Source organism: Phascolarctos cinereus, unplaced genomic scaffold (assembly GCF_003287225.1).
Source record: "Phascolarctos cinereus isolate Bilbo 61053 unplaced genomic scaffold, phaCin_HiC Scaffold_4;HRSCAF=312, whole genome shotgun sequence".
NCBI lineage: Eukaryota > Metazoa > Chordata > Mammalia > Diprotodontia > Phascolarctidae > Phascolarctos > Phascolarctos cinereus.
Window position 1 is genome coordinate 725,807,577 of NW_027555847.1, and position 68,832 is coordinate 725,876,408.

The 68,832-nt window shown below is 54.0% G+C and overlaps 3 protein-coding genes across 7 annotated transcripts in view; 1 reads left to right on the top strand and 2 right to left on the bottom strand.

The window, feature by feature from the left end:
- Positions 1-1,096: 1,096 nt before the first annotated feature.
- On the bottom strand, positions 1,097-33,547 carry PPIL2 (peptidylprolyl isomerase like 2). 3 transcript variants are annotated; one of them, XM_020996562.2, is made up of 20 exons: positions 33,401-33,546; positions 32,666-32,715; positions 30,778-30,823; positions 29,650-29,712; positions 28,663-28,714; positions 25,763-25,814; positions 25,036-25,127; positions 24,022-24,111; positions 20,540-20,615; positions 19,952-20,112; positions 18,543-18,618; positions 16,041-16,147; positions 9,980-10,069; positions 9,245-9,278; positions 5,504-5,621; positions 2,901-2,957; positions 2,657-2,729; positions 1,979-2,041; positions 1,771-1,894; positions 1,097-1,331 (listed from the first exon to the last, which is right to left on the bottom strand). In XM_020996562.2, exons 1-20 carry the CDS (start codon positions 33,430-33,432, stop codon positions 1,120-1,122), a joined length of 1,668 nt encoding a protein of 555 aa, XP_020852221.1. In that variant the 5' UTR covers positions 33,433-33,546; the 3' UTR covers positions 1,097-1,119. The 3 variants fall into 3 exon arrangements, with proteins under 3 accessions (XP_020852221.1, XP_020852222.1, XP_078010614.1); XM_020996563.2 differs by having other exon boundaries at positions 1,140-1,331; positions 1,767-1,894; positions 33,401-33,486; XM_078154488.1 differs by lacking the exon at positions 1,097-1,331 and having other exon boundaries at positions 1,457-1,894; positions 33,401-33,547.
- Positions 33,548-36,445: 2,898 nt separating this feature from the next.
- SLC7A4 (solute carrier family 7 member 4) lies at positions 36,446-45,853 on the bottom strand. 3 transcript variants are annotated; one of them, XM_020996705.2, is made up of 7 exons: positions 45,780-45,853; positions 42,621-42,804; positions 42,271-42,346; positions 41,133-42,182; positions 38,887-39,533; positions 37,568-37,676; positions 36,446-37,123 (listed from the first exon to the last, which is right to left on the bottom strand). In XM_020996705.2, exons 4-7 carry the CDS (start codon positions 42,112-42,114, stop codon positions 36,924-36,926), a joined length of 1,938 nt encoding a protein of 645 aa, XP_020852364.1. In that variant the 5' UTR covers positions 42,115-42,182; positions 42,271-42,346; positions 42,621-42,804; positions 45,780-45,853; the 3' UTR covers positions 36,446-36,923. The 3 variants fall into 3 exon arrangements, with proteins under 3 accessions (XP_020852364.1, XP_078010615.1, XP_020852362.1); XM_078154489.1 differs by having other exon boundaries at positions 41,133-42,186; XM_020996703.2 differs by lacking the exon at positions 42,271-42,346 and having other exon boundaries at positions 41,133-42,186.
- A 15,463-nt stretch (positions 45,854-61,316) lies between these two features.
- Positions 61,317-68,832, top strand: part of LOC110215278 (tubulin alpha-3 chain-like) — a 12,182-nt gene continuing 4,666 nt past the window's right edge. Inside the window, 3 exon segments of the mRNA XM_020996633.2 lie at positions 61,317-61,423; positions 62,823-63,045; positions 67,437-67,585. Of these exon segments, the coding sequence (XP_020852292.1) occupies positions 61,421-61,423; positions 62,823-63,045; positions 67,437-67,585 (375 nt within the window). The 5' untranslated portion in view covers positions 61,317-61,420.

Here is a 68,832-nt window from a genome sequence, read left to right on the forward strand (position 1 = left end):
GAATAAAGCTTTTGGTAACACGTGAGGAGTCCCTTTATTTGGTCTGTTAACTATTTTTTTTTGACATGTGATTTTATTGTTACAAGTCCCCTCTGCAGCATATTCACAGCAGCTGCCTGGAAGCCACGGGCAGGGGGACATGGCCTGCAGCCAGCATGCCAGAAAGGCACTGAACCCCAATCTGCCTGACCAGAGCCCCCTCAAGTGCTTGGCCAGCTAGCATGGATTAGGAGGGGTGGGGTGGAAGAGAGCCTGTGTTCTGCCCTACAGGTCCTGACCAGGTCTACTCAAGCTGCACCCCATTAGAGCGGCTCTGTTCCCTCTGGGCCAATCCGGCTCACGACCAGGAAATGAGGCAGAGAACTCAAGGGGGTTGCCCTGGGGGCACATGGTGCCATCTTGGGCCATGCTCTGGGACAGTGGGGCTCGTCCCTGCTGGGATGGAGGCAATGTGTCCATGCACACTAGTGATTGTGACATTCTCCTCCAGTCACACAGCCTTTGCTTGAAAGGGCCCAGGGAGGGGGGCCTCCACCCTCCCAAGGCAGCCATGACAACTTTGGGATCTGCCTCTCACAGTGTGACCCCTCGGGATGCTAGCCAAGGTCATCCAGCCCTGGCAAGGCTCCTCTGGACTTGAGGCCAATGACACAGCCACCCCCTCCCCAATACGCTCTCCAGCTCACCACCCACTCCCTTCCCAATGCCCGGGCCATGGTGCGAGCTGCCGGGACAGAGGAGACAGGTCGGTCACCTGCATGGGCCGTCCACAGGGGCCTGGGATGGAGTGGGTTTTATCACAGCCACTCATCTGGGGCTTGTGGTCCACTAGGACTTGTGGGTCTTTTCTTGCCTTCCCAATCTTGTGGTACCTGTGAAGTGGACTTTTTAAGATCCCTGTGAGGTTCTAGAGCATGTTCTGGCTTTTCACTCTGAGGACCGTGACCATCATGGGACAAGATCCGGTCCCTCCACTCTGTGTCACGTGCAGACTGCTCCAGCCAGAACCAAGTCAGTCACAGATGACCCTGGGGGCAAGGGAACTCTGGCCCTGGAGATCACGTGACACAGGGCAGAGATCAAGTGGGGACACACATGAAAAAAGCATCCTGCTTTATTTCAGGCCGAACCCCCCCCCACTTCCGCCCCAAAGTCATTTCCCCAATCCCAACCCCTGGAGCCAAGGCTGGCCGGCCTGAAGTGCATCTGTCTCCAGAGGGCACCCCAGCTGAGGCCATCACCAGGAGCTGAAGTCCCCAAAGCCCCGGCTGGGCTTCTTTTTGGCAGCCACGGCAGCACTGGTGGAGGGCTCCTCCTCGGCAGCTCGTTTCCTGTGACCAGAAGAGAAAGAAACATGGCTATGAAGGCCAAAGCCACTGACCCGGGCTGCAGGGAAGGGCTCGGGTGTGGTGCTGGGGCAGATCTCAGCAAATCCCTTAGGCTTGGCCTGGCCGGCTGGCCGACTAAATGATCATCCCCCCTGCCCCGGGGCTTGGGACAGAGGAGGTGTCTCGGGGACCAGGAAGGGCTGAGCTCGGGTCCTCCACCAGCCCCTGGTCAGGAAGGTAACAGGAGACAACTTGTGGATAAGCTTGCTGCTTTCTGGGAGTCTCCATACATCCGGGGCCCCCTTGGAATGCTTCATTTTGCTCCCCCAGCCATTCTCGGGACGTCCCCCCACCCCTCCCCAAACCCCCGGTGCCTGAGGAAGGAAGCCGGACCGATGCTGTGTGGGGAGCAACAGATGGCTGTGGAGAAGACGGCACTCACGTGACTCAGGGGAGATGTATCTGCCCACTCCCTGGCGGTAAACCCGAGGCCCTGATGGGGCCGCAATGGCCTTCACCTTGGGGGCCTCCTCCTCCACTCTGGTCTTCTCCCGTTCTTCAGCAACCTGCAATGAGGCCAGGATGCAGTGAGCTCACAGGCGTCTTGTAGGGGAGGGGAGCAGAGCTGGGCCCCAGGGCCTGGGCCTCACCTGAGCATCAGCCTCTTCATACGGGTCCACAAAGACTGTGGCAGATTCGATTCGAATGTCCTCCTGGGAAAAAAGAATGAGCTTAGGGGAACAGCAGCTACCCCCCAGGCACCAGGACAAGGCCTGCTTCCAATGGGCCCAGGCCCTCTGGCCTCAGGGCCTTGGACCTCAGTCCAGGCCACCTTCTCGGGCAGTGTGCTGGGCTGGGGGGAAGCTGCCTTAGCCCGGTCAGCTCTGTCTTTGCCAAGCCCAGCCCTAGATCACTACCCCACCAGCCCCACACGGGCTGCTGAACAAAGCGGGGAGAATTTGAAAACCACAAATGTAATACAGAAGCTAGGCTGGGCCCTCGCTGCAGCAAGGCACCCTCTGACACCTCATCCCTCCCTCGCAGCTGAGACCCCACCTCCTAGCTCAAGGACCAAGCTGAGGCCACTCACTGAGAGTTCCCATTGCTGCTACCTCTCCCCCATCTCACATGATACAGGGTCCCTTCCCCGGCAAAGGCCCACCCTCCCACAAGCACCTGTCAGAAAGGAGAGCTCATGTGGAGAAAGCCAGGCACAGAGAACACAGGTGAGGGGGAAATGAACTGCTCCAAACCCAAGGGTCCCACTAGAGACAAGACATTGAGGACCAGAGGCCGTGGCCTTCAGGTGACCCAGGGAGCCCCATTACCTTGGGCCGGTCAGTTTTGGGGTCACTCTCCACATTCTCCAAGGCTGTGAGGGTGTCAAAGCCACCAACAACTCTGCAGGGGGAAGAAAGGGGGGGCCATGGGGGGATGGGGAAGAGCAACAGCTACACGTGGGCCCCCTCCCACCAGAGAGTACACAGACCCCGAGGAGGCCACGAGACCCAAATGAGGACTTGAGACTGGGGGGAGGGGCTACTGGGGGGCCCTCTCCTGGGCTTCTCTTACCTTCCAAAGATGGTGTGTTTTTTGTCCAGGTAAGCACATGACCGAAAAGTGATGAAACTAGAGAGAACAGGAGGCAAACCGTGAACCTCAGCAGAGATGCCCCCCCCCCAAACTCCTGGGAGTGCAGCCTGGGGAGGAGGGCACACAACAGTTATCTCCAGAGCCAGGGGCACCGGAGAAGAGGTGGTAAAACCCAGTGTGGCTGCAGGACTCCCGAGTTCACGATGGGTCTTTTCACATGGCCAGAAGTGAGGAAGTGGGAGCTCCAGGAACCTGAGACGCCTCCTCCTGGTGCTCAGCCGGGAGCCGCTGGATCGAAGCAGCCCTCAGGGGACCCTCCAGCTCATGCCCTTGCCTTCCCAGGGAGCTAAGGATGCGAAGCGGCTCAAGGACCAAAAGATCGTATGTACATTAGTGATCCGGGGGAAAAAATATGTAACATTTGTTGGACCCAGAAAGGGGCATTGCCTGCGCATTAGCCTAGGCCAGCGTTAGCTCGGTGGGAGAATTTCCAAATGCTAAGAGCGATCCAGAATGAGGCAGCGAGTTTCCCCATCACTGGATGTTGGGGGAGGCAGGGTGAGACCAGACATGCCTCTGGGGCTCTGCCACCTCCTGCCCCCAGCTGTGGGCTCCCTTGGGCTCTGGGACTCCAAGAAGCCCGGGCCTGTCCATGGTCCTGTCCCCAACTCCCCCAAAAGTAAACTCCAGGGGAGGCCCTAGAGAATCCTCAGGACCCCAAGAGCATGAATTCAAAACAAAACAAGGCCCTGTGATTCCAAGCTCATCCCCCTGATGACCCCACTCTGGGCCAGGAGACCGAGGCTCCCAGTCGGGCTCCTACCATTAATGTGCTGCAGGCTCTTGGACATACACAGCAGACTCCAGACCCTCTTACTCCAGAATTCCAGAAACTTGAAGGGCCTCAGAGGCATTTCCATGAAGGGGTCACTGAACCTCATGGGAAGGCCCTGCAGCTGTAGTATGAGGGGAGCCCACGGTCTGGCCTTCTCCCCAGGGCCCCTGCTCTGCCCCCGGGGCCACACAGAACAGGCCCAATCCTTCTCCTGACACCATCCAGATTTCTGGTTCCCTTTCTTCACCTGAACCCCACATGACCGGGTCCCCATGGCCAGAACCTTTTGCCTTTCATGCTTTCCTTTCTCATTTTCTCTGGAGTTCTGTGGGGTGCCTGGTGAGGTTCTGTAAGGGGTGGTCAAGATGTGGCTGGAGGGGACCGCTCAGACCTTCTTGGCTCGAGTATCTGGACAGCTCCCATCAGGCCCTCCAATGAAATGGAACATTCCAGGGACACGAAAAGAATGAGTTTGGGTAAGATGAAGGTGACCCTAGTGGGGAGCTCCCCCTCCCTAGAGGGGTTCACAATGCAGGTCCAGGTGACTATTTGAGGGACGGCTTGATGTATAATGTCTCTTCTGGCAGATCAGTGGTCTGCAAAGAAAGCCGCCACCATCTCTGGAGCCAGAAGACCAGAGGTGAGTCTCAGGCCTGAGTGTTTAGAGCTGGGTGACCCGGAGCAAGGCCCTGCCCTTCTCTGGGGCCTCCGCTTCCCTCTGGACCCAGTGAGGCTCCCCATACTCCCCCGGCCCCGTCCATCCCCACGAGGTGGTACCACACCCCGCTGGGCCCACACAGAGCAGGCTTTGTGAACTGACAGACAATCAGGCCTGTATTCCCACTGATGAAGGCCCAACTGGACAGAGGCAGAGAATGTCAGAGCTGGAAGGAACCTGCAAGATCACCTAGGGCTGAACCCAAGAGTCCAAGAGTGGGCGTCAGGGCCCTGGGCTACTGGGCGTGGGCCAGTGCTGGCCTCTGAGCCTCAGCATCCTCCTCTGAGCAGGTCTGAAGCCCCTCCAGCTCCAAACCATAAGCCCTCATTTTCTGGGCCCAAGGCTGCCCAGGTGGGGAACGGCTGAGCTGGGACGCTGCTTGGGGAGGGAAGCCAGAGGCCAAGAAGATGAGGGAAGACGGAGAGGGTTCCTGAGGCCTAGCGAGTCCTCCGTGGGGGCTGGCTGCCAAGAAAGCCAATGACACCTCAGACTGCCTTGAAAGGTGGTCAGGGTCCCAACGCCCTCTCCCCTGGGCAGCCACAGGCTTGGTTAGGGTCAGTTCTGGAAGCACAGCTTAAGAAAGGCAACAATGCCCCACTGTGACCAGAGAAGGGCACCCCGGAGGAGGGAAGGCCTGGTGTCCACACCCTAGGAGCATCAGATGAAGGAACTGGGCACTGTGGTCTGGAGAAGAGAAGGGGGCTTGAGGGCCGTTGTGTGGAAGACCGATGGGCCTTGCTCTGTGGGTGGCCCCAGGGAGCTGCTGATTCGGGCTCACTCTAGGAGGAACTTCCTCATGTTTGGGAATCCTGCCTTAGGAAGGCCTGGAGGTCTTTGGGCACAGGGTGGCAGCTCTCATCTGAGATGTTTTCGGGGTTCTTCTTCTTCAGGCGGGGTGGGCCTCAACACCCTCCAGAGCCCAGAAGCAGCCCCCGATCTGCAGCCTTGATGTTGACCAGAGCGATCCCTGGGCAGGGCCAGGAAGATGCCGCCCGCCCCTCCCCCGCCCCCCAAGGGCCCAGAACTCACAACTGGGATGTGTTGCTGCTGGGCCCGGAGTTGGCCATGCTGAGGATGCCACGGCCCGTGTGTGACAGGTTGGGCCGGAACTCGTCTCTGAAGGGCTTCCCCCAGTAGGACTCGCCTCCTGAAAGACCAAGGACACACACACCGGGAGGGATGGTGAGCTGGGCCGGCCCCAGAGGCAGGATGCCCGACCTTGGCCAGCAGGAGTTGCCCAGGAATTCCCTCTGGCTCCCCAGACCAGCCCCCACCCCTTCCTTCTCCCCCGAGGCCTCGCAGAGAGCAGAAGCCACTGCTGGTCTACCCCACGCAGGACAGAGACACGGGGCCCAGTCTGTACTGACATGGCAGGGAAGGCAGAGCTGGGATCTGGGCAGGCCCCGACTCCAAAGCTGATGCCCCGAGGTCGCGCCTCCCCCCCCCCCCGAATTCAATGCCCTGGCCACAGTAGCACCACCATGACCTAGACAATGGTGAGGACAGACTGCCAGCAAGCTGGCTTGGCAGGGACAGAGAATGGGGAAGGACAGCCACTGCAAACTCCGGAGAGACCCCACGCACCCCTGGTGCTTTGATGAAGTCCTTCCTCACATGCCTTGTTTGCCAGAGGAGGAAACTCAAAGGTCGGGGGCCCAGAGCACCAGCTTCAGGGAATGGCCCAGGGGCCTATGAGGTGGGGGCATTTCTGCTGCTGGGCAAAGGAGCAGCAGGGAGGCCTGGGGAGGTCACCCCGGGGGTGTGCAAGAGGCATGAAGCACCTATTGTGTGCCAGGCACAGGGCTAGGGCTGGGCTGGGGAAACAAAGGAAAAAGATAGGTCCTACCCTCAGGCAACAGGGCAAATGAGCTACAGACAAGATAAAGGAGAGTTAATCTACAAAACCGCCAGGGGGCGCCACAGTGCGCAGGGCCTGAGGGGGGGCGGTGGGGGTGGGGTGTCGTAGTGCCCAGAGCACAGGGGCTGAAGGGACAGCCAGAGGGCGCAACAGTGCCCACAGAGCAGGGCCTGGAGTCAGGAAGACTCATCTTCCCAAGTTCAAATCTGGCCTCAGACACTTCCTAGCTGTGTGACCCTGGGTAAGTCATCGCTTCACCCTGTTGGTTTCCTCATCTGTCAAATGAGCTGGAGAAGGAAATGGCTAGCCACTCTGGTATCTTTGCCAAGAAGACCCCAAATAAGGTCACGGAGAGTTGGACACAACTGAACAACAAAAATACACAAAGAGAAGACTCTTGGGAAGGCTTCCTACAGAAGGTGGGGTTTTAGTGTGGACTTAAAGACGCCAGGCAGTCAGTGGTCAGAGCGGAGGCATGGGGACAGCCGGAGGAAATGTCCAGAGCAGAGAGATGGGCACAGGCAGGCTGGTGTCGCCGGACTGAAGAGCACTGAGGTGTAAAAAGCCTGGAAAGGCAGGAGGGGTCAGGTTACGCAGAGCTTTGAAGGCCAGAGGATTTTGTAGTTGCTCCCAGAGGCCACAGGGAGTTGAGTAAGGGAGTGCTATGGTCAGCCCTGCACTTAAGGAATATCACTTTGGTGGCTGAATGAAGGCTAGACAGGTGTGGGAAAAGGCTGGAGGCAGGCAGACTGATTCTCACAGTCCAGGTGTGAGGCGATAAGGGCCTGCGCCAGGGTGGGGGCAGCGTCAGAGGAGAGAAGCGGACACATGAGAAATGCCGGTGAGCAGAGCAGCACACTGGATACAGGGCACAGAGCATGAGGAGTTGAGGATGAAGCCCAGGTTTCAAACCCGGGTGACCAGGAGGAGGGTAGTGCCTCCAACAGGAAGTTGGAGAAAGATGACAAGTCCAGTTCGGACACAAGTTTAGAGCTGACGACAGAGATGGGACATCCAATTCAAAAATACCAAAAGGCAGCTGGAGATGTAAGACTGGGGGTCAAGAGGGAGGTTAAGGGGACACAAGAAGACCAGAGAATGGTTTGCAGAGATGATGACTGCATCCCTGGAAGCTGATGAGATCACCAAGAGAAACAGTATAGCGGGACAGAGAGCTGGGCCCAGGGTCAAGAAGAGTTCAAATCTTGTCCCAGATACTTCTAGCAGGGCGACTCTGGGAAGTCTGAACTAGCCTGAAACTCAATTTCCTCATTTGTAAAATGGAGATAATAATACACCTACCATACAGGGTTGTGGTGAGGCTCGAATGATAATATGCATAAAGCATGTGGAAAGCCCGGGCATCTCCCTGGCCCTGTGGGGTCACTGGGGACACCCTCAGTCTTAATTCTTTGTTACAAGACTCAGAAGGGAGGAGAACAAGCATTTCTTAAGTGTCTAACGTGTGCTGAGCACTTTATAAATACGAATGAGAGGCGACTGTCATTATCACTGCCTGTCCTTTGTTTTCAAAGAGGACCAATGTGACATCATGGGGTGATGGCTTGACTCATGCATCAATTAGATTTAAGTGAGGCAGAATTGCCCAAAGTCATCAGCCTCACTTTTTCTTCCAGAGTCACCAAAGCCCAGTGGTAGGGCAAAAGTCAGGATAAGTGGTGACGGCTTGAGATGCAGTCTTGGCATCTTCAATGTCTAAGCAAACCCTAAGCACTCCACAGAGCCTGCTCCAGCTGCCTTCATGGCCATTGGAACAAACTGTTCTCATCTACCCATTCTGCTGGGGAAAGTCTTCACAGATGCAGGGTACACTCCGCCAACTCACCAACGGGTGTGAAGCCCGTCAGTTAACCTCCACTTGGTTTAGCCCATCTGCAAAGCAGTTTACTGGGTGTGGCCACTGTGCATGCTACAGCTTCTTGGAGCCACAGGGGGGAGCTGAGTGCCAGGTGGACACCAAAAGTGGATGAGCATCCCTGAAAAGGGCTTGGCAAGTCCCCCCCACCAGAGGTGCTGGTCCTCCTTAACATCCCTTAGGCCTCAATATACTCCGGAGAGGGAGATACTATTATGATCTCCATTTACAGATAAGGAAACTGAGGCAGACCTGCTAACAGTCACAAGTGTCTGAGGCAGGATTTGAACTGAGGTCTTCCTGACCCCAGGCCCAGCGCTCTGTATCGTGGCACCCACTAGCTGCCTTGAGAAGCAGTGAGTTCTCCCTCCCCGGAGATGACCACTTACCAAGGCTCACAGCATCACATTCTAAGAGTCAACAGGGATCTCAGGGGCATCCAGCGTGACCTGTCCCTGAGCAGGAATCTCCCCTACAACCTGACAAATGGATCCAGCTATGGGGACCCTTCCACTTCCCAAGGCAGCCCACAAAACCTTGGGATAGCTCTCACTGGTGGAAAGGGTTTTCTGCCATCGAGGGGAATCTTCTCCTGGGATGAGAAGCTTCAATGATTCTGGAATTCTGGAGACTCCAGCCTGGTTACTGCAAGCACAGGCTCTAGCTGCCCCCACTCTCAGCCCTTCTATTGCCACCCCTGACTTGGCACCCTGTGTGGCCCCTGGTTCCATGCTTTTCTGCCCTGGTTCCTAGTTCCATCCTGACCCGGACTACTCCCTCTGGTCGGCTGCCCAGAGCCCCACCAAGGTCTGATCCCCAGCCAGCTCTGCCATGACAGGCATTGATCTGACTGAAGCGCCTGGGTCGGCTGCCTAATAGCTGGCCCTCAGGCTACTGGAGACAACGCAGGGACAGCACCACGGGGACAAACCGGCCTGACGCCCCACTCCACAACAGCCATGCCCTCAGGCTCAGCCCCTGGAAGAAGGCGCTGGCAAAGCTGCCCCACAGACTGGGTCCCAGGGGCTGCTCTTACCTGTCCCCGTGCCCGTTGGGTCCCCACCCTGGATCTGGAGAGAGGGGAGAAGGAGGGAACAAAATGTCAGTCAATGAGCACTGAGGACAGGGAAAAGAGAAGATGAGAAGAGACTGGGGCTCAGCACTGCCACGGTCCCTGCCTTCAGGGGGCTTTCATTCTCCCTGGCGCAGGGATGGCTGGGGAGAAGCAGTCTCCATGTCATCCTGTATGCTCGCAGAGAGCCAGGGTCATTCAAGGAGGGAGGCAGCCCTGATGACGGACACATCGGGAGGGGGAGGCACCAAGTCCCTCCTTCTGAGCCCCCTCATCTTTAGAGGGGGGCAGGACCTCACCGGGTCCACCCCCGCCCCCACTGTGCAGAAGAAGAAACTGAGGCCTAGACAGGGGCACTGACACGTCCACAGTCATCCGGCCTGTACGCCTCAGAAGCCGATGACGGCACATTTCAATCTGTGTCCTTGGCCTGCACAGTCAGCCCTGCTTCCCGCATAAAGGTTCCCTGATTCAGGCAGAGTCGTCCCCAGGGCCAAGATGAGCAGGAAAGGCCCTTAGAATCACCCCCTCCGCTGGACAAATATGGAAAGTGAGGCCGAGAGGACCAGCGGCCCGCGTGAGGCGACCTGGGCAGTCAGGGGCAGAGGTCAGCCTTGACCGACAGCCACAAGCGGTCCGAGCCAGGTGCCTTCTGGGAATGACGGTGACACGGCCCGCGCTCCCCCCAGCAATACTCACCACAAAGTTTCGGATTGACCTGTGGAAGATGGTCCCATCGTAGTAATTCTTTTTGCAGAGTTTGATGAAGTTTTCACACGTTTTGGGAGTCTGCAAACAAGCCAGGCATGTCAGGCTGAGCTGTGGGAGTCAAGAGCTCCGGACCCTGGGTCTTCAAAGTTCCCCACACACTTTCTGCTCAAAACCATCCCGGCAGGGTGGGACATGGGCTATCACCCCCATGTTACAAAAGAGGAAACTGAGCACCAACTCAGGGAGAGTCCTTGGTGCAAGAGTCTGGGGGCTTGACTAAAACACTGCTATTTGTGTGACCCTGGGCAAGTCAATGAGGGGTCTGCCCTAGAGAAGCAAATGGAGTGCTGGACTGGGAGTCAAGAAGATATGAGTTCAAATCCTCCTCCAACACAAGCTAAGTGACCTTGGGCCAATCACTTTACCTCTTGTGGGCCTCAGTTTCCCCCTCTGCAAAGTACAGGGGTTGGGCTCACGAGCTCTAAGGATGGTAGGATCTCTGAGGCCTCAACTAACCAGCACTCGCCTCTAGCCCTCTTCCCACCCAAGGTCACCCGGCCCACCCCCCATCTATCACACCAACCCTTTCCCCTCTTGAACGCATCACAGAGATGGCCAGCATCTGGGAGGAATGTCATTTCTGAAGACCTTGTCGCCAGAAAACACCAAGACGACTGGGATTAGGGCCTTGAGGTTTTTCCCCTTGCCATTAAAACATGACTTCCCACGGAGCAGAAAAAGGGATGGATCCCCCGGGGAACAGACCCCCTTCCGAACCCCAGAAAAGTTCTTCCTTCCTTTCTGGTGGAGGTGTAGGCTGTCAGTTAGCTGGGGACATACCAGCCCAGGATTCCTTGTTCTGCCCACAGCTGAGAGAGCTGAGGGCAAATCTGCAACCGGGTCCCACAATCGCAACACTTGTGAGACCTGTTCAATACAATACCTTTCCTTGGAAACACAGCAGGGCACCCAGAGTGCACTGCTCTCGGAGCTTGGAAGCGGGAAGCATGCCAGAAGAGACTCATTGGGCCTCCCCATTCTTTAACCAAGAAACTCCACCACTGACCAGCACTGAGCACACTGCTTAAGTGCCTACTGTGTGCTGGGCTGTGTGCTAGAGGCAGAAACAAAACTGTCTGTGCCTGCCCTCAAGGACCTTACATTCTACTAGGGGAAACAATTCAGTTCAATTTAATAAACACTGATTAAGCACCTACAATGTGCCCAGCAGTGTGCTAAGTGCTAGGGATACAAAAGGAGGCAAAAGACAGTCTCTACCCTCAATGAGCTTACAATCCAACGCACACATAAGTACATACAAGAAAAACACAGGGGATTAGGGAGGAAGGGCACTGGCAACTCTGGGGTAATTGGAGGAGGCTCTGTGCCGAAGAAGGCGCTGGAGCCTAGTCCTGAAGGAAACAGGAGCCCCCGGAGGCCAAGGGAAGGAGGCAAGGGGGGGCAGCCAGGGCAATGGCACAGAGGCGGGCATACGCGCCCAGGAGCTCAAAGACAGACCCAGCAAATTCTACAGGGCCGCCCTCTGCGTGGTACAAAGGACAGGGAACAGCGCTGGTAAGTCTGACGGAGGAAGTGCCTCTGGACGCACGCTATGCACTCCTGAAGACAAAGTTCAGAGAAGGTGCGATCAATACCCGTTGGGAGAGGAAGCGTGACCCGACATGAGAGAACAGAGAAAGGCTGAGAATGAGGAGGACGGAGCAGCACGGGAACTGACACAAAGCAAAATGGCAGGCCTGTGGACCACAATGCAAATGGAAAGATCACGTGAAGGATTTCCAACTCTGAGTGATGCAAGTTAGAGAACAGGTCTCAGAGAACGCCTCGGGCAGGGCCGAATACCGCAGCCACTGTGTGAGAGTCACCGCAGGATCTAATCACTATGGAAAGACAGACGGCACCAAGAATATATTCTAAAAGAAAACTACAGGAAAGGCTGGAGTAGGAGGCCATGAAGTTGGGGAAGGAGCACGGATTCACTGCTGAGCCACTCAGCCCATGCCTTCGGACTCCAACCACTCACTCTGGGCCTCAGTTTCCTCACATGCCAAACGCAGGAATCTGACCGATGATCCCGAAGGTCCCCACCCACTCTGACACTGTCTTTTCTGCCTTCTCAGGTCCTCCCCAGGCCAGACATCTAATGTCCCATCCCAGCTCTGACGGTCTCTATCCTGTGAGTCAACAAACACGAACCTCGCTCTCAGCTTCAACCCTGTGCCAGGGGATTGCTGGTAGCTCACGGAGAGCTCTCGTCTGACATCTGGTGAAACGCAGCTTAGGCCTTGGACACAGGCCAGTCAGCAGTAAAGGCCATTCTCCTGGGCTGTTCCCACAGCAGCCACAGGCACCAAGGTAGCTACGTGGTTGCCAAGAACCCCGGCTCCGTCCTTCCCTCCTGTGCCCCACTGCTGCGTAATGGGAGCGGCTGCTGGGCCACCTGCAGGAAGAGGGTGGTTCTCACCCACCCACCCCTCAACACCTGGGACCAAACAACCCTGCTGGGATGTGCACACGTCTGCAAACATCCTCTCCGTAGAGGGCCTAGGGACACTGTTGGACCCATTTTGCAGATGAAGAAGCTGAGGATTGGAGAGGTGGTATCTGAACCCAGGGCTTCCTGACTCCAAGGCCACACTGGGCATCCCAAGAGTTTGTGGCCTTTCATCTAGATTCCACACTCAGCAGTTCAAGGATCTCCTCCAAGCAGCTCATCCAAAGCCACCTAGCTAGGACTAAGGAGTCAAAAAATCACAGGACAGCAAAGCAGGAAACTGCCAAGTCCATCTACAAACCTCACCCCTCCGGCCTTGCCTTGAAATCCTCCAGAGAGACCCAGGGGCTGTGTGCCCACAGACCAGGCCCCACAGGCTTCCTCCTGTACAGCGGGGTTGCTGTGAAGGGCTCGTGTCCTCACAGGCAAGCCTTCCCTGCACCCCACCCCACACTCTTTGTATCTGAAATTCAACTGGGATAAATAGAATCTTACTCATTTTAGCCCAGGATTCTTGCCTGTCAAGATCTTCCTGGATCCCAACTCTGTTATCCAAGGGTTTAGTCATCCCTCTCCACATCATGCCAGCCAGTGATCTGATGAGCCTCCCAGCTGGGCCTTTTTCCAAGGCCCTTATAAAAGTCAAAACTGCACTGGGCTCAGCCCACTGGAGATGTCTCCTCTGCCCAGCCTTCCCTCCACATCCTGACTCCATCCAGCTCTCCATCTCCTAGCCACCAGGATCCCAACAGACTCTACCAGGTGCCTTGCAGAAATCTCAGAACCCAGGACAGCAGAGGCCAGAGTCCCCTCCCTTGTTCTTCTGACTAGGTGCCTGGACTGATGGGTCTTACAGAGTAAGGCGTCTTCCCTCAATGGGCACAAACCATCCCTTCAGTGCATCCTGGGATTCCGTTACAAATCAAAGTCAAACCATGTTTCAAAGAATATTCTTTTTACCTTCTTTCTGAAAACTGGGACGTGAAGTCCTTGGCAAGTACAAGATCACACCTTGCTGGGTGGACGGCTGGCCTCCATCATCCTTGAGACTCTAGGAGTCAGAGCTCTAAGGTCCCCCCCGCCCTGACATCCCCTGTTCTAAGGCCCCTCCCAGCCCTGTCATTCCCTGTTCTAAGGCTCCTCCCAGCCCTGACATCTGCTGTTCTAAGGCCCCTCTTAGCACTAACATTCCTCCCAGCTCTGACCCGTTGTATTCTAATATCCTTTCCAGATCTGTGACTGACTCTCCATTTCTAGCCCTGTAGTCACTGAGGAGAATCTTAGTGCCTGGTCTAGTCCTTCAATCTCTTCTCACATAGCTCAAGGAAGGCTCTTGTTCTTCTCCCCACTGCTCTGGAAAGACGTGTGCCAGTCTTAGGGTGAGCGAATGGCCTCTCCATCCTTTGGCAGGGAAAGACAAGACAGAAATAGCAGAAGCGCCTCCTCTGCCCATCTGTATCTGGCAGCATGACATCATCACCAGATGGCAGCCCCATCCCCCTCCTTGCCGGGAGGCACTCGGCTGAAGGGACCCAAGGCAGGAAGGACAAATCTTGTCTTCATCTTACTCAGGAACCTTCAGTCCATGTAAACAAGGCTGAGCTGCGATGTCTGATGGCTGATGTTAAGGCCGAGGCTGTTTTCCTAAAGGCCCTTTTAAGTCCCCCAGCCACCAGTTTACAGTTTAATAGGAGGGATGATTAATGTTTACTGGCTGAAAATACAAAAAGTATGCGAGACAGGAGGCAAGTGCCTTGAGATCAGACGAGGAAGAAAACACGTCCATCAAGCCGAGGGATGGATCAAGGAAAGCTTCAGAGAGGAACTGGGGAGATGAGGTCCAAAGTTCTGCCCTTCAACCGTATGCCAGTCACAGCCTCTGTCCCTGGGAGCAGGGCTGGCAGCCAGGAGGTACCCAGTGGGAGGCCCACCTTGGCTCCCCCCACGTTCTGAGCCTCAGGCTCAGTGTCTGTCCAGGAAAGGGGTAAGGGCTCCTTCCTCAGCCTGGGTAAGGAGCCCCAGAAAACAGAGGGAGAGTCAGCAGGAGACAAAGTCGGGTGACGAGAGGAAAGACCAGTGGGCCGGCTGCTGCCCAGGCGGAGAAGGCCCCTCCTCTAGTCACTCTGGTCAGGCATGGGGCGCTCCGCCCCAAACATCTCGGACCTGTCATGCCCTTGGACCCAGAGATACCTCTACTAGGCCCATGACCCCAGAGCGATCCAGAAAAAAGACAGAACCCGCAGGTACAGGCTTATTTTTGTGGTGACAAAGAAGTAGGAAGTGGAGAGCTGCCCACCAACTGGGGCATGACTGTGCCTCGAGCAATGGTGAAAGGAAGGGTTTCAGAGAAGCCTAGGAAGACTGGTTTGACTGACACAAAGTGAAATGGGCAGAACCAGCACAGCTTATATGACGGCCACACTGCCAAAGCAAAATCTGAGGACTGCCCACCAAGGCAATGACCAGCCGCGATGCCGGAGCCCCGTGATGAAGCGTGCTGCCACCTCCTGGCAGAGCGGGCCAGAACGAGACGTCCATCTCCGCACGTGGCCTGCGGAGATGCTTGGTGTGGCGATGCATACGGCGACATGAGCTTTGACTTTCAAAGATGGCAGAGAAAACAGATTTTTGTTCATTAGGAAAAAATAAAATTAAACCAAAAAAAGTCACCTCTCCACGGTGAGGCCAAGTGACTCGGGAAAGACCTCGTCCAGGGGCCATCCACAAACACAGAAAAGGCAGACGAGCTCCCCTAGCGGAACGCACTTCCTTCTCTGCGTCCATTTCCTTGTCTCCAAAATAGAGACAAAGACCTGTCCTATCTATCTCATGGGCAGAGAGAAAAGGCCTTTGGCAGTGAGGAGCTTCCTATCTGCTCACCCAAAGCCGGGCAGTGCCGCCACCTAGCTTCTGTGGGGAGAATGAGGGCCAGAGCTGGGGAGGCAGCAGAGCTGTCCCCAGGGCGGCCCAAGGCAGTGGGCGCACTGTCTCTCTGGGAGTCTGGGGTCACACCAGATGCGCAACGGGGCCCATCTGGAGCCAGTAGGGAAAGACAGAGAAAGGTGCTGGAGGTTGGCGTGGGGATTCCAGAAATGGAGCAGAAAGAGCCCTCAGGGACCTGGGCTCATGCCACAACTGCCCCTAGGCCCCTGGTCTCTAGGTTTCAGATGAGAGCCACCACCAAGGAACCCTCACATTCTCTGAGCAGGAAAAGCCTGGGCTTGGTCTGTTTTTGAAACAGGCTGAGGCCACGGCAAGCCAGAGCTCGGCCAGAGGACGGCAGGCCTGGGCGCCAGGCATATCTGCCCTGCCACGTATACACAACCAGCCCAGATCTGACTGGCGCAGGGTGCGGGCACGAGAGGCCCACGTTCTTCCGCCCTCGGGCCAAGGGTCTGGCATTCTGAATCTCCTCCAGCTTGTCCAGGTCTCTGTTGCTGGGTCAGGTCTACACCGAGGTGCCTGCTCTCCCCCAGCTCACACACCAAGGGCTGTGGCTGCCCCAGGCACGCGGGCATAGGCGGGCACACCTACCATGTCACAGTGCAGCTCCAGGTTGAGGTCCCCCTTGTTGGTGTGCAGCCGGACATAGCCCTTCTTCTTCACAAACCGATACCGGACGACGTCATCGTCGATGGCAGCTGTCGTGAGGAAAAGGCCCAATTAGGGATTGCCACGGAGATGTATACTGGGAGCAGCCCAAAGCAGGCTCCGGGGCCGGGATGGAGGCACTGCCTCTCCTCTGATCCCAGACCCCAGGGCCCTAGAGTTAGCATCCATCCCCCTCCCCACCCCTAGGAGCCCTCTCCCCCACAAGGGGCCATGCAGCCAATGGGGGCCACATTGCCCTATCTTCCTCTAACTCCCTCCCCAGCTCCTGGTGTCATCTCCCTTCCCCCACAGATGCATCAGACCACCTGGTCACATTCCCTGGAGCCTTGTCTCCCCAGCCTAAAAGTCTCTGCTCCTCCAAGGACATTAACTCCAGACCCTTCAACTAAGGTACAAACAGGGTCACACAAGACAGAGGAGCCGTGTGTGCCATGGGACACTTCTGTTAGGAGGAGGGCCTGGGACATCCAAGCTGAAGAGCTCACGGCGCTGCAGAGGAATCTGGACCAACGGGGTGGGCCAGAGAAGGGGGGCCCACCCCTTCCCCGCCAAGGCCGCCCAGGCCACTCTTACACAGCCCTGCCTAACGCCCAGCAGTGAAGTGGTCAGTCCTCACTGAGGAGTCACTGCCACGTACAAGTGACCCTGAGCACTCATAGAAGTACAGAGACAAGGCCTGCCCTCTGCCCAGGAGATGGTCTGACCGCCACCCTGGCCTTGGCTTCCTCTTGTGCTGCCCAGAAGAACAGAGCCAGGGAAATCCAGGGCTCTGCCCCGAGATGGGGGAGGGAGGGGCACGCATGCACACATGCACATTTGTGTCTGTGCGTATATCCAAGCGTGTCTACGTGCGCACACACCAGTATGTATGCAAAATGCAGGTCTGTGTACACACATGCATACATGTCCCCCAAGTTTCCATGAGAAACACGGACACGTGCTTGGTCTAGGGGTGCGGGTTGTATGTACACTGGCTCAGAAGACACTGCTCAGGGCTCAGCCCCGGGTCCAACACTACATGTGCCCATCTCCAGCTTCAGCTCCCCAACTATAGAGCAAGGGCATTGGATTAGACCATCTCTGAGGCCCCTCCCAGCCCAGATGCCCCCGGCCCCAGGCCCCTCCCAGCCCTGATGCCCCCTGCCCTCAGGCCCCTCCCACCGCTGACATCCCCCATTCTGGGTCAAAAAGAGACATGCGTTTCTGGCAGACCCACACCTAGGTATGCTGGATGTGGGACAGAGTGGCACACAATTAAATGAGCCTCAGGGCAGCCATGGGGCCACTGCCGATACAGGACCTCAGGCATTTCCTGTCCCTTCTCTGGGCCTACACTAGGGACAGGACAGCAGCTTCCAGAGGGATAAGCTTTTCTGTGTGATCGAGTCTCCAAGTGCCACTGCCCAGGGAGCAGAAGGCAGAGTATGGGGGAGCTGGAAGGAAGCCAGTGAAGGAGGGGCCAGCGCACCCGGCATAAGACGCGGGACAACCACATCTATTGAGTCCCACAAGCACCGCACGGAAGACACAGGGAGGGCACGGTAGGCAGGAGGAAGGCATGAGCCACGGCACAGAGACAGGGATGGGAGGCCGCATGTAGAAGGTGCACAGGCAGTATGAGAAGCCTCAGGGTCGCATCTGTCAGGGTGGCCAGAGTAGAGTTTTAGGAAGGACAGCCTGGCATTTGGGGGGGAGGGCAGGCAGGGAGACGACTGAGGATGATCACCTCCGACCCCTCCAGGGAGAGGACTGTCAAATCACTGCACATGGGTGACCAGACGGACGGGGAGGATGGGGAGGACCTCAGTGCCCTGGACAGAAAGAAGGAAGAGGGGAGGGGGGAGGGGAGGGGAGGGGAGGTGGCGCTCTGGAGTCTGAGGGGAGAAGAGGGGCTCCATGTGAGACATGGGCGCCATAGGCCGGAGCCATGGGTCTGCAGAGAGATGCCAACAGCACCGGCCCGGACAGAGCCCTGAGACACGGCCAGGAAGAGCCCCAGGAGGCCGGACACCAGCCACTGTCCCTGCCCTGCAGGGCCAGCAGGATCCTTGGTGTCCCGCACAGATGCTGAGGGACCACAGGGACTAGGAGGCCATCTGGTCCAAAGCACCCCTGACAGCAGGGTCAGGCCTAGACCAGACTGAAGAGGCCGCACAGCAGCCCTGCCCGCTTCTGGACAGCTCTCATGGGCGGTGGCTTTTCTTAGGCCAAACCCATCCGGCCCGTCCAACACTACAGGACACAGTGTGGCCTCTGTTAGCTCTTCTCTTGCCGGTCACCCAGTAAACATGTGCTGGGCTGCTCTCCCTCCCCGGGTTGGGCAGGGCCTTCCTGGGCAGGAGCACCTCCGCCTCCCTCCGGGACCCTTGCGGCGCTCTGGGGAGGCCTCAGCACAGCCCGCTCCCACGAAGTTCAGACACTCACCGGCTTCATGGGTTGTTTCGGGGACCATGGCTGTGGAGGTGAAGGAGGCACTGACCTTCCCAGTGGAATAATGAGCCTGGAGGAAAGAGAAGGAAAGGAAGGCAGGGTCACCGAGAGAGCTTCTGACAACCCAACGTGACCGATGCAAGCTGGACGCTGGCCCAGAGCAAAGAGCACTTCATGGACTTTCTGATGGATTCCTGGCCCTGGCACTCACTGGCTGTGGGACCCCAGAAGTCCGCCGCCTCCCTCTCACTAAGCCTCTGCCTCTCCATCTGTAAAATGGGCAGTCAGAACTAGATGCTCTAAGGTCACTCCACTGCTTCCAGTGAATGAACTTCAAGACTCCACTTCTCCATTTCTAAGAAGCCCAGGCTGCCGGAGGGGCTCGGCAGGAAGGCCGCCTGGGCTCCACACGGGCTGGGCGCCCTGCGCTCGTTCATCAGCATGACGGGTAGAGGGAGTCCAGACTCTGAACAAAGACATGGAATTACTGGGGGGCGGGGTCAATGGTCTGGATGAACATTTGTCTGTACAACTAAATATAAGCAAAGTACATAGGGAATAATAAGAACCAGAAATCTATATCTAAGGCAAATACTTGTGAGCCTCAGTGCCCCCACGGCTCCTTCCTGTTCTAAATCCTAAAGGACAAGATAAAAACAACTTCAAACGTCTGCAAGGAACGGCCCCAGACACCAGGGAGAAACACCGTGGTGGACAGGCGGTGGGGGGGGTCAGTGAACACACCGCCAGGTTGGAGAAAGGAACACAAATGACTGTGAAGCTGAGGTGGCACCGTGAAGGCACGAGCAGCTCCAGGTGCCCACCACCCCCGAGGCTGGGGACGACTTGCCTGAGGGCTGCGAGCGCCCGGCCCTCTGACCCCCCCCCACAATGGCAGCAATGGCAAGCTTTCAGAAAAGGGGAAGGTGTCCACAAATCTTCAGGGCTGCATCATCCACAGTGAAGTTGCCATTAAAACCACAAGTATGAGGACGATGACGAACCAGGAAAAGGGTTTCAGGGAACACCAGCAGGAGAGAAGGCGGGCCTGGAAGCCAAAGCTACCTCCTGGGCCCACGTCCTCAGAAACACTGCCGCTGGCAGCAGGGTGAAGAGGCTGGGACGAGGGTGTGGGAGAGGAGCAGAGCTGGGGCAGACAGGCCCACCTGGAGGCCTCGCTAAAAGCGTGAGCTGAGTTAATGTCCGTTTAAGGGGCTTTCGGGGCAACGAAAGCTATTCCATATTATGAAAAGGACAGGACGCCAGGCACTCGATTGCTGGGAGACACTCAGGCCATGGTCAGAGACCCAGCTGGCTGTGCCATGGGCCAGCTGTGGGACCTTCTTCTTCGATCCCCTGGGAGGGTGCCCTTCCCGCTGGAAGTGCTCCAGCCCAAGCCTTACCGCATTCAGCTTGTCCACCTTCTTCTTCTCCGGAGCCCTCATCGTTGCCGCCAGGATCTCGTCCCCTTTGAAGTCTTTGTAGAGCTCCCGCAGGGTCTCTCGGGTCTCAGCATTGGTGTTTTTCAGATAATACGTCGGGTCCTGCCGGGCTTTCTCTTCGTCTACAAAACAGCAGAACGTCCTTGAGTGACAGGCATCGGCCGAGCTCCCAAGCGCCTCTACCCTTGCCAGCGATAGGGGGCACGAAATGAGCCCCGAGGGTCCTCCAGCTCCATGGTATCTGTTCTAAGGGCCTTCTGCCCTGGGGCTTTCACCACCTGAATACCTCCAGACACAGGGACCTCACTACCCACAAAGCAACATGGTGTAGGGAAAGACCTCCAGACTCTGAGTGGGGAGGCCTGGGTTCATGGTCAAGCTCCAACACTTGCCGTGTGACCTTGGCTTACTCCCTCTAAGCCTCAGTGTCCTCATCTGTCAAATGGGGATAAGGACATTCACATGACTCACCTCCCAGGGCTGATGGGAACCTTAAAAGAACCAAAGAAAAGAGGCTTGCGATCGGACATGACAGGAACTCTCACTTACCTGGGTCCAGGACTCTTAGATTGTTCTTAACATGATAGAAATTGGCCACATTAAACTTGTCCAGGTTGGTGGGATCCTGCAAGGAAACAGAGAAACATGACCCCCTGAGCAGAGGAAGAGCTCGGGGCACGTGTGGGCCAGGCCCACGTCCTCCCTCTGAGGGCTTGGGCTTGGCGAGCTCCCAGGCCTCCAGAGCCCTCCTCTGGTCAATGGGGAATGACCGCTGACGTCCCTGGGCTCCCAGGCCCTGATTGCGTATTCTGGGCCTCTGCAGCCTAACCTGATTTCTCTGGTTCTCCATCTATCTCTGCCAGTCCCATGTCCCAGGTGGGGGGGCCAGGCAGGGCTGTGCTTAGAGATCACAAAGCCCACTCTAAAGCCCAGACCACAAAGGTCTGAAAGGAGCAAAAAGCCAGGCCTGCATGCAAAACCCAGCGCTCCTCCTGCTACAATGAGTCAGTCAACATCTGCCCAGAATGCCAAAGATGAAATGCCCCTGCCCTCAAAGAGCTGACATTCTATGGGGGGAGGCAGCTGCCGCGTATACAAAAACTCACACCGAGCACAAAATAGAGAGACTGCACGCACTCTCCTGCACTCTGTCACAGCCCGACCTGCTCAGGAGCCGGGGCCAGCTGGCTGGGGCTGGAACGGCGGATCTCAATCCTCCCTTCTGGCTCCGACAGCTCACGATCTGACGAGCCAAGGGAAGGGTGCCCCTCCGTCCCAGAGAGGCTGAATCTGGGGCTGTGACAGAGCCCTTGAGAAAGGCCAGTCTGTCTGTTCCATGTGTCGGCTCCGTCCTCTCTGCCTGCCCCCGCACCTCTGACGGGCCATCTGCTCACTGACACCTTCTGAACCACTTCCCTCAGTCGGTGCTCCCACGAGCCCCTGCTTTGTGATGCCTCTGAAGCACTTTCCCCGACTCAGGCACAGGCCCCAGGAGGTCAGGACCTTGGCTTCTGTGTTGCCCTTGACCCAACAGCCCCTCCCCCACAGCTGGTGCACCAGAGCCCGAGAACTCACAGGTGCAGGCTGCTGGCTGCCCTGACGCTGTCAAGAACAAGGCGATGCCCGGTCCAAAAGGGCCTTCCCCACCACAAAGCCCTGGGGGTGTCCCCCTCTGAGACTGACAGCAAAGCGACGGAGGAGCTGGGCCAAAAAGCCCATGTTTCTGACTCCACTGCCCCCTCTTCCTGCCAAATGGTTTAAACTAGAGTCAAATCGACCCAACCACCACTCAGCAAAGGCCCTGCTGGGTGCAGATGCACATCTGGCCCGTCTCCATCTTTAATTTGGCCAACCCAAGCCCCAACTCAGCCCTGGGACCTCATCCAATCCAACCCCTGCTTTACAAAAGAAACTGAGCCCAGGAGGAGAGGTGCTTGGCCCAGGGCCCCTTGAACCCGGGTTCCCCAGCTCAAAACTTCCCTCTAGCGCTCCCGATCTTGTCCTCAGTCACTCACTTGTCTTTGGGCCTCAGTGCACTCATCTGTAAAATGGAAGATCTGCCCTGGAGCACAGAGGTCTAAGTCGCAGCTCTGGGGCCAGCGACGGCCTTTCTGTGAAATGGGGTGAGCACGCAAGGCAGCACAAACAGTAATGATGGCCATGCCTCAGAAGAACCCTGCCTGGAAATCTGACAGATGAGGAAACCGAGGGCCCTGCTCCTGCTAGTCAGTATCAGAAGCAGGCCCTGTGCCACCTGGTGGCCGCCTACAGAAACCAGAGCACACCAGGAGCCCTCCCCCCACTTCTCCAGGGGCATCTTAGGCCATGAGGGTCCTGCCCTACCAGACTGGAAAGGCCCTGGGCAGGAGCTCTCTGGCTAGCCAGTAACTGTACCCGCCCCCCCCCCCCACGGCCTAGTCATCCATCCATCCATCCATTTATTCATTCATTTGCTCATTCAGAGGGGAGGGGGCCTCCTGCACTGGAGCACTAAGCTCCGGGCCCCCGTGACCAGCAGGCGCCCCTTGGGGCTGACCCTGACCTCGCCCTCTGGCACAGAGGGACCACGCTAGATCTGACATGGCCGGGGCTGACTCTAAGAGGCATTTGTGTCCACCGCATCCAAGGTCACTGTCAATGGTCACTAAACAGGCCTAGGCGGTGGTACTGAGGAGAAGGATTCTGACAACGTGCGTCTAGGGAAGGTGCCCAGGGTCATGGTGGGAGGACAGGACTCCAGCTTTAGGAACGGGGGATGTCAAGGCCAGAGATAAAGGAATTAGGGAAGGCCAGCCAGAGTGGATGGTCAGAAGGGCAGCCCAGGGAAGGAGGAAGGAGCCTGGTTCTGCCTGGGCCAGGCGGCAGGAGGCAGTGGGGAGGCTTCCCGCTCCTCCCAACGATCCAGTCGTGAATCACGCAGGGAGGTCTCCAAGGTGGGGCTGGAGGAGCACTCAGGGGTGCCTCTTAGCAAGCAGGGTGAGAGCAAGGCCCTCTCCCCTACCAAGCCTGCCCGTGGGTTACCCCGCCCAGGGAGGAGAGGGTCCAGAGAGCCAGGGACCACTGGGGAGGGCCAGGGCAGCAGAGACAGCAGTGTACTGGCCACCACGGAGGGGGCGCTCTCAGGCCACGGGATCCCAGCTGATTCTCAGCACTACCTGGGAGGCAGGTGCTATTATCATCACCCCATTTTACAGATGACCCGCCCAGGCCACCCGGCTCCTCAGCACTGGAGACTGGATTTGGACTCGGGTCTTTCTGAGCCCAGGCCTGGACCCTGCAGCCAGGGCTCCAGGTGGGAGACCCTTCCCTGAACCACAAACAGAATGAGACGCAGCCAGGGAGACTTAGGACTCTGAAGCCGCAACGCCGGGCTCTCCAACAATGCCAGGGGATGTGAGGATGGTGGGTCCGTTCCCAGCCAGACTCACTGATCCAGGAGCTGCTCCCAGCCTCCCAGGGCCAATGGGGAGGCACCCAGAGGGCAGCAAAGGGCTGGGTGTGTGCTCTTCCTGGGTGGAGAGCAAAAGGAGGACACCCCGCAGCCCTTCCCGGGAGGAGCCCTCCACTGTCCCAGCCTGGGTGGCCCAAGGCTCTGGCAGATCTGCAGCCTTTCTCTGCCCGCCACGAGGCATCTGGCACACAAAAAGTGCTCCATCAGTACCAGCGACATAAAGGGCTATTGGAAAAAAAGGCTGTGGGAAGCTGCCAGCTGCTCGGCCCGAGGCGAGAGCTGTCCTCCAGCAATTCTCTGGTGCTTTCCCACCTCCTGGCCTTTGCCCACGCTGCTCCACCCCCCTGTGCCTAACGTGATCTTCCCCTCACTGCAAAGTCGAGCTGACCAGCGCATGGTCTGCCCTTTGGGAACACCTGAACCCCGCTGCGGTTAGACGTGTTTGCCTACGAGCCCAATCCCCAAGGAGACCGTCTCACATCCACGTTTCCCTCCCCCAAAGCACAGCACAGTGCTGCCCGCAGAGGACTGACTGCCTTCCAGCCCCGTCCCACATGGAGGGCCCGGGCGAGGCTCTCACCTGCAGAGTCAGGATGTCCTGGCGGGAAAAGGGCTCGTCCGTCAGCAGATCTTTGAAGTTCTTGGTTTTGATGTTCAGCTGCTCTACGGCCTGAGACAAGGCCATGGATCAGGGAAGGTCCGTCCCCAACACTTCTGGACGTGGCCCTCCTGCCTCCCACCCCCCGCCTGCCCTGAGAGGCCCAGCTCCTCCAGGAGGCCTGCCAGGATTCCTCCCCATGTAGGCCGGGCTCTTCAGCACCTTCATGTGCATTCCCCAACCCCCGCCCACATTAGGAAGAGGCCTCCAGAGGCTGCTGGGGCCAGAAGAAAGCCTCACCAGGAGGCCAAGCCTCAGCAGGCACACTGCCCAGAGTGGGAGCTGCCAGAGCCATGGCTCTCCAGCTCACCTGACACCTGACTGTCACACCCATCACTTCCCCTCTGAATAAACGGGGCCTCAGCGTTTTCCCTAACCCAGGACAGTGAACAGAGGCCTCTCCTCACAGCAGCCTCACGAAGAAGAGAGGGCCAGGACTACTGGCCCATTTTACAGAAAAGGAAAATGAGGCTCAGAGAGGGCAGAAGAGAAACTCAAGCGCAGGCCTCTGTGACCTCCTTTCACCACACCAAGATGCAGGCAGGACCTGAGGACCCCCAGACATCCCCACTCCATCCCTCAACTGAGGAATCCCTCAGTAACATGAGTCCTGCCCAGGAACCTCCAAGGATGACAGCAATATAGCAGTGCCTGCTGGAAGCAGCCTCACAAAGGAAGGAAAGAACCATTTACTGAGCACCTGTGTGCCCAACCCTGGGTTACGTGCTTTAAAAATATGCTCTCATCTGACCCTGCCACAACCCTGGGAGGCAGGCGCCACTATGATCCCCACTTCACAGTCAAGGATATTGAGGCAATGTTAAGTGACAAGGTCTTGCTGACGCCCACCAGGCCATCAGAAGTCTCTGAGGACAGGCCCTGCGGTCAGTCTGAGTCTCAGCCAAGAAGAGGCGCCTCCCGGGGCACAAAACTCACCTCATAAGCGTACACGTTGCCAGTCGCTTTGATCGCCACAATGTGTGAGTTGTTGGTGAAGACAGTGAACAGCACTGGACAGTGGTATTTACCTAGAAAGAGGTCGCATGTAAACAGGACCGGCCGCCCCATGGCCTCTGAGGGAATATACAGAAAGGGGGCACCCTGGCTAACGCCTAAATGGCTGGTGGAAGCCCAGGGGGCCTGGCCGCCTCCCTCTGGAGCTGAGGCCGCCGTCCGAACCGGGCCTCATCCCCCCCCCCAACCTTTCACACCATCAACTCCTAAGGAGGTAAGATCTATCACTCCGAAACTTTCAAAGGCCCCTACTGCCCACTGCAAAAAGGCCCTAGCCTTGGCTCCCACTTGCCTTTCCTGCCTCATCATGAAGGATCCACTTCCCCTTCTCAAATCTCCCACCTCCACACCCTCGCTCACACGATCCTCCAGGCTCAGAATGACCCATCATCGTTCTCTCCTATTAAAATCCCCCTTTCTCGCAGGCCCACTCTTCCACGAAACAGTCCCTGCATCTTGTCTCTTCTCAGACCTCGAGCGCACTGTTTGGAGTCACCCCGGCATTGCCGCCCATGACCTCTCTCCTCCCAGAAGGGGCTCTCCGGGAGTACGAGGGCCGCGCCTCCTTCCTCTCCCAGCCCCCTGGGCCTAGCGCACAGAGGAAGCCTAGCCAGAGCTAGGGGAACGACCCGGAGAGCCGGCCACCCACCTTCACTATTCTTGGTGAAGTTCAGCCTGATCAGAGACTTGGCGTCCAGCTTCTGAAAGGTCCAGCAAAGGCATTTGAAGTGAAAAAATCACTGAGTTTCAAATTCTATCAAATTTACACGCGAAAGGACGACTCAGGGACGAAACTAGGCACCAACCTCAGCCCCACAACCACCTGCAAATCTGCACCATCAAACCTTCATCTCCCACCTCCAAGCCTTGACAAAGGCGGTGCCCCCCTCGGGACTCCAGGAACGCACTCCTTTGGCCCCCTCTCCAAGCACATCTATTTTCTGGTTACTTAGCAGAAACTCTGAATGGGATAATTCATGCACACACTATGTCCCCCAAGGACTTTCCTTTTTGTCCTGATGCCTCCAGCATTTCATATCATGCCTAGCACAGAGGAGGTAGGCTTACCTACCTGTGATGCACCTACGATGTGCCTAGCACTGTGTTAAGCATTTTACAATTACTGTCTTATTTGATCCTCATACCAACTGTGGTAGGTAGCTACTATTATTATCTCCATTTTACAGATGAAGAAACTGAGGCAGAGGTAAAGTGACCTGCCCAGGGTCACACCACTCGGAAGCGTCCGAGGCTGGACGTGACCTCAGGGCTTCCTGGCTCCAGGCCGGGGGCTCTGACCGCGGCTCCCCCAAACTGCCTGCTTAATTAATGCTGATTTCCTTGAACCGGCAGCAGTAGGGAAGGGGAACGGCCTGGGAGCCCCCGTCCCAGCTCAGCCACGGAATGGGCACACACCAAGCTAAAGCAGGCCAAGAACAAGGCACCTGCTGGGAGTTTCCAGCTCGGTCCGAGCACCCTATGTGGCTGGGCAGAGGGCAGCGCCCCCTCCTGGCAGAGAGAGAGAGAGAGAGGACAGCCCGGTCACTGGGCTAGTCATCACATCTGTTACAAGGATGATGATTTGGGTCTGGCTTTTTCCCCCCCAGAGGAGTCAGGAGGGAGAACAAATAAATGTCTGTCACCCCCAAGTGACCTTCCTGAAGCGCAGGTCCTCTCCCGCCCCTCCTCCCTCCCTGCCTGGCCTGGCCCCCTCCCCCCCTTTCCAGAGTGGCAGCTACAGGGTCCCCGTACCAGTCGCTGGATGGGGGGCAGACCATCAAGGGTGCCAGCATGGGGCTACTGCCCACAAGCACGAAAGGAGGAGAAGGCAGGCTGACCCCACAGCAGGACTGAGATAATAGATGCAGCCTCCACTGCTCAGGAGAAGATGCAGGGAGGAGCTGAGGGACGGCACAGACAAGAAGGCATGGGTGAGCTGTGAGCTGCGACCTGCACCTGCGAAGGGTCTGCCCGCATCAAGAAGAGCATCACAGGTGACAGACACATTGCAAGGCACCATTACGGGGCCTGAGCCTGCAGGGTCGTCTGCTCACAGAAGGCCACTGATTCCATCCAGCTTCCAAGTTTATGCCTCTCTGAGACGATTAAAAATGATGGCGGGGGGGCTCCCCAGCGCCAGCAAGGGGATCAGGGGCCAGAATGAGGAGCCTGGGGCCAAGAAGGCTGGTTCAAACACTTCCTAGCTGCTGGCCTCTCTAGGGCTCAGTTTCCCCATTTCCTGAAAGGCGGGGCCTGGCCTGGCAGCCTCCCATCTCTTCTTGGCCACAGTCCCGGGCTCTGACGTCAGCTCTGCCCTGGACTGCTTTCTCATCTATCCACGCGGCCAGACCAGACCAGCCATCTTTCAGGACCCTTCCAGCAGAGGGTCTAGACAGTGTTGGGAAGGCCCTGCCAGGTGCTAGCCAGGCCAACGCCCTCACTGGATAAACAGAAGCCTTGAGGAGAGGTTTTGGGGGCACAGTATGTCAGGAGCTTGGGTTCACACTCCACACCAGGGGCATTTCCATCACCAAACCTCCCTCTACCCAGAAGACATTTTAACTTTAAAATATTTTAATTCCCCAGAAACACTCACAGTTTTTGAAGGGACTAATTTCCCCTGAGGTTTCTGGTTAGTAATTAAAGTCCCCTCTTGTGATTAATTCTTCTCTGGCTACAGTAGGAATAAGAGAGGCAGGGAGGGGAAGATGGGGGCCAGTGACACATGCCACCAGGCCCCTGCGGAGGGACGTCCGGAGCTCAATGATGCAAAGCCTGCGGTGACCCCTGCTCCATGCCTGGAGCACCTCGCTATTCTGAAGTTCAAAGACCAGTGCTGCCTACACCGGGCCCCAACACTGTTCTCTTCATATGAGGGACTCAAAGGATCATGGAATGCTCACGCTGGAAGGGGCCTTAGAGAGCACCCTGTCCTACCCCATTTTACAGACAGGGACACTGAGGCCAGAGAAGGCAGCGAGTTAGAGTGGAAAGGGGACTGGACTGGGGTCAGCGAGTCTGGCTTTGAACCTTGCCTCTGCCTCCATTTCTGCTAATTACTCGGTATGGGGCCTCGAGCCCATCACCCACCCTCTCTGGGCCTCCCTCAGTGGCCTCTGGGGCCCCTGCTAGCTGACCCAATGGGCTCCAATCCTGTGACTTAGCCGGGTCCCAGAACACTCACGAGTCTGGCCCTGATCTAACAGTAACCACCTTGGAGAAGAAGGAAAAGGAGGAACACTTTCATCTTTACTCCATTAAAGCCTGGGGATCTCCAGGGAGGTTGTGAGAGGGATGGGGAGCAGAGAGCAGAGCCCATAAATACAAAGAGGCCCCAGCACCCAGATGCTTTGGCCCTGGCCTGGAGAGGGTCCGGAGGAGGGGAACCGGGGAGAGAAAAAAGCCTCCAGTCCCGCCTCGGGCCCTCCCTGGGTACATCGGCTAGCCCCCACAAGCCTCAAAGTAGCCCCACGCTGGCCCAGGGGGTGAAGGGTCCCCTTGCTGAGAGGACCCCCCAGTCATCACCATCAGCATGGGCCCCCCGCCTACCTCTCCGCTGCTGGGGTTGGTCCCGTATTTCTTTATCCAAGGCACAATATTCCTGAAGGGACACGAGGAAAAAGAAAGCCGTTCAGCGCGCCAGCTCTCAGGTCAGTCCCTAACCCCGTCTCTCGGGCTCTCAGGCAGCAGGGCATCAGAGACCTTTTTCTGGCCCTGGCCCCTCACCCTCAGCACCATCCCCATTCTCCCCAGGTCCACAGGCTGGCCTCTCCTCAGATGAACCTTTAGACCTAACGCGGCCTGTCCTGCGGCTCAGACACGCAGGAATGGTTCCCTGCTTGAAACCCCTCCTGGGAAGGGGTCTGAGTGTCAGCCAACCCCCACCCTCTCAGTCCACAAGACAGGGGAGGCCACAGGCTCTCAGAACTGAGATTAGACTGACCCAAGCGCTCTGGGCCTCAGCTTCTTCAGCTGTAAAACAAGGAGCTTGGCACTGTGTCAGGCCACAAGCACTTATTAAGTGCCTCGGCTGTGCCCCAGGGCTGGTGCCTAGTGCTCAGGGCACGCCGATGTGAGCCAGGGCAAGCCTGGGGAGGGCGCTGGTGCTACGGATGAGAACAGCCACAATGGCCTGTTGTCACCACTGCAGATCTCCTGGCACCCCGGCTCACCGAAGCCTTGCTCCAAACCCCAATCCAGACGCCCAGAGTGAGGCGGCCGCACCGCTGCCCTCCTCTCATGGCTCAGTCAATGTGTAAACAGCTGAGACTTCACAGTTTGACTGAGGGCCGGCTCACCTTGTCTGTCAAGGAGCCCAGTAGTGGGTTTGCCTCAGCAACCCTCAAAGTGCCTAGGAAGCACCACCAGAGGACCCTGTGCTTGCCACCCCCACTGGGGCTAAGGTGGCCGAGGGCCCAGTCACCTCAGGGGGCCAACCCAAGCTGAGCTGTGGCTGCTGCCACCAGAGGCCAAAGGCCCCGGGGTCAGCCATGGACGACCAAGGCCATTTCACCAGCCTCACCAGGGTTCACTTACAGTAAGTCAAAGACGACGCCATCAGGGGTGCACACTGGGTATTCAAAGGGCTGCAGCGACAGGCTGAGACACACAAACACATTTCGGTCAGTCCGGGGGCAAGCTCCTCCGATGGCTGGCAGCCGGCCCAGCGCCCATCACAGCACTCCTTGCCCACCCTTCCTTTGTGCTTCTCGATGCCAGCCAGTGGCACCACTGCACGCCCGGGCCAGCCCCAGGATCCCTCTCCCCTCCTCCCGTCCATTCAATGAGCCGTCAAGTAGGAGGCCAGCCTGACACAGCAGAAAGAGCCTGAGCTGTGGAACTGCAGGATCTGGCTTCAAATTCTGCCTTTAACGCTTCCTGCCCGTGGAACCCTTAGACAGGGCACAAAACTTCCCTGGGCGTCAGTTCTCCCATCTGTAAACAGAAGAGTGGGAGGCCTCTCTGGCCCTACCCCCATCTCCTCTGGGCCCTGGGCAGGGGCCTTCACAGCCTCTCCCCCCCTCCACTGCCATCTCTGCCTCAAAGCTCCTTCTTCCCCATATCCTGCAGACATGAGGAGACCTATCTAAGGCTCTGCTATCCTCACTGGACTCCTCCACTCAGAGCCCTTCAGCAGTGCTGTTATCTCCTCCTCAACACAGCCCCAGGCCACCTCTCTTTCTTCCTTTTTTCACAACCTTCCCACCACCCTTCCACCTCCTGGCAGGAGATCCCTGCCACCCCGGCTGCCAGAGATGTTGGGTCAGTGGGCTGCCCTCCTGTTCCTCTCAGCAGCCTGGGGGTCTCCCTGGCCCCCCTGCCCTGGATGGGAGGCAGCCCCCATGAAGAGGAGGGCTTCCAGGGAGCAGTGATGGGCTTGCTCCTGACCCTGTGTCCCCAGCATTCAGCCCAGTGTCTGGCACAGAGCCAGGGCTTCCTCACTAAGTGCCTTTTCCTGTGGCCGCTCACTATGTTACCATCCTCCCTCCCTGCAGCCTCGTGTCTTATTTGTCATAGAACCCTTGAGTGTCGGGAACACTAATGCTGAATGAGCAGTCACTGATCTGGTGGCTGGGACCATGGTCTTATGTGGGGAGACCCGGGGCGGAAAGCAGCTCGGACAGATCCATTCAACAGCCCATACGGGCACAGGGAAGATCTTACCTGCAGTGATCAAAAGGCAGGCGACGAAAATTTGCTTGTGGAAGATCTGTGTGAAATGAAACAGGAGTCTGAATCACATACTGGTCTGGAGAGAATTTAATGCTGGATGCAAAAGCCCACCTAGGGGGCTCCTAGCAGGACATCTCCCCAAAATGCTACTGCCCTCGATGGAAGGGGGGGGGGAGAGAAGACAGGGAGAGAGGAAAAGAAAGAGAGAGAGAGAGAAAAGACAGGAACAGGGAGAGAGGGAGAGAGAGAGAGAAGAGAGAGGAGGGGGAGGGAAGAGAGAGAGAGAGAAGAGAATAGGGGAGGAAGGGGGAGAGAGAGAAGAGAGGGAAAGAAAGGAAAGAGAGAAGAGAGAAGGGGGGAGGGGAGAGAGAGAGAAAAGAATGGGTGGAGGGAGTGGGAGAGAGGGGGACAGAGAGAGAGAGAAGAAGGAGGAGGAGAGAAAAGAGGAAAGGAGAGGAGACAGAAAGAAAGAGAGAGAGAGACAGAGACTCAGAGAGCTCGATCCATCTCCTGTTCAGTGAGCCCCCCAGGACCCCAGAGCTCAACTTTCACAGCATCCTGGGCCCAGGCCTGACCTCAGGCCTCAGTCTGTCCAACAGCCAGCCCAAGCAGGACAGCCTTTCCCCAACATTCAAGAGCCGTTCTACACTCCACCTGACACTTCCTCACCACACAGGCCAGAAGGGTGTCCCTGGAATCCTAGCCCTGCTGTACACCACCTACATGACTTCAGACAAGCCCCTTCCCCTGTCTGGGCTTCTTTCACCCTATATAAAATGAGGGGTTGGTCTAGACAGCCTGTGGTTGCTGCCAGCCTTCTTTAGACTTGAGAGCAATTGGATGCCCCAGGCATGAATTAAGCACCTATGTATACAAGGCACAGTGGAAACAGACAAAGAAGCTGGCCTGCCCAGACTAGGCCTCACCCTGTAGCTGTCTAGACAAAGGCTGGGGGTGGGAGGGGCCCAGGAGAGCTTCCCACTTATGAAGACTCGGGCAAGTGACTTAACCTTTCAACTTCAGCACTCAGCAAGCATTTATTAAGCACCAACTATGTGATGGACTAGTCCCTGCCCTCAAGGTGTGTACTTTTCTCAAAGGAGACAAGGTATACCTGTCTAAGCACAGAATAAATAGTGACTGTTTGGGAGAGAGGGTGGGAAGGATGGAAGGAAGGAGGGGGGGGATTCTGAGGCAGGTATAAGGAGAAGCATCCCAGGCAACGGGGACAGCCAGTGCAAAGGCACAGAGGTGGGAGATGAGGCATCACGTGAGCTAAACGACATAAAGGCCAGTCTGATTGGCCAGCAGAGCTGCAGAAGGGGAAGGATGGACGATGAGGTAGGAAAGGTGGGCAGGGACCAGCTTGGAATGGGCTTTAAAAGCCAAACAGAGGAGTTTATACTTGATCCCTGAGGCACTAGGGAGCCACTGCAGGTTACTGGGGAAGGAGTGACCACTTCAGGAAGATTACTTAGGCAACTATGTGAAGATGAAGTGAAGAGAACCCAGAGGCAGGAAGGCTACAGTTGCAGTCCAGGCAGCTGGTGGTGAGGACCTGACCTTCCTTTCCCATCATGCTGCCCTCCCCTTTTACTTTCGGTCTTCCTCCAAGAAGGTAAGCTCCTTGAGGGCAGCCACATCTTTTTGCCTGTGTCTATGTTCTCAGAGCTTAACAGAGTGCCCTGTGTGTAGTAAGCCCTACATAAGGGCTGCCTGAGTAAGAGGGAATGGACAGCAGAGACGGGGGTCCCCGGCTCACCCTCCAGCCTGACCCACAACTAGGCCCGAGGCTCCAAGATCACGGGGAATGAAGACTCCGAGGACCCAACCCCACCTCCCCAGCCCCCGGTCAGAAGGCGGCTTTCTGGGCACTCACCCGGCTTCTTGCCCCCATAGAAGTGCGTGTATTCAGCGCACGTGATGTACCTGAAAGAGAGACAAGAGGCAAGGGTCACCCCGCGCTGGGCCAGCTTCCAGGGTTCTAGATCCAGCCCGGGTTCCAGACCCAGCCCCGCTCTGGCCGCCTGCATCCAGCTCTCCGGTCCCACAGCTGGCCTCGAGGAGCTTACAGTCTAGCGGGAAGAGAGCCAGGCGACAGGAAGCGCCAGGGCGAGCAGGGGGGAAGGGCCGAGGAGGACCGGGGGGAGGACCCGGACGAGCCCTGGGCCGAAGCCGGATCATGGCTGGGGCCGGGGGAAGCCCGGGGCCCCCGGGGCCGGCCAGGAGGACGGGTCCAAGGCAGGGGGCCGAGCACACCAGGCCCAGCGCAGCCCCTGGTTTTACAGACGAGGAAACTGAGACCCAGCCAGGCGGCGTAGCCGGGGGTCTCCCCTGGGTCCGCCCGCGGGCTCCCTGCACCACGCCGCCTGCGCCTGCCCTGCCTCAGTTTCCTCATCTGTCAAGAAGAGCCCAGGGGTGCCGGCCGGCGCTGCTCCACTTCTGGGGGCCTTCGCTACCCGGTCGGCACGATGTGGAGGCTGGGTAGGGGGGTCTCTCTCCCGGAGCCCTGCCCCGCCCCCCTCCCAGCCCGGGGATCTCAAAGCACCCTCAGCCCCCTTCCGCCCCCTCCGGAGCCCCGAGGAGCGCTTGAAGATCGCGGGCAGGCCCTCACATCTTATCTTTCTGGTGCTGCCGCTTCCCCATGGCGGCGGCGGGGTCGGGGCCGGGGTCTGCCCCGGGGTCTGCCCCGAGCCCAGGCTCCCGGCGCTCCTCCCACCTCGGCTCCTGCGCTCAGCCCTTCCGGGACAGCCGGCCCGGCGGCCCGCGCGGCCCCACTTCCGGGATGCCTCCGGAACTTCCGGCGAGTCCTCCGGAAGACCGTGGTGTGCCGGGAAATGTAGTCCAGCGGCCCGCGGGAAAGGCGCGCCGTCACGGAGCATGCGCGAGGAAGTCTCGGGCTAAAGGCCTGGAGCGCCGTGGCCTGTGACGTCATGGAGGCGAGGTCCCGTATGAAGAGTCAGGGTTCAGAGGCCCCCTAGAGTGAGAGAGGGGCATGGGACCCCTGAAACTCGCCCTTGCGATATGCAGATTCTCCCGGGGAAGGACCTTAGAGCTCATAGGGCTATAGGGACATGGACGTTGGGGCCCATCTCATTCAATCCCTTCATTTTTACAGATGGGGAAACTGAGGCACACTTGTCCAAGGACACACAGGCAGTAAGTGGCAAATGCAGGGATTCGAACCCAGATCCTCTGGTTCCAAATCTAGCATTCTCCATTGCATAACTCATCTCATTCAATCCCCTCATTTTTACAGATGGGGAAACTGAGGCATGCTCGTCCAAAGACACACAGATTGTAAGTGGCAAACGCAGAGATTCAAACTCAGGTCCTCACCTCCAGACCCCTCATTTGACAAATGAGGTTTCTGAGGTCCAGAGGGGGAAACAGTTTGGCCCACACCAGACCCCAAGGTAGTTGCTAGGCTACCCGATCAATCTGATTCAGGTCATCAACTGCTTGTCAAGCAGCCCTGCAGGGGAGAGACAAGAGGAGCGCCGAGGAAATCACAGAAGCCACGTGGGAGCTGGATGCGTGGATTAACGCCTGCACAATGGAGAGAGACTCCCTCTGTGGACATCTCGCCTCTGCCTTACCGTCCGGGTGACCTGGGGCACGTCACTTGCCCTCTCTGGGGTTGGTGACAGACTGCTAAGCATGCTGACCTCAGCCCTACCTGTGTGCATGGCCTCTTCACGCTCACCAAGTTACAGCATCCCACCTCCCAGTTTTTGTCTATGTGCGTTGTAGCTGTTGCTTATAGATCATAATAGAAATGAAACCAGCTTAGTCTTATAAGAAAATAGTTTTGACCATAGAAGGACCCCAGAAGGTCTCAGGGGCCCCCAGACTAGACTTGGAGAGCAGCTGCCTTAGCTTACATTGAGGCCCAGGTAGGTGAAGGTCCAGCTCAAGCCACTTTCCCTTATGGGGGTGAGTTTGGGAACACGGTCGGGGCCCAGTCTGATCTGTGGTTGAACCCTAGGTTGTAAGAAAGGCTAGTACTATTTCTGGGGCTGCAGTGATGCCTCCCTATTGTGAGGGACTCCCAGGGATCCCTATAAAGCTCATTTCCTTCCTGTGCTGTTTGGCCCACTCGGAGTCCAAAGGCCAGAATTCTGGGGGCAGCCAGTGAGCCAGTGCCCCAAAGAGCCCCAAAAGAAAAGGCACCTGAACCATGGAAGAAGACTTGCTTAACTCTGGGAGCAGTAAAGGAGGCAGAGGTGGTCTGTGATGGGAGCAGGGACAGGAGTCAGGGGTTCCGACAGAAATGGGGAGTCACCTCCCCCCAATAACTCTGTGTGTGTGTGTGTGTGTGTGAGAGAGAGACAGACAGACAGACAGACAGACAGACAGACAGACAGACAGACATAGAGAAAGAGAGACAGAGAGAGAGATTGGTTCTCCTACAGTCAAACCATCAACTAACATTCATTAAGCTCCTACCATGTGCCAGGCTCTGCTCTAAGCTCTTGGAATACAAAGAAAGGCAAAAAAATAGTCCCTCCTCTTAGGCGCTCAGAGTCTAATGGGGAATTAACATGTGCTACTAGGCATCAACAAGCCAGTTGCAGATACGTATGAAGTGGTGGTGGTCGGCACAAGGAAATGGGGAAGGGCTTCTTCCGTTAGCTGAGGCTTTCCCGGGGCCTCGAAGAAGTCAGGAGGCAGAGGGACAAGGGGGCGCAGGGGTCTTCTGTTTGATCCTGGAGATGACAGGGAGCCACCAGGACTGATTGAACGGAGGAGGGTGACGTGGTCAGACCTGCTTTGGGAAGATCCGTCTGACAGGTGAGAGCTGAAGGCGGGGCGCCCCGAGCGCCAGAGCCCCCAGCAGCTGGTGCTGCGGTCCAGGCGGGAGGGGCTGCAATCGTGCAGCAGGACAGAACAGCATGGAGATGAGGGGGCGTGTACCAGAAACGTTGTGAACGCGGCTCCTGACTGGCTGCTGGCTGCGGAGAAGGAGGTACGTGAGGCGCTGAGGCTGATACCTGGGCTCCGATCCTGAGGGACTGGGGGGCGGACACGGATGCTTCCCATTTCACAGAGGAGGAAACTGAGGCTTCCCAGATGTGAAACTTGGTGACTAGGAAGAGGTGGAGCAAGGGCTCAAACCCAACTCTTCTCCCACTTTGTGAACGAGGCCTTCCTGATCCCAGATCATACCCGTGCACATGCATAGATCACACACACACACGGAGCTTAGCTTTCCTCTACCCTGGATATAGCTTGCACACCCTAGTTATCTGCACCTTGTCCGCCCTGTCAGAATGTGCGTCCCTTGAGGGCAGGGACTGGGTTTTTCGGCCTTCTTCCGTAGCCAGGTGCTCAGCCCAGGGCCTGGAGCAAAGGGGGCCCTTTCCAAACGCTCACCTCACTGACTGTGGGCTATGCTTATGACTCATCCCCACAGCAAACAAAGGGAGAGGCTGGATCCCTCAGAAGCAAACAGATGTTTCATCGTTGTGTGCCCAGTGACCGATGCAGGGTACCTGATGCAGTAAGCACTTATTCGTGCATGGATTGAGGTGTGGCTGCTTAGACAGCCAGGGAGAGAGACCTCAGGCCTTGGGGGTGGAACATGAGCAGTTAAGTATTGGCTCTTCCCTTTTCTGGATCCCCCCACCCCCGCTGAGAACAAAGACAGAAAGTTCAGTGTGGGTCGTTGGCATCATTATTAATATTCTTCACTTAGCCCAGATGATAGGCACCAGCTGTCTCAATGGCATACGGCACCAGCAAAGAAAATGGCTAATTGCCTATAATCAGTCACCACCCTTTCCAGACTTCCCTTTCCAAACTTCTCCTAGCCTTCTGGGCCCTTGCACATTACTCATTGGGAACGAGGGCTCCCAGTGGGGCGCTTTCCCCAGCCCTCTGCCCCCCATGCCCCACCCCAGACAGACAGCTATGGGCCACTTCCAGAATGGCTGGTTGTAGGGGCCTCAGGGTCAGGCCAACAGGAGGAGAGCAGGGAAGGCGGGTGGCTGAAGACACTCTCCCCCACAATATTCTTCCTTCCCCCCAGAGGGAGGCTCCAAGGATGCTGGGAGAGAGGTGTAAGGGTTGGGAGAGGAGGGGCCAGGCCTGCCAGCCCCTGGCAGTGAGGGCCATTCTGAACAGTCTGCTGAGCATCAGCCACTGCTCCCTGGGCTGGGGCTGTCAGCGCTGGGAGGAGGACCTGAGCTGGCCTGGTCGGGGGGCTGCACTGTTTCCACCGTCTCCTCCAGGCTCCCGCTGGGGAATACCACATAGCGGGTGCTGCCTGAACCTGGAGGGTCCTCCACGTTCTCCTTACTGTGCCTGATTCCATAGCCAAAGTAGACGCCAAGCCCTGCAGGGGGATAGGACAGTTAGGCTCCCCAGGAGGCCTGGGCCTGCCTGAGATGAGGTGAAGTCTGGCCAGGCATGAGGGGAGGGTCCAGCCAGACCAGATCAGACCAGATAGACTTGGAAGGTTTATTGAAGGCTTCCACTCTCTGCTCCCTTTCCCCTCCCCAAAGTGAGCCCCAACCAGATAGTGAAATGGTGACAGTTCATTTGAAGGGGATAAGGCCTCCTCAGGGCAGGGACAGAATGTAGACCTGAAGCCCCTTGAGGGCCAGGGACATTTCAGTTTTCTCTTTGCATCTCCAAGGCCTCACAAAACACCTGGCCCACAGTGGATGTCTGCTGCATTGAAGGGCAGTGGTGTGTGGAGATAACAATGGTTCCCAGCCCTGGAGAGACCCCATCAGCCCCCTCAGGATGAGAAGCTGGAGCTCACTGGGAGACTCACCTGCCAGCATCCAGATAGCAAAGCGAAGCCAGGTCATATAGTTCAGTTTCAGCATGAGACAGATATTCAGAAGGATGCTCAGGGCTGGAGTCAGGGGCACCCAAGGGATCTGGGAGACAGGGGAGAGGGCAAGGCTGAAGCATGGGGTAGTGGGGTAGTGGGGAGAGAGTGGGAGAGGGGAACTGGGTAGGTGGGGGTGTGATCTGCTCAGTCATTCTCTTGTCCATCCCACCTTTGCAACATCTGTCCATTTCACCTCTGCAGCATCTCTTGTCCATTTCACCTCTGCACACCTCTTGTCCATCCCACCTTTGCAACATCTCTTGCATATATAAATCTCTTCTCTCCTATGACACTGCCTCCACCCTGGGGCAGACCCTCATCACCTCATATCTGGCCTACGGCAATAGCTGCTGGGAGTGGGGGATGGGAAAGGGGAGCTATGCCTGCCTTGAGTCTCTCCCCCTCCAATCCATCCTCCACTCAGATACCAAAGTGATTTGTCCTAAAGTGCAGATCCAACCATGTCAGCCCCTACTCAACAAACTCCAGTGACTCCCTATCACTTCCAGGTTCAAATACAAAATGCTCTGTTCGGTATTCAAAGCCCTCCATAACCTTGACCCTTCTTTCCAGTTTTCTTATACTTTACCCCCCCTTCCCAAACATGTTCTCTTTGCTCTGGTGATACTGGCCTCTTGGCTATTCCACAAACAAGACCCTCTCTGCTCTGGGCAGTCTCTCTGACCATCCCCCATGCCTGAGACACTCTCCCTCCTCTGCTCTGACTTCTGACCTCCCTGGCTTCCTTTAAGCCCAAGCTAAAATCCTATCTTCTACAGGAAGCCTTCCCCAGCCCCTTTTAACACTGGAGCCTTCCCTCTGTGGTTATCTTTAGTTTATCCTGCAGATAGCTTGTTTGTACCTGGTCTTCTGCATGTTGTCTCCCCCATTAGACTGTGAGCTCCTTGAGGGCAAGCAAGGACCTTGTTTTTGCCCTTTTTCTGTATGCCCAGTACTTAGCAGAAGTGCCTGGTACATAAATGCTTAATAAAAGCCTATTTGCTGACTGAGTGACTGACCTTCACTCCTGACTTCCTTCAAGACTCAGCTGAAATCCCACCTTCTGCAGCAGGCCTTCCCCAAACCCCCTAGCTGCCAATACCTTTTCCATTTAAGATTGCCTTCAGACCGCTGTGTATGTGTCTAGTCATTGACATAGTGCCTCCCCTGCTAGAATGGAAGCTCCTTGAGGGCAGGGACTATGGTTCTTGGAAGGGAGGGGAAAAGAGCTGAGGCAGTGGAGGGAGGGGGGTTACCTGGAAAGTGTCCTGGCCTGGCTGCTGCTGGTGGGCACTGAGGACAAGGAGGCTGCACAGAAAGGCCAGGCTGCAGAGGACCAGAAGGAAGGCAGAGCACCAGCGGGGCAGGCGCAAGGGGGAATCCCCAAAGAGAAGCACGCAGTTGAGCCCGATGGCAGACACCATGAGGCCCCCCAAGGCCCAGGTCACAGAAGCCCCTGAGCCACAGCGGGCACTCAAAAAGGGCAGGTAGGGCCGCCAGGCTAGCTTGAGCTGGCCTGGCTCGGGGGCCTCGGCCTGGGTGGCCCCCACCAGCTGCAGCCTGTCGGAGAAGGACTCATACTGTTTGGAGGGGGGGCCCGGGCTGGCTAGGGCGGGTGGCGAGCCAGAGGCCGGGGCTCTCTGGAAGCGAAGGGTAATGATGCTGGCCGCCACGAAGGTGTAGGCCAGCAGAGTCCCAATAGACAAGAACTGGACCAGGGCCTCGAGGTCCAGGATCAGGGCCAGCACTGCCGTGAGGCTCCCAAACACGACGATGGCCACGACCGGCACCTGGGTCTTGGGGTGCACGTGGGCAAACACCTGGAAGAAGAGCCCGTCAGCGGCCATGGCGTAGATGATTCTTGGCAGAGAGAAGAGGTTGCTGAGCAGAACAGTGTTCATGGCTGTGGGAGAGGCCCAGAACCAGGTCAGCTCAGAGTAGGAGTGGGGAAGGGGAAGCGGAAGTCAGGGGCAAACCCAGCTGGGCCAGGGCAGGGAGCTTGGCTGTCTCCTTAAGGCAGGGCCACTGGCATCCGGGTCCCTGGAGAGCTGCTGCTCCTCCCCCAAGCCCCACCTGGCTGCTATAGGTTAATAATAATAATAAAACACACACATCTATAATATCTCAATAGATTGCCACAAGAACCCTTTGAGATAAGTGTGATTATCATTCCCATTTTATAGAGGGGGAAACTGAGGCTGACAGAGTACACGACTTGCCTAGGGCCACATACCTACTTAATTGTCTGAGGCCAGTTCGGATGTCAGGTCTTCCTGACTCCAACACTCCATCTACTGTGACACCCAGCTAGCTGTCTTAGGTTCTGTGGTCAAGGAGAGCCCTCGAAAGGAAAGTGGCAGGCAGGAGCCCTTGCTCAACCTGTCCAGGCCTTGGCATCCCCATGTGTCAAATGATGGGTTTGGACTAGGTGTTTTCTAAGCCCCGTGACCCTATGACAGTCTTTGAAGAGGCTTGTGAACTGCCTCATGCTTCCCACCATTCACCGCCCAATCCTCATTTTGTTGTTTGCTTGCTTCTCTCTGTCTCTCCATTTCCTCCCCCCACCTCTCTCTCTGTCTCTGTCTCTCTCCCTCTCTCTCTCTCTCTCTCTCTCTCTCTCTCTCTCTCTCTCTCTCTCTCTCTCTCTTTCTTCGTATCCATTGGGAAACGGTTCTTAAATATCTGTGTCAAATTCCCAACACACCTTGCAAAGCAGACTTTTATTAAATATATTTGAGGCCCAGGTTGTTTTTTTCCTATTCTATGGGTGCTCTTTTTATTGTAGCTATATTGATTTTACTCATATAAAAGCCTTTTTGCTTTCGTGTAATCGAAATGGTCTATTTCAACTCTTAAAATCTCCACTCTCCCTGCTTTGGTTAATTCACAGTTGTGATAGCTGTCTCCTGATCTCTGATTTTCATCATCATCATTATCATCGTCTAGCTAATGTTTCTATAAAGCTTTACATTTTCCAAACGGCTTCACACGTGTTGTGTCATTTCATCCTCACAATGACCATGGGAGATAGGGACTATCTCCTATCTGACAGATGAAGCAGCTGAGACCCAGAGAGGTTAAGTGACTTACCCAGGGTCACACAGCTAGCAAATGTCTGAGGCAGGATTTGAACTCAGGTCTTCATGACTCCAGACCCAGAGCTCTATGAAATGTGCCCTTGGCGGCCTCCTTCGTGACCTGACCTTTTACATTTCAGGTCATCCATCTGGTGGTTATTGTGGCATAATTCACCCCTTACTTGGACCTGTGGTCAGACTGCCCTAGAAGGTCTTGTCACGGCCAGGCCTGCTTGACCACAGAGGAGGGCAGAGGGGTGAACCTTGCTGAAAAAAACCATGACAAGGCTAGTGAGCCCCACTGGAGCCTTAGACAGGCCTCACTGGGCCTATGGCCGAGCTGAGGGAACCCCACGAGAACCAGGATGCTGGTCAGGCCCAAGACCCAGGGCTAGATGGCATCCCTCCTCCCTCCTGCCACTCACCGCAGATGGATCCCACAGCCACAATGAAGCCAGCCCAGCCATAGCCACGCCGGTAGAAGGCATCAGCCAGGGCCGACTCGGGGTCCAGGCTGTGCCAGGGCACCATCAGAGTCAGGACCATGGACACCAGGATGTAGGCACCGGCCACCAGGCTCAGGGAGATGGCGATGGCCATGGGCACTGCCCGCTTGGGGTTCCTGGCCTCTTCACTGGAGGCAGCGATGACATCAAAGCCCACAAAGGCGTAGAAGCAGGTGGCTGTGCCCGCCAGGATGCCTGAGAAGCCGAAAGGGGCAAAGCCACCCTCCTGTGTGCTCCAGTTCCTGGGCTGCGCCAGCACGAAACCCAGGATGACAATGAAGACAATGACGCCTAGGCTGAGGGCAGAGAAGATGTGATTGAGCCAGGAGGAGACACGGGCCCCACAAGAAACAAAGGCGGCGGCGATCAGCAGGATGCCCGCGGCCAGGAAGTCTGGGTAGCGGGCGAGGAAGGGCACCTGCCACACGCCCACGTGGGTCTCCGTAAAGTTCCGGATGTGGTGGCTGAAGATGGAATCCAGGTAGCCGCTCCAGGCGCGGGCCACGGCAGCACCCCCGATCATGTACTCCAGTAGCACATTCCAGCCAATGAGGAAGGCCCAGACCTCGCCCATGGACACGTATGTGAACATGTAGGCTGAGCCCGTGCGTGGCACGCGTGCCCCAAACTCCGCATAGCACAGGGCTGCCAGCAGTGAGGCCACGGCAGCCACAGCAAAAGAGATGATCACCGCCGGGCCTGCCAGTTCTTTAGCCACTGTGCCTGTGAGCACGTAGAGGCCCGAGCCCACCATGCCTCCAATGCCCAGCAGTGCCAGGTCCAGCGTAGACAGGCAGCGCCTCAGGGACGTCTCCATCATGGTGTCTTCCAATGGCTTCAGCCGGTTGAGCTTCTGGCAGAGCCGGGCCAGGCTGGCGGCACTGGGCAGCCCCCACGCCATGCTGAGCCAGCGGCAGGGCCCAAGGGCCTGGGCAAGGAGGAGGTGGAGGAGGGGCACAGAGCTAGCACCTGTCTGGTCAAGGCAGAAAAAACAGAGAGCGTCTGAGCTCCAAACGTGGGCCCTCCCAGCCCTCCACTGAACCCAGCCTATCCTTACCCGTTGCAAGTCAGTCAGTCAGTGAGTCCTCAAATATTTATTAAGGCTTACTATTCACCAGGCACTGAGTTAAGTGCTAGGAATACAAAGAAAAGAAAAATCGTTAATAATCATTAATAATCATGCAAATAATTAAGAATATCCAAGACACATGTAGTGTAAAGCCGAGGTCATCTCAAGGAAGCTTCCAACACCAGGAAGGTTGGGAAATCCCAGCTTCCTCTCTCCTTTGACCACTGGTCCCATCCCCAGGCTAGTGCAATGCCCTTTTCTGAGCCTAAGCTAGCCCAACCCCATTCTATCCTCCCCCATAATTTCAGCATTGGGAGGAGCCTGAAATGTCATCTCACCTCACTTCCCCAGAAGAGGAAACCCTTCTACAGCATGGCAGGTAAGGAATCATTCAGCCCTCTCTTGAACTCTTCTGGTGATGAGGAGTTCACGCTGCCCGGAGCAGACCAGTCTTCTCTTGGACACCTCTCTCTGACTGTTGGAAAGTTTTTCATCCCAAGTCATCACTTCAGTGAATCCACCCTAGTGGATGAGGAGATGCAAGCCTTCTGAGGCTACAGACCCCAAGCCAACCATGACTGCCCATCCTTGGCCTCACCTGCCACACCCTCCAAGAAGTTTACCATGGCCGAGGCGGTGGGGTGTGTGTGTGTGTGTGTGTGTGTGTGTGTGTGTGTGTGTGTGTGGCTAGAGTGCTGGCCCTGGAGTCAGGAGGACCCAACTTCCAATCTGACCTCAGACTCTTACTAGCTGGATGACCCCAGGGAAGTTGGCCTGTTTCTTCATCTGTAAAATGAGCTGGAGAAGGAAATGGCAAATCACTCCAGTATCTCTGCCAAGAAAACCCAAATGAGGTCATGAAGAGTCAACTGAACAAATGAAATCACCAGTCTGAACAACAACATTTACACACACATGCATATGCATATGCAGACACACGTATAAAATTTGCATGTGGGTATTTGTAGGAGGCATATATATATATATATATACACGTGTGCATATTTATTTGCAAGAGGTATATACATGAATGTACTATATATTGCAGGAGAGATACGTGTGTGTGTGTGTGTCTATATATGTGTATGTGTGTATACAATGTGTGTCAGTCCTTGCTACCTCCCCCAGTAGAATGTAGGGTAAGATCCTCAAGATGAGAAGAGGCTTTTTCATTCTGTGTATTTATATCACCAGGGCTGGGTGCACAGGAAATGTTTGTTGCTGATCGAATGATGGATTGGTTGATTGGGGTGTCTCTCAAGTCAGGACTAGTGCGCCCTCCTCTGTTCCCCCTCTTAAGCCAGTGCAGATCTGAGCTGCAGGAAGGGGCCAGAGAAGTTTTTGTATACCACTGTAGACTGGAGTGAGAGAGGGAGAGCTGAGAGGAAGGAAAGGCGTGAGGATGGGGCTGGAGCCCAGGGTGCTGCTCAGTCCACAGAGATAGCCCACCACTCAATTTACTCTGCTTCCCAGACACATGTGGACAAACACGCAGCCCCTCACCAGATCCAGCTGCCCCAGCCAGTTTCACCAGCCTGCCTGGCCTCTCTCCACAGTCAGGGCTGAATTTCTTCCTTAAAGAGGGTGGGAAAGCCAGATTTTGATCTCTCTCTGTCTCTCTCTGTCTCTCTCTCTTTCTCTCTGTCTCTGTCTCTGTCTCTCTCTCTCTCTCTCTGTCTCTTTCTCCTCTAGTGGAAGGGAGGGCACTAGACTAGATTTCTTTCTGAGTAGGAGAGGGAGCAGGTGGGGATGCCCTTCTATGGGATGAGGCTGGGGGAAAGAGAACCGGCCCCTTGGGAGGCTTTCTCTCTAAACCAGGAGCTAAGGAACAGGACAGAAACCTGAGACTTCAGTGTGTGTCACTGACTCCAGCCAGGACTGGCAAGGCAGAAGCCTCCCCCTTTCTCCAAGGAACAGGGGGAGCCCCAGCTAACAGCCTCTCTACCTCTGCCACTGCTGCTGGGCAGGGGCATCTCCCAGGCGCCCGTAGCAGCTGCCATCTGTGCTTTCTGACAGTGGGCCAAGTCCCTGTAGGGACTGCCATGTACCCCTGCCCACACTCTGCTTGGCCCCCATCCCTGCCCACCACCTACCTCTCCCTGTGCGTCAGCTTTTCCCTCCACTCCATCCTTATCCTTACCTACCATCCTCTTCTCTTCCCCTTAAGCAAAGCCTCATCCCTGCCCATCCCCCAACTCTCCCTCTCCTCCCGCTCCTCCTGGCCTCACCTCTCCCCATCCCACCTGTCCCTAGTCTTCATCCTTCCTCTCCCCAGCCTAATCCGTGCCCGGCCACCACCTTTCCACACCCTTCATCTCTCCCCTTCATCCTCCAAGCTCTTGCCTGGGCATTGCCCTCTCTCCCCTCAACCTTGTCCCTCACTTCTGCCCAGCACTGTTTTCCAGCTCCTCCCCTCCCCTCTCCACCAGGGTTAACCCTGCCTCTCACACCTCTTCCCTTCTTCCTCTCTGCTGTCCTCGCCCCCTCCCCCCTTCTTTGGCAGTCTTCATGCCCTGCTCATCTACAATTCAGGCCTCAGGCCCCCAGTCTCCTTCCTTCTCCCTCACATCCTCCCGCACTAATTGCTCAGCGAGAGGGAGAGGGGGAGGCAGGAGCCTACAGAAGCAGCCCTTGGGGGTTGCATCCTCCTCCCCCACCCCATCACTGTCAGATTAGGCTAAGTTTAGCGTTTGGGGAGTGGAGAGGAGGAACAGCGTGATGGAGAAGGGAAAGCTGGAGTGGAGCAGGTGCGGTTGGAGGACAGTGGCGGATGGAAAAGAAAGCAGCCCAGGAGACAGCTTTTCTCCTGGAGATCAAAATGGAGTCAGGTTGGCAGGCAGGCAGGCAGGCAGGCCAGGGCCTTAGCGGCAAAATGACCCAGATGGGACATTCGTTTCCCCGATCTAGTCTCATGAAAAGAGGGTCCCCCTCGCTCCCAGCTGGGAAAGCTGGAGGATAGACAGTCACTGGGCATGGACCGAGAGCAAGGCTGCTTCTTTAGCCAGGTGTGGGAAGGGGGGCGCGGGTGGGGCAGGGTGGGGGACAAGTCCCTCAACTTTTCCAGATCTCCCCGACCCGCCCTAAGGGCTCAGGTCAGATTCTCCTGACGTGCTGGGGAAAGACCCACCCTCCCGGGGACCCTACCCCAAGCCAGCCAGGGCTATGGCCACGCTGCTGCGGAGTCCGTGGCCGCCCAGGGCCGCTCAGCACCACAGCCAGCTCCGGAGCTGCCAGACAGCCCCACACAGCCCGGCTGTGTCCAGTCCTGCGCCCAGTCACCCACCGGGTCCCAGACCTGCTCCAGGCCTCCTCCTTTCCATCCCAAGTCCTAGGGCCCGCCCCGGCTGTCCCCCGATCCTAAATATTTCCTACTGTCGCCCCCCAGGCCAGAGCAGGGTTGGGGACAGGTTGGAACACGGGGAGCTGTGAGTGGGTAGTCCACGAGTGGGGACAGGGAGGGGGGGAACGAAGGGGATGCTGCGGAGCAAGAGACCCACCTGCAGCCTCTGTGGTGCGGCTCCTTCAGGCTCTAGACCCGCCCCAGACCGCTCAGTCCCGCCCCACCCACCGGGCAGGTCCGCCCATTCAGGACAGGGGCGGGAGGAGGAGAGAGGAACACTCCCCGGCAGCCTCATGCGGATCCAATAGGAGTGAGGAGGGGGGAGGGTCCTCCGTACTGAACCCCCCTCACCACTGACTCATCTCTACTGACCCCCCCCTTCCCACTGGCCCTTTGTGCTGACCTTCACACCCCCATTAGTTCCTCCACACTGACCCTTATCCTCCAACTGGTTCCTCCGTACTGATCCTTAACTCTCACACTCCTCCACTGGTGCCTCCCTACTGACCCTAACTCCCCACCGGCCTATGTCTACTGATCCTCACCCTCCCACCAGTCCTTCTATACTGACCCTAACTCCTCACTGCTCCCACTGATCTTTCACACATTCTTCCAACTGGCCCCCACTAATCCAACATTCCAACCCTGACCTCTCACTGCCCCTTTCCTGTTCCCATCCCCTCTTTACCTCACTACCCCCCCCATCAACCTCCCTACCATGATCCCGTGCTGATGCCACTGTGACCTTCTCCCTCCATGGCCACTTGGAACCTTCCTCACCCTGTTCAGGTTCACAATGCCCACTCACAGGAAACGTTATCAACCCATTCTGATCCAAGAGCACGTGTGAAGTATTTGCTAGGTGCTAGGTACTGTTCTAAGAGATGGAGAAACGAATATAAAAGGGAAAAAATGGTCCTGCCCTCAAGAAGTTTACATTCTACAGGGAGGAGGAAAGTAAAGGGAAGGCAACATAGGAAGAATGAGCTGGGGGGGATGCCCAAAGGGCTTGGGAAAGGGGGCTCCTAGGCTGAGCCCAGAAGGAGGTAGGGATCCCAAGCAAGCAATCAGCCAGTCAACAGGCATTGACTTTGCACTTACTGCTATGGGCCAGGCGCTAGGAGGCCCTGGGAATACAAGTACAAAGAATGAGGTGATCCCTACTCTAGGGAGAGACAGCCACACACAAATACCTATATGCGGAACAAATACAAAGGGACAGGAGAGGAGACAGCCTTCCAAGCATGGGGCACAGCCTAGGCAAAGGTGCAGAAGTAGGAGACAAATTGTCCAATGGGAGCAATATGACAGTTTGACTGGACCTTAAAGTCCACTGGGGGGAGTGATATGAAACCATTACAGAAGGACAGGTTAGATATGCTACCACTTTTTAGACAGAAAGCTGATGGACTCAGAGAACAGGCTGAAGAATGTTTTCTTAGCTTTCTTTTTTGAGCATGGTGAATGGGGAAATTTGTTTTGCATGACTACACATGTTCTTGCCTTCTCAGTGGGTGAGCGAGGAAGGAGGAAGAGGAAGAGAATTTGGACCCGAGAAGAAAATAATATTGAATTTTCTATTATTTATTTATCATTTTTTAAATTTAAAACTCTCCCATAAAATGGAAGCAGATATGAATTTTTTTAGAAAAAAGAAAGATTAGCCCAAGATAAGTAGGGGATTTAAATACCTAACAGGGAAGCTTGCATTTTATCCTGGGCAACACAGAGCCACTGCAAGGTCTTCGGCAAGGAGTGTAGGGGTCAGTCAGTCAGTCAACAAACATTTATAAAGTACCTAGTGTCAGGCACTGTGCCAATCCCCATGGGCATAAAGAAAAAAAAAACCAGACAACAGAAAACCCAGCCCTGCCCTCAAGTAGCTCACAGTGGAGACGCAGTGAGAGATGGTTAGACGTAACATACCCACAGTGGGACAAACAAAGTGGATGCAGAAGAAATTGGGGGTGATCAACAGAAGGAAGGCACCAGCCTTCAGGAGGGTCAGGAAAGGCTCTTGGGGAAAGTAGGGGGTTAGCCGGGATCCGAAGGGAGTCGGGTAATCCAGAGGGTGGAGATGAGGAGGGACCGTGTTCCAGGCTTGAAGCACAGCCAGAGAAAATGACTGGGGTCATGAAATGGAGTGTCTTGTGCAAGGACCAGCCAGGAGGTTGGTGAAGAGGGTGTGGCCGGCGTCAATGGATTGCAAAACATGGTGGAGGCGGTAAGAGACCTGGAAGAGGGCAGGTTATGAAGGGCTTTGCATGCCAAAGGATTGGTCAAGGGATTGTCAGCCAGTCAGTGAATAGTCAATCAGCATTTATTAAGCACTTATCATGTGCCGGGGCAGCTAGGGGGCGCCATAGTGCACAGAGCGCTGGGCCTAGAGTCAGAAAGACTCATCCTCCTGAGTTCAAATCCAGCCTCAGCTGTGTGACCTTGGGCAAGTCACTTCACCCTGTTGACCTCAGTTTCCTCATTGTTAAAATAAGCTGGAGAAGGAAATGGCAGATCGCTCCTGTATCTCTGCCAAGAAGACCTGAGATGGGGTCACAAGGAGTCAGACCTGACTGAAATGACCAGACAACCACAATAAACCGTGTGCCAGGCCCTGTGCCTAAGTTCTTTACAAATATCTCATCTGATCCTCACAACAACCCTGGGAGGGAGGCATTATCACCTCCATTTTGCAGTTGAGGAAACTGAGGCAGACAACCAGGAGGTGAAGTGACTTACCCAAGGTCACACAGCTGATACATGTCTGAGGCCAGATTTGAACTCAGGCCCTCGGCTACTCCTGTTTACTGAGTTCCTGTTCTCATGGCCTCAGATTGCATGACTCTTTTTGGCGCTGCTGAGCGCACTGCTGAGGCGAGCACGCCTTCATCTCCACTATTTTTTTCAGATGCGTTGTTCTTTAGGAATCTGGCCTAATCAGCTTCTGGATCTCAAGGAACAGAAAAGCAGCCATGCTCACCTTTAAACTAACAGCATATTAATGGGCTGTATCGACAGCATACAAACCACCCACTAACAAAAAAAAATGATGCAAGAAGCCACATGCTTCTATTTCACTACTAGAGTCAAAAAACACTTATTAAGCATCTACTGTGTGCCAGGCACCATGCGAAGGGCAGGGGATACAAAGAAAAGCACAAGCTAGTCCCTGCCCTCGAGGAGCTTACAGTCTAAGGGGGAGACAAGACATGAGAAGAAACTGAAAAGAGCATGGGGCATGATGAAGCCGGGAGGCCAGGGCCACAAACGAATGAGGAGGGGAGAACTTCTGAGCTGGTTTCAGCTTGCAGAAAGGGGAGTTTCTGCACAATGCGAAGTCCAGGTGGGAAATGACGGGCGTGCTCTCCGGAAATGGGGCAGGGTTTGGGAGCTCTCCAACGTCCACTCTGTCCCCTCCAGTCAGAGGGATGGAGAGGATTCTGAGGGGGTGTGAGAACCCTTGGGTCCCAATCCTATTCTTAGGAGCAGCTAGGGAGCACGGTGGAGAGCGTACTGTACTTAGATTTAGGAAGACCAGAGTTCAAATCCAGCCTCAGACATTTACTAATTGTGTGAACCTGGGCAAGTCATTTGTTGCTGCCTGCCTCAGTTTCCTCATCTGTAAAATGGAAGCAATAACAGCACCTATTTCCCAAGGTTGTGAGAATCAAATTAGACAACATGAAAGTCATTGCAAACCTTAATGTACTATATAAATGCTAGCTATTATTACAAATATTATAACAATATTGTTATTAAAATTATGAGTAATTGAGGCACATATGTAACTACAGCCCAAGAAATCAGCTTTGCTTTTTGCATTGTTGTCTCATTCTTTGTACTCGGATCCCCAGAGCCCAGCACAGCGCTCAGCACATAGCAGGTGCTTACTAAACATGTTTGTTAGTTGATTGGCTATTCAGAACCCCAGACCATTTTGCAGCAGTGTGGTGGAGTCAGGGCACGGGGGTGTTTTGTGAGGAGGGAGACAAAGGGGAGTAAAGTCTTTTACAAATTCACCAACCGCAGGTACCTTTGGGCACATCCTTTGTGGGTAAGCTAGATAAGAACCCCAAGAGTTGGTAGAATTCCTCAGAAGTCCCGCACTCTTTGATCATTCCCTTGTTTCCGCTTACAGACGGGGTCTAGTCTAACCATCCAGCATTCTCCTGCCCCCGGGTCTCGTCCTTGTGGAGCTGGTGCTGGAGAGCCCAGACTTCACGTTTGCCTGTATCAAATGTAATTTTATGAGATTCCAGCCACTCTTTGAGCAGGTGGAGATATCTGGGAATCCAGCATGATTGCTGTCCTGGTAGCGCAGTAGTGATCGATTATGTTCACGGACCATGATTTGTGTACACGTCCCTCAGTCGATAGGCATCGACTTTGCTCTTGATTCTTTGCTAATCATCATTTGCAATCAATAATTTGGTGTCTTTGGAGACCCTTCTTTTTACCAATGATCTCCTTGGGGTAGAAGCCCAGGAATGGAATCTCTAACATTGATAGAGGCTCTGGATGCTATGGAAGTAAGGGGTTCCTGTTCTGGCCTGGTCTTCCTCTGTCCAATAGCCTAATTCCTGTGTTTAGCTCTGTGCCTGACACATAGTAGGTGCTTAATAAGTGTTTATTGAATGACTGGCCGGCATGCTCCTTTTGACTCCTGCCCTGGCCCTATTCTGGATCCCTCCTCCCCCAATGGATCTGCTACTTTTGCCTTCTGGGCTGGAAGCTTCCAGCCTCCTGGCTGACTGGTGACTCCCTGCTTATGACCAGTCAGACCCACCTGAGAAGGAGACCACCATGAGTCCCTCGGATCACAGGACTGCTGTGACCCCGGAGCAAAATGAGCTGCCCTGAAGCGTGGGCACAGGGGACCTAGATCACTGTGGATTCCCCCTTTCCTTCCAGGCCCTGAAGGCCTGCCAACATTCTGGGTGTATCTTTCCTTCCCTGGTCCTGGACCAGCCCTTCTCCGGAGTCATTAGCCAGCCTCTTGCTGGGGGTGGGGATGTGTGAGGGGTATAGAGACTTCTCTAGTTTGGATCGACACGAGCTGCTCTGGTCCCCTTTCCTGCCTGTCCCATTTCTTCCTTGGGTATCTCCAGTTAAGGGGGACACAGCTCAAACACACCCAATGATAGGCCAATCATTCCCAGCCTTGATCAGCTCATCTGATCACCCTTGGAAGCAACCATTCCTGGCAGGTCCTGGCAAGGGAAGAGCAGCTGTGTTCCCAAGGCCCTGGGAGCGCCTGCATGACTACTCACAGATGTCAGCTGTTTCCTAGGCTCGTGTAAAAGGCTCTGAGCTGCCCTGTGGGGGATGGAGGATGGAGGCAGCGAGGGAAAGACAGTAGGGCAGGGCTCCGGTGGAGGCAGGGACTGAGGTAGGTAGGTAAACACCTTCATCTTTGAACCTTAATTTCTTCCTCTCTAAAATGAGGAGAATAATACTCCTATCTCACAGGGCTATGGTGAGAGCAAGGGAGAGGAAACACAGTCACCAGAGAGATGTGAGTCAGGGTTCTTGTTAGCAGAGGCTACGTGGTACAGTGAGTAGCCACCTGGCTTCCAAAGCCCAAAGCTCTGATCAGAGCCCAGCCTCTCCTGCAGACCAGCTGTATGACCTCGGCACCTCGCTAGGGCTGGTCTTCCCCTCTGTGGGGAGAGGGGCTTGTCTCACTCAGAAGTTCCCCATCTACCGATGAAATCAAAAGTCCAGCCCCAGTTCTACCACCACCATCAGCATCTCAGCTCACCCTGTGATGTTGATAGCTGGCATCACCCCCATTGCAAAGAAGAGGAAGCAGAGGCTCAGAGGGCCAAAGTGACTTTGCCCAAGGCCCTGGTGCTAGGAAGAAGCAGAGGGAGGGCTTCAACCCGGGCCAGGACTTCCTGCTATAAGTCAACTTACCCAGAGATTGGTCTAGAAAATGTTAAAGATCGGAAGCACGGGCCCTCCTGGGATCCCTTCTTCCCTTCATTTCCAATGAGAAAACCCCTAACTTCCTTCTCAAGAAACAGGAAGCTGGACACAGTGGACTGCACCCAGTGGCCCCTTTATCAATATTTGCCCAATGAGGGACTGAATACAATGAGAAAGTAGCAAGGTACCCAGTGGATAGAATGAGAACCTGGAGTTCAGCTGGGTGACCCTGGGCAAGTCACATAACCTCTTTTTGTCTCAGTTTCCTCAACTGTAAAATGGGTATAATTATAGCACCCACCTCACAGCGTGGTTGTGAGCATGAAAGGAGATGGTCATGGGAGAGTGCTCTATAAATGCCTGCTCGCTTTTAGCTATTGACGCGAGCTTCAGAGGTCTTGGGTTCAAATCCTGCCTGTGGTGCTTACTGTCTGTGTGACCTTGAGCAAGTCACTTAACTTCCATGGGCCTTGGTTTCCTCATCTGTAGAAGGAGTTGGTTAGACCAGCTGGCCTCCTGGGCCCTCCTAGAGCCAGGATCTTTACTTGGCCAAGAGTCAGAGTGCCACCTTGTGGCCTTTGGGGGTATTGTTATTAAAGACTAAATCAATTTTAAATGTCTTTCTCTTTTTTAAATTTTTTTTTTTTTTGCTTTTAGGCAATTGGGGTTAATTGACTTGCCCGGGGTCACACAGCTAGTAAGTGTCAAGTGTTTGGTCTGAGGCTGGATTTGAACTCAGGTCCTCCTGACTTCAGGCTGGTGCACTATCCGCTGCGCCACCTAGCTGCCCCTTAAATGTCTTTCTCTTCATCACTCCACCATAAACCATCTGTCTCTTGGCCAAAAGTCAAGCTAGACGTGGAAGTGGGGGTGGGAGGGTGAAGGGAGCCTTTTCATCTCAGGGTCCAGTCTGGCCCAGAAGCCAGTCCATGGGATTGAATCCTAGTGAGACATCCATCCCATTCCAATTTTAAGCAAATTTCGATTCCAAGATTCGGTGCAACAAGGATTTAAATACCTGTTGTGACCTGGGCAAGGAGCCAAGCCCTGTGAATACAGGGTGAAACAACCCCTACCCTCACGAGCTTTCGGGCTACAGTCCACAAATTCAGGCTACAGCCCCAGAAGTTTTTTTAATTAATAAAATCATGAAATAATTCTGAAATCTACACCTAATGGTCAGTTGAAAAATAAAGATATTTACCAAAAGAAAGGTATTTGAGGCACTTCTACAAAAGCCAAACCAGAACTAAGGCTGGACTAAGGCTATCCCTACTCGTAAATGCCCAAAACAACAAAAGTACAAAAAAGGTAAAAAGTAAGAATTATAGCAACTAATATTGATGCAAAGTTCTAAGGTTTGCAAATCGCTCATATACAGACATGTGCCTGTGGGTCTGCATGTGTCTGTGTGTGTCTTGTCAACCTCACTGAGTTTGTTCTAAAGAAAGACAAATGAAATTAGGTTTCATCCACATTCTTAATTTCTCTCAAGCTACGACACTCATGCATTGCATGGGAGTTGCAGTCCAGAACTGGCTCGATTTGGGGGTTAGGGGTATAAAGTCATATGCCCTTCACAGAGCAGGTGTTCCAAGGGGTGCCAATTGGTCAACACATTGGGAGGTGGGCTATATTAAAATGAGGGTCTTGGGGTAGGTGACTTAGGTCACTTAATCTTGGTCAAAGAGGCATCAATTTCTACAGCACTTGTCTTGACAACAGGGAGGAGTCAACGGTTTACCAGACCTGCCTGGGCAATGCTATGAGCAGGAATAGACCCATTTAGATTAGATCTTAATGTCCTTCTGAAGAAGAAACTGAACTTCGGAAGAAAAGGAGGATGGGGGAAAGCTCCGAGTCTCCAAGATAATGATTACTAAGAAAAATCATTTTTCACAGTTTGCATGTGTGTATGAGTGCATGCATGTGTCTGTGTGTGTGTCTTCATGTGTACATCTGTATGTCTACGTGTGTGTCTGTGTGTGCATCTCTGTGTGTGTGTGTGTGTGTGTGTGTGTGTGTGTGTGTGTGTGTGTTTTCTCATTCATCCTTTTAGCCACACTGGAAGCATGCTTAGTTGGCCCCAAGGACGATGGGTGCAAGTTTGGAAGCCGCAGAAGAAGAGGCCGATTCAGGCTGGAGGTCAGGAGGAACTTGGGAATGAACAGAGACATCCCAAAGAGGAAGGGCTATCTCCTGGTAATCATTTAAGATCATTTGAGGCCCAGTAAAAGGCCAAAGCCTAACCTAATCAACCAGAAGCAGTACCCTGGCCTAACAGACATGCTTTGCTCTGCTCTCTGAGTGAACCCAGAATGCCCTTTCCTGGGTCAGCAACTAGAGGCCAGATGAAGCTGACCAGGAGCATTCTCCAGTTTATGACCACTAAGGACAAGGCGCCTGGGACCAGACACTGTCTTGACCAATGGGACTTTTCTTATTTTAGTATTTTACTATTTTTTTTTTAAATTTTAGTATCACTTAGTATTTTATGGACACATACTATGCTATGTCATGCTGATGATAGAAGAAACACAGACAGACTGGGCCTGTAATTTCGATTGACTTTAACACTTCTCCTATCCTATTGTATTTACAGCATATCCAATTAAGAAATTTCCTTTCTCATGCTATGATAATCTTTGAGTGACACAGACATCTTGAGTTGAGATTGCTCTAAGAATACAGAAGGTCTTTCTCAAATTGCTTATCTCGGTCAGAATTATCTTCTGGCTCCATTTATATGTATTCTGCTAGCTTAAGGGAATACACAATATGAATCTATATCTATATCTATCTATCCATCAATTATCATCTATCATCTATCTATCTATCCATCCATCCATCTATCTATCCATCCACCTATCCATCCATCTATCTATCTATCTATCTATCTATCTATCTATCTATCTATCTATCTATCTATCTATCTATCCATCCATCTATCCATCCATCTATCACCTAGCTTTTTTGCCTCTTATAACCAGACTAGAAGGCCAACACTTCAGAGGTGGGGGGCTGCGCTCTCCTTGAAGGTGACAGTCAGCTGAGGCTGGGGGACCATTTTTCAGGCATCTCATAATGGGGATTCCTTTCAAGTGGGTCCCTTCCAACTCTCAGGAGCTAATTCTGTGAAGCAGCATGCATCTTTATTACCATACGGGGGGGGGGTGTCCTTCTGACTCACTGGCTCCTTATCCTAAATGTTGCCGTCTAATTTAGGGACCAAAGAGAAGTGTTGGAGAGCATAAGAGAAAGGGAGGGTCGTGTTTGCATTTCTGCAAAAATCGGAGTCTGGTGTTTCTATTTTAAAATTTATTTTTTAGTAAAGAAAACTCATTTATTCAATTGAATAGTCAAACAGAAATCAGAGAAAGTACATATGAGAGTATATATCAGCTAGTACAGAGTGAAGGCTTTCTCCCCTTGGGAGCAAGGTTGATAATGTTTCTGTTCTAAATATCTTCTATAAAGATACCAGGAAGTCGGACGCCGTTGGTTACGTGGGTGTCCAGGAGGGAGGCATATCGTGACTCAGACTTTGGTGTTGGAATCTCATGTATTCATGCACAATTAAACATCAGTCAATAGCTAGATATAGAGTACACTCTGCCAACAAGCATCTGTTATTTATTTATTAGCAGGCGCTTAATCAATGTCTATCGAATTGAAAATTCAATGTCTGACTCTTCGTGGAGCAGTTGGCCATTTCCTTCTCTGGCTCATTTTACAGATGAGGAAACTGAGGCAAACAGAGTGAAGTGACTTGCCCAGGGTCACACAGCTAGTGAGTGTCTGAGGCCAGATTTGAACTCAGGCCTTCCTGACTCCAGGCCTGTCGCCCCTGACCCCCCTTCCCCACTTGGCTGTCCCATAATAAATATTTAACGAATAGAATTGAAAATTAAGTACCTACTACAACGTCAAAAGGAAACCCTCCCTCAGTCTACCATGAACACAATCCCACTTCTGTCAAAAAACTGATGGGATGTCACACTTAGAGGTTTTCTGAAGCACTTTATGTATATTAACTCTTCAGACTGTGACAACAATCTTGGAAGAGAAGTGCTATAATTATCCCCATTTTATTGATGAGGAAACTGAATTGTAGAGTCTTCAAGCTGGGGCCTCAGCAGCCATGGAGGCCAACCCATACAAGAAAGGCTGTAAATATATGGGACCCAGAGGAATCGTTCATTATTCCATGTCAGCTTGGCCAGAAGTCCACAGTGGAGTGCCCCAGGGATACGTGCACGGCCCTAAGCCATCTAACATTTGAGTCAGTAACTTGGATTGAAGTGTAGATTGTGTGTTTATCAGACTGACAGATGACAGAGTTGGGAGAGCTGGGCGGCACTTTGGTGAGAGTGAGAAAGCCGAAAAGGTCTTGGGGAGCAGAGGCCGAGAGAGAAATCCAGGCTGAAGATGAGATTGGAACTGGGGTGAGGAGGAAACTTTCCACTTCAGGTTCAGAAATGGAATTCACAAAGGTGAAGTAGGAAAGGTGGGGCCAGACAGGAGTCTGGAAGAAGACTCGGGGGAGCTTCAGGAGCTGCAAGGCCAATGGGAGTCAATGGTGTGATAGGCAGATGAGTAAGCTGGTGCCATCTTGGGCTGCATTAGGAGAGACAGAGCTGGCAGGCAGAGATGGGGCAGGGTCCCACTATCCTCTGCCCTATTCAGACCACACCTGAAGTGTTGGCCTCACAGTAGTTTAGAAAAGATATTGATAAGCTAGAGAGTGGCCTTTCCGCATCTGAAATTCTGGGGTTGTAGGATCACAAGCTGTGATTTCAAAGCCTGTGCTCAATTCACAGTCGAGAGGAGGGTCAGGATTCACTGTCTGTGGGGCTGGAGTGCTCTACCTCTGTCTGTCTGTTGCTGTCTCTCTCTTCCTCCCCTCTCCCCCAGCCTCTCAAACAAAGATTAGATATGCCTAGTATCTGTGGTCTCTAAAAGCCTTTCCCTGTCCTCCCGAATCTTTGGGTCTTCTGCCTGAGGCTGGTATTTTACCTTATCCTGCCAGGTGATCTTCAGAATCTTCCTAGGACAATTCAAATGGAAGTGATTCCAGTTTCCTGGCCTGGTTCTGGTATACTGGCATACAGGCGTACAACAATGAGGTCGGCTCAATGGCTCTGTAGACCTTCAGTCTGGTAGGCGGTCTAATCCCTCTTCTCTCCCACACTTTCCTTCGGAGCCTCCCAAACACTGAGCTAGCTCTGGCAATGTGTGCATCAATCTCATTATCAATGTGGACATCCTGGAAAGTCTACTGCCAAGGTAAGTGAACTTGTCCACAGCATTCAAAACGTCTCCATTTGCTGTAACCCATGGTTCCACGTATGGATAGCGTGGTTTGAATTGTCTTCGGAAGATTCCAAAGATCTCCTGGCAGGATAAAGTACCAGACATTGAGGTCCTTTGTAGAACTGAACTGCCAAGCATTCCAACTCTGCTTCAGAGAGCGCGACTCTGATGCGCTGGCCACGCTGTTTGGATGCCAAACATATGCTTGCCGAAAAGACTATTTTATGGAGAACTCACACAGGGCAAGTACTTACATGGCGGTCAGAAGAAGCAATGTAAGGACACTCTCAAGGTCTCTCTGAAGAAGATCGTGAGACATAGGAGACATTGGTACAGGACAGCCCTGCGTGGCGTGCCCACATCAGAGAAGCTGCTGTGCTCTGTAAGCAAAGCAGAATTGAAGGAGATCAAAAGAAACGTGAGATACACACATTTAGGGAATCTACCCCAAATGTTTGCATGGACCATTTATGCCTGACCTGTGGTAGAGCATTCTGAGCTCATACTGATCTGATCAGCCACACACCGGACCTTGACTCTAACATAGTGATGGCATTTTGGTCCTTTTTGAGAAGGAAGGTCAACCACCACCCAACCAACCGTGGGCAGCTAGGTGGCTCAGTGAATTAAGTACCCAGCTTAGACTCAGAAATACCTGCATTCAAATCCGGCCTCAGACACTCACTATCTGTGTGACTCTGGGCAAGTCACTTAACCCTGTTTGCCTCGGTTTCTTATCTGTAAAATGAGCTGGAGAAGGAAAAAGCAAACCACTCCACAAAGGGTCAAACATTGAATTTTCAATTCAATTAAAATTTATTACACGTCTGCTGATAAATAAATAATCAATGCTCATTGATAGAGTACACTTTATATTTAGCTATTGACTAACATTTAGTTGCACATGAATGCATGAAGGAAAGGGCAGATCATTGGAGTTCCTTGCAAAGAAAACACCAGATGGGGTCACGCAGAGTCAGACATGACGGAACAACAAATATCTTGATGTCTCTAGTTGTTTGCGTGCTGTCTCCTCCGTCGGACTGTGAGGTCCTGAGAACAGCGACTGCCTTTTGCCTTTCTTTGACTAGTCAGTGCTCAGCATGGTGCCTGGCACACAGTAGGCACTTAATATGTACACTAACTGACTGACTTCTAGAAGAGATACCTTAGTCATCCATATGAGTATCAGGCAATTTATTTCCTCGACCACCAAAATGGCTCTGGTCCCAGCCAAGTGACTTATCTGCATCTGGTATAGACTAATCTCCCCCCTGGAAATGGGGAGGGGGCCTCACCTTGGGCCTCTCCACACTCCAGGTTGGAAGGGATGATGAAGGGTTTCTAAAGGAAACAGAAGCAAATCTTCATTGTGGAAACAAGGGCCCTGAGAGGGAAGAGGAGAGAGTTGACCCAGGTCAGGATGTCAGAGGATGGACATGCCAAACCGAGAAGGCAGGAGAGAGAAAGGATGGTTGAGCCATTTGGGCTGAGAAACAGATTTGAGCCTCTTCCAGAAGATAAGGGAGCCGGATGTTCCAAGGAGAAACAAGCTGCTTGCTGCCCTAGGAATGATCCCAGAAGGCCACAGTACCACAAGGCCACAGGGGCCACCAAGCTGGGGCTGAAGGAAGAAGACGGTCAGCAGGACACGGGAAAAACAAAGAGAGGCTGAAACAGTCGAAGGAAGAAGAGTGATGTTTGCTGCCTTCTCAGGGGGCACCGAGGCAGCTCTTTGTCAACCTGATGACAACATTAGAATGGCCAAATCTCTAAGACTCAAGGGAGAATCCAGAGAATCTGCCAGGACTTGTCAAAACAGAAGACAACCACCCACTCCTGCCGCTTCCCTCAGGCACCAACGGTTCTACCAGAAGGAGCCTTAAGGAGTATTGACCGTTGATGAATCCCAGCCAACCTTGACTCCCGAGGACTTGTGGTGAACTGCTGGCTACCCCTGACAAAGCACGGGCAAAGGCCCAGAGAGCACGGACATGCTGGTCTGGGGCCGGGCAGAAGTTTGCTGCGATGGATTATATATACACCTGTTTATCACAAAGGTTTTCTTTTCTTTGTTCTCCATGATGTGGGGCTAGAAGTGAGAGGGAGGGTAAGAAGCCAGATTTGTACTGATTGAAAGCAAATGAAATATAATTTCAAAAAAATACGTTAAGCTCTGAGACAAGAAACCGAAGGCCGGTAGAACAGGTCATGTTTTCCTCACTGACTCCCATGTAAGGGAAGGTTTTGGGGAAAGAAAGAATAATTTGAGAAGTAAAGAGCTGGTTAAAAAGGTGGGGCATCTGAGAATGTGATTTGAAAGCTCTCTGCACCATGGCTTAAAATACAGGCAGCCACATTCCTGATAGGCTGGCTTAAAAAAAACTAGATAGATAGATATAGCTATAGATATACACATACACACGTTTCTTTTCTGGGCACCTTACAAATCTAATTAAAAGAACATTAAAAAGGATGGAGGAGGGAGAAGACTGATGATGTATATGCCCCAAGTTCGAAACCATAAAAAGACTAATAAATAATAACAATAACTAGCATTCCATGGTGCCTACTGTGTGCCAGGCCCTGTGCTAAATGTTTTATAACTATTTTCTCCTTTGATCCTTACAACGAACCTGGAGGTCAGTGCTATTTTTATCCCCATTTTACAGATGAGGAAACTGAGACAAACAGAGGTTAAGGGGCGTGCCCAGGTCACACGGCCAGCAACTGAGGCTACATTTGAACTCGGATCTTCCTGAGTCGGGGAGGCACCCTCAGGCTTGGTGGGATGAGACCGGAGATTCTGGACTACTGCGCCTTATTCAAAAGAGGCCTGCCTGGACCTCTTGGGATTGGGAAGGTCAGAACCAAGATGGCGGAGGAGGCAGGAACAGTCCCCCCAGCACAAAACTGCAGAGGGATCTGGAAGAGGCACCCGGCCAAACCATGATGGGAAAGCCCAAGAAAAACCAGGACCAGAGCGAGGCCCTGTCCCAGCGCGAGGACCGGCCCGGACCAGGCCGGTGAGCACTCCAGGGTGGGAGAGGCTGCACACCGGCTTCGAGAGAGGAGCCAGAACTCCGGCAGAGTCCCAGAGCTACCGCCCAGGGCCGGGTCCCAGGTCCTGCGCCGGCGAGGTCTGGCTTTTCAAGGCTCAGTGGCCACAAGGTCCTGGCCAGAGGTTCTGTTGCATCCGCTCTTCCCAAGACTAACGACTTGGGAACACTTGGGCACTTTGATCAGGGCAGCTGGGTGGTGCAGTGGATACAGCACCGGGCCTGGAGTCAGGAAGACCTGAGTTCAAATCTGGCCTGGCTGGGTCACCCGGGGCAGGAGCTCCAGATCGGCAAAGGCAACAGGCCTGACATCAGGATTGCAGAAGGGACGGCTGGAGGAAGAGGTGAGCCTGTTTCAGGGTCCTGGCTAGACCCCCTGGACTCCTGGGTCCAGCTCCCAATTTAACAAGGGCGTGGATGAGCCTGAGAGCGCCTGGGGAGGCCCCAGCAGGATGGCCCGGAGCAGACCCCGGAGGTTCCCCCGCAGCCCCAGAGCAGCTCAGGCAGTGACCACGGAGTTCCATCAGTCAGTGAGCATTTAGTAAGCGCCTACTGTGTGCTAGGGCTGCGCTCCCAAGAACGCCGGCTTGGAGGGACCCGATAAAGCCCAGGGGCAGAAGGGGAGACACACCGGGACTCACACCTGCCCTTAGAGCCCAGAAAGAAACACGGGACTTCGCCAAACCGCCTAGGGATGTAGGGGGCGCTCTATCCCCCACCCCTTTTTGTAAAAGATGTGCTCAGCGGGGGTGGGGAGGCCGGGGGAGGGCAGACGGGGAAAGAAAACCCAGGCCCTGGCCTCAGTTTCCTCATCTGTATAATGGGCACGGGAGTATTTTAGCCCACCCATGGCAGTAGGGTGTGGAGGGTTCAGAGAGCCCTGTGATCGCCAGCTATTATTCCAGGCTACAGACTTCTAACGCTTGAAGGCTTCAATCACACCGGCTAAGCCCTCTTTTTCCCAGAAGGATCCCACCCAGACAGTCACCCAGGCGGCCCCCAGGATGTTTAAAAGGCAGCGCCGACCCCAAGTATGACAGCAGTCTTCTTTGGGAGTCATTTTACAGATGAGGAAAGCCGAGGCCCCAGGGAGGGGGCAGGGCCAGGGCTTCCTTGCCGGGCTTTCCCGCACAGGCGCAGTCAGCTTGTGCTCTCCCCGCCCCTTCGCCCATGCCCAACCGCCGTGGGTGCGGCCGCAGCCTCCGCTCCTTTTAAGGGGCTTGATCTCGCGCCCCTTGCCCGCTGCATGGCTTCCGCGCAGGCGCAGTAGCCTCCGTCCTCGCGCCTCGCGTCCTGCGCCTCGCGCCTCGTGGTGCCCACCCTGCGCGCGCACCGCGGCCGGCTCAGCCAATGGGCGGCGGCGCTCGGGTGGCTCGGCCAATCAGAGGGCGGCGCGCCGCGGGCGGCGCGCACAGGAGCCCGGCGCGCCCTCAGTCGGTCGTTGGTCGTTGAGGGCAGCAGTGTCGGTGTCGGGCGTCGGAGTCGGCGTCTCCGTCTCATCATGGTAGGGGCGGCCGCCCCCGCGGGCCCGGGCCCCGATCCACCTCCCCCACTTCTGTCCGCCCTGCTCGGGGCCTCTGCCCGGACCCCCTTCCCGGGCCCGGCTCGGAGGGAGGCGCCCTGAGGGAGACGCGGGGGGAGGGGAGGTGGGGGGCGGGAGAGCCCCAAGTATTGAGGCGGGGCGGGGGGGCTCCAGAGGATCGAGGAGGGTGCCCCCCAGCTCAGAGAGCGGGGCCCCTGGGGATCAAGAACGACGGGAGGGGGGATGGGGTGGAATGGAGGAGGGTCCGGGGACTGGAGGTGGGGGGCTAGGGGGGACGCTGAGGTTGGAGCGGGAAGAGGCTAGGGGAAGGGGCCGCCCCGGGCCGGGGTCCTGCCCCACGCAGGTCACGATGAAAGAAATCCAAGTTTGGGGAGACAGACTGAGGTGGGGGATGGGGGTTCTGGGAGGGCACCCGAGGTCGCCTGTGCACGTGGGGGAGGGGGCCTCCATCGCGTTCGTGTTAAACAAAATAATTGTATAAACACACCTATTTAATGGGGCGGCACCGGGGAGCTGGGGGTCCTCTCGTCTCTAAACATGAATGAGGCCATTTCTAAGATCCTCTCCAGCCCGTGACACGGAGGGAGCCAGATCCCACCCCCTGTGCCTCGGTGTCCCCATCTGTAGAATGGGGGCAGAACTTCTCCTAGCCACCTGGGAGGATTATTGGAGGCTCAGATAAGATGACTCCGCCGAAAGTGCTCTGTAAACTGTAGTGCACTTTGGGGGTTTTTTTGTCTAGGCAGTTGGGGTTAAGTGACTTGCCCAGGGCCACACAGCTAGATCAGATTTGAACTCGGGTCCTTCTGGCTCCAGGGCCGGTGCACTCTCCACTGTGCCACCTAGCTGCCCCCAAGCACTGTTTTTTCAAAGATAAATGTGGGTTATTCAGTAATGCTTTAAGGTGCGCAGCACACTGCGTTCCAGACCCATGTGAGATAGGTAGCATGTCTTCCATTTTACACATGAGGAAACGGAGGTTTTAACGAAGTAAAGATTGCCTGTGGTTATATAATGTGCCGTAATTGGGATTAGAACTTTTAATCTTACCGAATTGCTTAATATTCTTTCTTAGCAAATGCTGAACTCGGAGGAAACAAGACAATAGCATGAGGCTTAGATTCTTTTCCCCGGTTAATCAGCTTACTTAGCCTTGAGCAGCAGGTCCTGGGAGTGTCTCTGATCCAGTATTTCTCATGTAAAATGAAAGTCTCTTTTCTTCCTTGAAAGATAATAGTGGTAAAAGGGCTTTGAAAGCCCTAAAGTAGTATAGAAAGAAGGGTAAGTCTGTACTTCAGCTTTTCCTATAAATATTGATTACCTGGAAGATTAACTTGTAATTTTGTATTTTTGTTCTTAGCGTGAGTGTATCTCCATCCATGTTGGACAGGCAGGGGTTCAGATTGGCAATGCCTGCTGGGAATTGTATTGTCTCGAGCACGGAATTCAGCCTGATGGTCAGATGCCAAGTGATAAAACCATCGGTGGCGGGGATGATTCCTTCAACACCTTCTTCAGTGAGACGGGGGCCGGCAAGCATGTGCCCAGAGCTGTGTTTGTGGACCTGGAGCCAACTGTAGTTGGTATGTATTCAAGTAGTTGAATTAAGATTTTAACTACAATGGTGGAGGGACCTCCTGTTTTCTCTTCTAGATCCCTTTGTAAGAAATGATGTACAAAAGTGTATGGGCAGGGGCAGCTAGGTGGTACAGTTGGATAGAGCTCCAGCCTTGGAGTCAGGGGGACCTGAGTTCAAATATGGCCTCAAACACTTGACACTTACTAGCTGTGTGACCCTGGGTAAGTGTGACCCTGATTGCCTCACCAAAAAGCAAAAAAAAAAAAGTTGGGCATAGAATTGGGGGGGGAGCGGGAAATTAAGTGGAGAAGGAAGGCAGTATTCTGGGTAACGTAGGCCAAGACAGCTTATGGGGGTGGGGACCAAAGACACATCAGTAAACATGTAATCAAGTACCTACTGTGTGCAAGGTTGATCTGAACTCGTCAGATTCACTGCAATTGTCTCAGTTTGGATTCACAGTTATATGTGCAAAATCAACAGTTAGCAAAAATTACTGAGTGCTTACTATGTGCCAAGGATTGTGCTGAGTGCTGGGGATACAAAGGAAGAAAAAGGCTCTGTCTGTGCCTCATGAAAATTGTTAGCTGATTGGCAGCAGTGTTGAAGCTGAAAAACTAACATTTATTAAGCCCTTACTGTATGCCAACGTTAGTCTTAGAATTTTGTTGATGAAATTAGTGTCTGTTGAGTCGCTCTCCCCAAGTCCCTCAGTACCTCTTCATGTCATGGAGGTGACAGAGGTTCTCCAAGACTAAGCCTCCAGAGCACTTAGTTTTCTAATACTATTTTCTGCTGTAATGGCAGGAGCTCTATGGCATAAATCTGTGGTACCTGCAGTGCAGGATTCTTTGAGGAGAGTTAAGGAGATTACTTGGTTCTTTTGGCCCAGCAATGAACAACCTTCTTTCTCCTCTTTTCAGTGAAAAAAAGAAGGGGACTAACAATTTTAGCTGTCCAAAAGTGGAATCAGATGCCTTAGGATACAGTGGGTTTCCCATCACAAGAGATGTTCAAATGATGACTGAATAAGCATTTAATTGGGTTGTTATATAAATGATTCCTGGTCAGAGACAGCTGGGACTAAATTTTCTCCTAGGTTTTAAATCAGGTTGAGGAACTTTTTTGTAATTCAGGGAAGGAGTAGCAGGAAACCAAAATTGTACAGAGCTTGGGCTAAAGAGATACAAAAGGTGAGCATGCACGCACACACAGTAGTAATCCTGTTTCAGGATTGAGCGTTCAGTCTTAGAATTTTTAGACTATTCCTGCTGGAGAATTGACATCTGTGACGAGTTGGTCATTGAGAATAATGAGTCGTTCATTGTATTATGTATCGTCATTATAGGCAGCAAGGTGGTGTAGTGGATAGAGCACCAGGCCTAAAGTCAGGAAAACTCATCTTCTAAGTTCAGATCCAGCCTTAGACACTTACTAGTTGTGTGACCCTGGGCAACTCACTTTACCCTGTTTGCCTCAGTCTTCTCATCTGTAAAATGAACTGGAGAAGGAAATGGCAAACCCCTCCAGTATCTTTGCCAAGGAAACCCCAGATGGGGTCACGAAGAGTGGAGTGTGGCTGAAATGACTGAACGACATTGTATATCATATGATGATATCATTATGATATATGTGTCTATCATATATAATATGAATCTATAAATACACTTTGTAGATCAAAGGGTTGGCCCAGATGTCCCAAAAAAGGGAAAATTAGAGCCTGGAGAATTCAAATGTACTACGTTCCACCTGAAATAACATACCTGGGTTTCGGGATTGTCTGTGCTGTTATAATATTAACGCTTCTCTCCTCCATGGGGAGTGATAAGTGGGGGTTGCCTACAGCTGCATTTTGGGGCTCCCTGGCTAAGCAAGGTTACTAGCGTTGTGTGATTTGGCCAAACGAGAGTAACCGTTTCCCTGTTGAGCTTGCCACCTCCCACCTTCAGATTCCTGGTTTTCCTTCCTGGCTCCTGGCTCATTTGTGTGGCCTTTTCTAAGTCTCTCCCTCCCTTCCCCCCCGCCCCCCCTCACACCCTGAAAATGGTTTCTCCTCCTGAGACCTTCATTTGGCCCTGGCTCCCTGCTGAGAACCACTTAGCTGTGTCCGTGTCTGCATGTCCTTTCCCCTGCTCCTTCCGCTTTGTCTTTGCCCAGTGAATGCTCAGACTCACAAGCGCATAGAGTTGGAGCTGACAGGAGCCTCAGAGGCCATCTAGTGCAACCCCCTTGTTTTACAGATGTGGCAACTGAGGCTGTCAGTCCTTCCCAACATCAAGGTCTTTTCCAGTGAGTTCTGTCCTCTTATTATGTGGCCAAAGTATTTAAGCTTTGGCTTCAGTATTTGATTGACCTTCAGTGAATAATCTGAATTAATTTCTTTAGGTATTGACTGATTTGATCTCCTTGCTGTCCAAGGGACCCTAATAAGTCTCCTCCGGTACCACAATTCAAATGCATCGATTCTGCAGTGCTCAGCTTTCCTTAGAGTCCAGCTCTTACAGCCATGCTTCCCTGTGGGAAAAACCATAGCTTTGACTTTGTGGACCTTTGTTGGCAAGGTGATGTCTGCTTTTTAGTATGCTGTGCAGATTTCCCATGGCTTTCCTTTTGAGGAGCAAGTGTCTTTTAATTTTATGGTTGCAGTTGCCATCTGCAGTGATCTTTGAGCCCAGGAATATAAAATCTGACATTGTTTCCATTTCTTTTTTAAAAATTTTATTTATTTACTTGTGGTTTTCAACACGTTGCTTCCATTTCTTCTCCTTCCATTTGCCAGGAAGTGATGGGACCAGTTGCCAGGATCTTTTTTTATTTTTATATTTATTTTTTAAAATTTTATTTATTTCTTTTTGTTAAGCTTCAAGCCGGCTTTTACACTCTCCTCTTTTACCCTCATAAAGTGGCTTCTTAATTCCTCTTCATTTTCTGCCATCTAAGATTGTTGATATTTCTCCTGGCAACCTTAATTCTGGCTTTTGATTCATTCAGCCTGGCATTTTGCATGATGTACTCTGCAATAAGAGTTAAATAGATAAGGTGATGATATCCAGCTTGTCACACCACTTTTCCGATCTTAAACCAATCGTTTTTTCCACGTTCGTTTCTAACTGTTGCTTCTTGTCCCGCATACGGCTTCCTCAGGAGACAAGTCATGATCGTCCCCGTCCCGTCCCCCCCCCCCCTCTCTTTGAGGACTTGCCACGTTTTGTTGTGATCCACACAGCTGAAGGCTTTAGTGTAGTCAGTGAAACAGAGGTGGATGTTCTTCTGGAGCTCCCCTGCTTTCTCCATAATCCAGCAAATGTCGGCAATTTGGTCTCTGGTTCCTCTGCCTCTTTGAAAACCAGCCTGCTCTTCTGGTAGTTCTCAGCTCACCTATTGCTGAAGTCGAAGCATAACCTTGTTCAGTAATTTGAACATTCCTTGACGTCGCCCTTCTTTAGCATTGGGACGTAAACTGATCTTTTCCAATCCAGTGGCCACTGTTGTGTTTTCCAAATTTGCTGGCATATGAAGTGCGGTACTTTAACGGCCTCATGTTTTAGGATTTTAAATAGCTCCGCTGGAATTCCGTCACTTCCACTAGCCTTATTGTTAGCAATGCTTCCTAAGGCCCACTTGACTTCATTCTCCAGGCTGTCTGGCTCTAGATCAATAACCACAGTACCAGTGGTTATTAGTGATGTTAGGATCTTATATAGTCAGTTCTTTTGTACATTCTTAGTACCTTTCCTTAATCTCTTCTGCTTCTGTTAAGTCCCTACCGTTTTTGTCTTTTTATCGTGCCCATTTTTTAGCGTGATATGTTGAAGAGATCTTGTCTTTCCCATTCTATTGTTTTCTACTATTTCTTTGCATTGCTCATTTAAGAAAACCTCATCTCTCCTTGCTATTTTCTGGAATTCTGCATTCAGCTGGTAGATCTTTCCCTTTCCCCTTAATTTCCTTTCTTTCCTCAGCTATTTATAGAGCCTCATCAGACGCCATTTTGCTTTCATGATCTTTTTTTCTTGTTGCCTCCTGTGCAATATTGCACACTCTGCCCACAGTTCCTTAGGAACTCTTATGTGTGAGATCTAAGAAGATACTTGTAAAGCTCTTTGCAAACCTCAAAACGACCTATGAATGTTAGTTGTTGTTGACTACTAGTTGAAGTTCCAAGTCCCCTACACAGTATCTTCCTTATTCACCTCAGTCCTCCTCTCTCTTCCCACTCTTTGTCCTACAACATTCTCCCAGAGAAGTTTCCTGAATCTCAGGTTCTTGCTTTCATTGGCCTTTAGTGAGCATACACTCCTCTGCAGAATCTGAAGTTGTTCCTTTTTCGTACTTGAGAACGGTGAGGAGAATCAAGTACGTGGCATAACCAGCCCCCAACTCGCTCTTGTCTAGATGAAGTCCGTACTGGCACGTACAGACAGCTTTTCCATCCTGAGCAGCTGATAACCGGAAAGGAGGATGCAGCCAACAATTATGCCCGAGGCCATTACACCATCGGCAAGGAGATCGTTGATCTGGTCCTCGATCGGATTCGCAAACTGGTAAGAGCCCAGCGACTAGACTACTTGAAATGGTCTTAGAGCCAAATCTTGTCTCAATATTCACTAGATGTGTTGCTGTTGCAAACCTTAAAGTGCTGTACACATGCCAGTCCTTGGTGGAGAGCTTCTTTGAACACTATTCTGACTTTAATGCTGTTTATTTTATTTATAGATGACATATAATGAGCATTCCAAAGTTTTTTGAAGCACTTTAATCACTAAGCATTTATTGGCACTCACTATTCCAGACACTATGCTGGGGAGAGAAAGAACCCTCTCCGAGGGCTTACATTTGAATGAAGGAGACAACAGGCACATTTTGTAAGTGTATGCAAAGGCCAGGGTAACCCTGGGGGGAAGAACCTAGTTGTGGGGCAGCCCAAGAATGTGGAAGGCTCCACAGGGGTGCCAGAGAGTAGAGGTGAGGAGCGGCTGCATTCCAGGCCTGAGGACAGGCAGCCTATAGAGAGGCGCAGAGTGTGAAGAAGTGTTGTTTGGAACAGCAGGAAGGCCAGCGTGCCTGGAGCATAGCCTAGGGACAGAAAGGGGCAGAGGAGGGATGTGTAGGGGTGAGTGGAGAGATGTCAACTAAGCAAATTGGTGAAGTGGGCCTGAGCTCAGGAGCCACAAAGGGGTGGAGTCATCAGCATAGAGAGTTGAACCTGTGGGTGCTACCTCGGTCACCAAGTGGGAGAGCATGGAGAGGAGAGAGGACCCAGGGCAGAGCCTGGAGGTACCTACTCCCCCTGTCAGGGGCCAGGACTCTGATGAGGTGCCAGGAAGGAGAAACAGGACAATGAGGGGAGAGCTTATCTGGGGAGCTGGGGGCAGGGGTTTGACAGTGCCCTAAGCTGCAAAGGGGCTCTGCTAATGCTCACATAGCTGCTGGGTCTGAGGCAGGGTCCTTCTGGCCCTAGGTTGAATGTTTTTTGCATTGGTGACATCTTGGTTGGAGTTGAGCAGACACTTGTCCTGAGAGAGAGGTTTTCAAGCATAGGAGAAGCAAGGGTTCCAAAAATAAATAAGACAGCTCCTGCCCTCAGGGTGCCTTCGGTCTAGTAAGGGAGGTAAGGTGCACATGGCATCTGCCTGCATGTATTCTAAGGCTCTGTGATTTCATCTCTGCATTTGCTCTGCCGGCTCAACCTGTCCCTTCTTCCCGCCTCAGTGGGGGATGATTATAAGTTGAGGTGGGAGCTGCCCACTGGTGTGTGCTGGGCATCTCCACACCGAGCTGAGCTGCTTCT

Excerpts from the sequence above, each read along its gene's own strand:
- PPIL2 (XM_078154488.1), bottom strand. The coding sequence starts at position 33,432 with ATGGGGAAGCGGCAGCACCAGAAAGATAAGAT. Across the intron at positions 20,113-20,539 it reads TCTAAGAGTCCTGGACCCAG|ACGAAGAGAAAGCCCGGCAG; the intron begins GTAAGTGAGAGT and ends GCTGTTTTGTAG. Across the intron at positions 16,148-18,542 it reads CGAAACAACCCATGAAGCCG|CTGCCATCGACGATGACGTC; the intron begins GTGAGTGTCTGA and ends TCCTCACGACAG.
- SLC7A4 (XM_020996703.2), bottom strand. The coding sequence starts at position 42,114 with ATGGCGTGGGGGCTGCCCAGTGCCGCCAGCCTGGCCCGGCTCTGCCAG. Across the intron at positions 39,534-41,132 it reads GGCTGTGGGATCCATCTGCG|CCATGAACACTGTTCTGCTC; the intron begins GTGAGTGGCAGG and ends CCTCTCCCACAG. Across the intron at positions 37,677-38,886 it reads CAGGCCAGGACACTTTCCAG|ATCCCTTGGGTGCCCCTGAC; the intron begins GTAACCCCCCTC and ends CCTGTCTCCCAG.